Here is a 60,948-nt window from a genome sequence, read left to right as displayed (position 1 = left end):
TCATTGATGAGCCATATCATCAAACTGAAAGATATATTTTGCATTGTTTGTGAGCCTATTGTGACGGTAGCGATGTCTTCTACATGTTTTGGCTGTAAAATGTGAAGGATTATGCTGGCAGGCATAAATAGAACTGTGCCTTTGCGTGTATAGGCAGTGGCACCCATATCCAGATGGACAGTATCTGCAGGATATGCCAACAAAGTGATTTCGAATGCACTGCTCTTTCTGACTGTATGGCCCTCTCACAATACCATGTGTCTGTATATGTCCCTCTCACAATACCATGTGTCTGTATATGTCCCTCTCACAATACTCCATGTGTCTGTATATGGCCCTCTCACAATACCATGTGTCTGTATATGTCCCTCTCACAATACCATGTGTCTGTATATGTCCCTCTCACAATACTCCATGTGTCTGTATATGTCCCTCTCACAATACCATGTGTCTGTATATGTCCCTCTCACAATACCATGTGTCTGTATATGTCCCTCTCACAATACCATGTGTCTGTATATGTCCCTCTCACAATACCATGTGTCTGTATATGTCCCTCTCACAATACTCCATGTGTCTGTATATGTCGCTCTCACAATACCATGTGTCTGTATATGGCCCTCTCACAATACCATGTGTCTGTATATGTCCCTCTCACAATACTCCATGTGTCTGTATATGTCCCTCTCACAATACTCCATGTGTCTGTATATGTCCCTCTCACAATACCATGTGTCTGTATATGTCCCTCTCACAATACTCCATGTGTCTGTATATGTCCCTCTCACAATACCATGTGTCTGTATATGTCCCTCTCACAATACCATGTGTCTGTATATGTCCCTCTCACAATACTCCATGTGTCTGTATATGTCGCTCTCACAATACCATGTGTCTGTATATGGCCCTCTCACAATACCATGTGTCTGTATATGTCCCTCTCACAATACCATGTGTCTGTATATGTCCCTCTCACAATACTCCATGTGTCTGTATATGTCCCTCTCACAATACTCCATGTGTCTGTATATGTCCCTCTCACAATACCATGTGTCTGTATATGTCCCTCTCACAATACTCCATGTGTCTGTATATGTCCCTCTCACAATACCATGTGTCTGTATATGTCCCTCTCACAATACCATGTGTCTGTATATGTCCCTCTCACAATACTCCATGTGTCTGTATATGTCCCTCTCACAATACTCCAGGTGTCTGTATATGTCCCTCTCACAATACTCCATGTGTCTGTATATGTCCCTCTCACAATACTCCAGGTGTCTGTATATGTCCCTCTCACAATACTCCATGTGTCTGTATATGTCCCTCTCACAATACTCCAGGTGTCTGTATATGTCCCTCTCACAATACTCCATGTGTCTGTATATGTCCCTCTCACAATACCATGTGTCTGTATATGTCCCTCTCACAATACTCCATGTGTCTGTATATGTCCCTCTCACAATACCATGTGTCTGTATATGTCCCTCTCACAATACCATGTGTCTGTATATGTCCCTCTCACAATACTCCATGTGTCTGTATATGTCCCTCTCACAATACTCCATGTGTCTGTATATGTCCCTCTCACAATACTCCATGTGTCTGTATATGTCCCTCTCACAATACTCCATGTGTCTGTATATGTCCCTCTCACAATACTCCATGTGTCTGTATATGTCCCTCTCACAATACTCCATGTGTCTGTATATGTCCCTCTCACAATACTCCATGTGTCTGTATATGTCCCTCTCACAATACTCCATGTGTCTGTATATGTCTCTCTCACAATACTCCAGGTGTCTGTATATGTCCCTTTCACAATACCATGCAGCCTTGGCCTATGTGCCTTTCTTAGTCCATGAGCCAGGTCACTGATCGGGCTCAAATGGGTGGGCAAATTCTTGTAGCTATTTTTTTCTTCCTATATATGTCCACATTATTTATTGGTATGATAACCTTTGCAGACTGGCAGCTTAGTGGTAGTTATCATGTGTTGAATATATGGACCCCTAGAGCAGAAACCTGAGAATCGCGCCTACTGCATTTTCGGTATTATGGGGCTTGGTGACTACCCAGGATGCCTAAATCCATGCAATGTACATTTTTCCTTGTACCCAGATATCTACCATGTTAATAATAATTGATTCACCTTAAAAATATGATATGTATGTCTCTGAATTTGATGAAAATCACAACATATTAATGAAACAAGCATACATTTTTCCATTTATGCTGTGTACTTAGTCACAGCAGAGTAATATCTATCTTTTGTTTGACACCAGATTAAAAATCTCACAGATCTGACCTTTCCTCAGGTACCAAATGTATGCCTGTAGCCCCTGTAGTTTTAGAAATATCCTTATTTAATTGAGGGTACTGTATGTTGTTTTAGGCGGAATTTCAAAAAACATGTACCGTAATATCCAAAAAAGGATCCAATTGTAGAGAAAAGGCAGGAAGAGGGAGTAAAGCAAAATATATATATTCATAGTCACATCAGGCAGACCACGTAAAACAGACTGACAACTAAACACTGACCAAACAAAGGGAACAAATTTATATACATAACATGGGTAATCACAAAACAAGAGACAGGTGGCAGACAACTAAAGACGGGCTAATGGCAGGATAGGAACAACCGTGACAATTAAAGTACTGTATTTTACTTTTCCAACAACAACTTAAAATGAACTAATGAGCTTGTTCCTTATGTCACAAAGAATGTGAAGCACACTATCAGTGTGTCAAGTGTGAGGGGTCCTTACTTAAGATCAGTCCTCCATTTCAGTCCTCACTTTCAGAGTCAGTCAGGTCTTCCTCCATGATCATCGTGTCAAGGTCCTCTTGGGGCTGATTGTCACATGTCTGCAACTTGCACATGTCTGTACATTTCAAGCCACTGCTTAAGCACTGGCAGTCAGATCCCCGCATCCACTCTATGGTGAGCTGGCCATCGTCATTTCTGGCCCAGCCATGCTCGACTGGGCTTGGGACTTGTGGATGTTGCTGAAGACTGCCTCTCCAGATGCCAGTCTGGTAGTTGGCACGCATGGCATGCATGAAGAGGCAGTCCTCACACGGTGGCAGCTGGCTTGACTCAAGCTCCCCACGCCGCATGCAGAAAAGTTGGTGGTGGGCTGTGTTGATGTCCTCTGTTGTCATGGATGCTGTGTAGAGTTTGCATGTGAATGCTTGCAGCTTCTTGAATAGGTCTGTGGATAGTTCCCAGGACTGTCCCAGATCATGAAACACTTCTTGGAAATGCTCTGATGTCATGATGAGCTTTAAGGCTCTGAGCTTCCCCCGGCCTGCGAAGGCACTCAACGTGTCACATCCGGTGTATGTGTGCATGCCAATCAGAGCATTACAGACACCATCTCCCAGTGCTTGGCGTAGCTTGGTGATGTCAAGATACCTAACCCGGTTCTTCGTTCCACATTTCTGGAACAAGGGACAGGAGATATTGGCAGAGAACGCCAGGCAGAGCAACAACACATCAGTGTCATCAGCTGTCACTACAACAGCGCTGTAGCCTTCCTCTGCGGCATGAGCTGCATGCAAAAGGATTCTTGTGTCAGCCTCTTCTTGGTTCGACTGCAGGCCTGCAACCTCTGCCCACTGATCCTTGGTGATGTGCAAGCAGCTTTCCTCACTCGCGACGTAGAGCTGCTTGTCGTTCAGCTTGTCCCTCAGCTTGGGTGTCTTCCACTCGGCCACCAGGAACCTTATGAGGTTGGCCTTGTTGGCTGAGCTGCTGAGAAACTTTCTCCATTGCTGTATCTGGTGACCTGGTGCAATGCTTCGGAACTGTATTCCTGTGGTGCACCCCCTGTTCGCTCTCTCTGCATTCTTGATTGAGTCATCCAGATATACATTGAAGACCACATCGATTCTCTTGCTCCTGGCTCATTCATGCAGGATTTGAGTTAGGGCTGAGTCTGCAAGTTGAGAGAAGGTCTGGTCATTGCCCTTCATCTTCTGAACCAGACTCATCCCATCAATGATGGTAGCAGATGGCCCAGGGATGGTCTCTGCTGGTAAGACCTGCTTCTCCAGTTCCCTGGCCACGACAGCTTTGTTTGTCTTCCTCAGTGTCCCGTCTCCATTGACGAGTGCCCATGGCAATGGCCCGAGTGGGTGGGAAAGGACAACACTCATCTGGAGATGGCGGCTCTCTGCCACCAGGACCATGTGGGCAAAGAGCTTCCTGTCAGCCTCCAGAACGACTTTGTTTGGGTTGCTTCTAGAGGGCTTCTTTTGGATATCTGAAAATGTTGTCATCCTGTCATGGAATTGGGTCTTTCGTCTTTCGTCTTCAAGCCGATCCTGCTTGAATGCCTCGTATGCTTCCGTGCCAATTTTGTGGGCAGTAAGAAGATCCCTTGCTACATCTGGAGGGGGAAATGTGCCTGTTGAAATGCTGACAAACTCACTTTTGTTTGGGTCGAAAGGGTTCGTCCAGTCATCTTCAAGAAGCTTCACAATGGACTGCACATCTGCTTCATCCCTGGTGATTCTACAGTAGCAAGCTAGTGATGACCGACAGCAGTAATCTAGCTATGTAGCTATGAGCATAACTAGCTAATTGAAAGCAGTTCATCTTCACCATCATGCCATGATTATATGACAGAACCAACAGCAATAATCTGCTAGCTAGCTAATTAAATTGAATTAACTATGCTCGTAGCTAGCTAGCTACGAGCATAACTAGTTAATTCAAAGCAGTTCATCTTTACCATCATGTCATAACTATAGCTAGCTAGATATGACAGGACCGACAGCAGTAATCTAGTGCTAGCTAGCTACTAGCATAACAAGGTAATTCAAAACAGTTGATGTTCACTAACATACCATAATTAAATTATGAAGAGGTAAAGCTCTATTGAGCATATGCACTCACCTAAACAAAGTGTTGAATAATACCTTGTCATGGCTTCAACATATTGGAATGTATTGACAAAACTGCAGCAGTATCAAAGCAGATTTTCTCCCACGCTCCTCCGCGTGGCTCCATCTAGTGGTGCAAACAAATACTATCTGCAGAACATCTCTGCAACTGAAAAAGTTATCTAAATTATGAGTACTGGCACACAAATTGTGAAATTTTGCAACATCGGAGGATGCCCACTATTCACGTATGACATTTCTGTGGTCAAAATAGTGAATGCATGATAAGTATTGTTAAGCTAACTCCTACAAAGGTTATCATACCAATAAATAATATGGACATGTATAGGAAGAAGAAAATAACAACAAGAATTTGCCCACCCATTTGATGCCAATTAATAACCTGGCTCATGGACCAAAAAAATCCTCTTAAGCCCACAAACATGCTTTTTGAAATTCCGCCTAAAACAACATACCCTCAATTAAATAAGGATATCTCCAAATCTACAGGGGCTACAGGCATAAATTTGGTACCCGAGGAAAGGTAAGATCTGTGGGATTTTAAATCTGGTGTCAAACAAAAGGTAGATCTTACTCATTAACTCTACTGTGACTAGATACACAGCAGAAATTGAAAATTTGATACTTGGTTCATTAATATGTTGTGATTTTAATCAAATTCAGAGACATACATATCATATTTTAAGGTGAATCAATTAATATTAACATAGTAGATATCTGGGTACAAGGAAAAATGTACATTGCATGGATTTAGGCACCCTGAGTAGTCACCAAGCCCCTTAATACCGAAAATGCATTAGGCGCGATTCTCAGGTTTCTGCTCTAGGGGTCTGTATCAATGCATGATAACTACCACTAAGCTGCCAGTCTGCAATGGTTATCATGCTAAAATGTGAACTAGAGATGTCCAGCAAGTCAAAAAACACAACTAGAATTTGCCCACCCAAATGAGCTAATTTGGTGAATTTTGGGGTCTTGGCTCATGGACTATCTCTCCATTGCACTCTATAGTGTTCTCCTGTACGAGGCTGCTGGCTGCGCCCACAGACGCTGACTTGCCTCTGCTTGCATTTTGTGTCTGCTGATGTCGGCTCCACGTGTCGCAGCCCGAGCCTGCCTGCCTGCTTGCCTGCCTGCCTGTCTGCCTGTCTGCCTGTCTGTCTGCCTGTCTGCCTGCCTGTCTGCCTGCCTGCCTGTCTGCCTGCCTGTCTGCCTGCCTGCCTGCCTGCCTGTCTGCCTGCCTGTCTGCCTGTCTGCCTGCCTGTCTGCCTGCCTGCCTGTCTGCCTGCCTGCCTGTCTGCCTGCCTGTCTGTCTGCCTGTCTGCCTGTCTGCCTGCCTGTCTGCCTGCCTGCCTGTCTGCCTGCCTGTCTGCCTGCCTGCCTGCCTGTCTGCCTGCCTGCCTGTCTGCCTGCCTGCCTGACCTGCCTGCCTGACCTGCCTGACCTGCCTGTCTGCCTGACCTGCCTGTCTGCCTGACCTGCCTGCCTGACCTGCCTGTCTGCCTGACCTGCCTGCCTGACCTGCCTGTCTGCCTGACCTGCCTGCCTGACCTGCCTGCCTGTCTGCCTGCCTGCCTGCCTGCCTGTCTGCCTGCCTGACCTGCCTGTCTGCCTGACCTGCCTGCCTGACCTGCCTGTCTGCCTGACCTGCCTGTCTGTCTGCCTGTCTGCCTGTCTGTCTGCCTGTCTGCCTGACCTGCCTGTCTGCCTGCCTGACCTGCCTGCCTGCCTGTCTGCCTGTCTGCCTGTCTGTCTGCCTGTCTGCCTGACCTGCCTGTCTGCCTGCCTGACCTGCCTGTCTGCCTGACCTGCCTGTCTGCCTGTCTGCCTGCCTGACCTGCCTGTCTGCCTGACCTGCCTGCCTGCCTGACCTGCCTGCCTGCCTGCCTGTCTGCCTGACCTGCCTGCCTGCCTGCCTGTCTGCCTGACCTGCCTGCCTGACCTGCCTGCCTGCCTGACCTGCCTGCCTGCCTGCCTGACCTGCCTGCCTGCCTGACCTGCCTGCCTGCCTGCCTGCCTGTCTGCCTGACCTGCCTGCCTGCCTGCCTGACCTGCCTGCCTGCCTGACCTGCCTGCCTGCCTGCCTGCCTGTCTGCCTGACCTGCCTGCCTGCCTGACCTGCCTGCCTGCCTGCCTGCCTGTCTGCCTGACCTGCCTGCCTGCCTGCCTGTCTGCCTGACCTGCCTGTCTGCCTGACCTGCCTGCCTGACCTGCCTGTCTGCCTGACCTGCCTGCCTGCCTGCCTGTCTGCCTGACCTGCCTGCCTGACCTGCCTGCCTGCCTGCCTGACCTGCCTGCCTGCCTGCCTGTCTGCCTGACCTGCCTGCCTGCCTGCCTGTCTGCCTGACCTGCCTGTCTGCCTGACCTGCCTGCCTGACCTGCCTGTCTGCCTGACCTGCCTGCCTGCCTGCCTGTCTGCCTGACCTGCCTGCCTGCCTGACCTGCCTGCCTGCCTGCCTGACCTGCCTGCCTGCCTGACCTGCCTGCCTGCCTGCCTGACCTGCCTGCCTGCCTGGGACTCCAAGAAAACGTGAGACAGACCGGCACATATAAGGAGGGAAGGACTTAAAGGGATACACCCGAGTCTTTGGGAAACAGTCCTGAATGATCAGAACACAGATGCCAAAACCATCCGTGTCTCTAGTAAGCTGTTCACTCTGGCACTCCATGCAAACTCTTTAGCATAGAGCAGTGATTATCACCCTTTTTCATATCAAGGACCCCTCATTTAGTCCACATTGGGGCCTCGGAGTCGGACCCCCATTTGTCCAGGATTCCATGACTGTCTGCCTGGCAGGTAGAGAGATAACAGTCATTCTTCTACATTCTGTAATGGTGTTAACGTCTTGTCAGTTAAATAATGGTGAAGTGTAACAACACTGGAACTCACTTAAGGACCCCTGGTGAATGGAAGTCATCCTCTTCACCTTCTTTCCAACTGTGGTTGACAGACATAACCTCTGTTATCCGGATGGAGAGACTTAGGTTTCTGAGGACCAATTCAATTAAAAAGTTCTCAATCATTTGGGAGCCATTTCTAGCCTGTCTTGATGAAGTTAGGGGTGACGGGTGACTCACCTGGCTGGTCTCTCATGGACCCCTTGTGTGAGATCCCAGGAACAATATCTCCTACAAGCACTTTATGCAGCTGGTAATCACGTAATATTGAATGTCAATCATATATTTATGTTTTCTTTTCTTGTGTCTGAGCATGTTCGTTTGTCTTGTTTGTGCATTGTTTTGAAACATTGAAAATAAAATATTAGGAAAAAAGGACCCCTGGTGGTCCCCGGACCCCACGTTGAGAAGCACTGGCATAGAGTGTTTTGAGATATAACAGTAAGAAGGCCGACTTAACGTTTAACACAGAATGCTGTAGATTCAGGCATGCAATAGGTGGGAAAATGGTAGAAAGTTAGCTATAAGCTATAAGCTAAAGCTATAAAACAGCTCAGGTCAAACACATAGGCTCGGTCGTCTCTGGTGTGCAGTATGAATGGGTTTTCATATAGTAACATATTGTTGCTGTATATGTATTTTAGGATTCTGCTAACATTAACTGCTAAATGAATTTCCCTGTTGGGACAGTAAAGGTAGCGAACTGAGCTGAACTAGATTCTACAAATTAAAAAATGAAATATTTAGCTGTACACAGTAGGCCATCACTTCCCATGGAACCAGGGAAAGTAGATCAAAACAGATGGGGGGAGTGTGCCGGGGGGGTGGCGGTGGGTGGGGGGTTGGGGGTCTGCCGTGTAGACTGAAAATAATGGAACTGAGAGTGAGGCGTAAAGCAAAGGCCGGCACAAAGCAGAAAGAGATGGCTGCTGGGTTTTTTCTTCTTCCTGTCCCAAAATAAAAGGAAACAAACAGGAAACATTGCAATGATACAAGCTGACCTCAGACGTTCTGTGTTTATATTTGCATACAGTGTGTGTGTGTGTGTGTGTGTGTGTGTGTGTGTGTGTGTGTGTGTGTGTGTGTGTGTGTGTGTGTGTGTGTGTGTGTGTGTGTGTGTGTGTGTGTTGAACAGTATGTACCAGACAGAAATAGAACTGTATAATGTTTATACAGTAAAATGCACTACAGTATATATGAGCTGTGAGGTGACCTTACAGAGAATGAGCTGGGCTGTGTTCCACTTACTATCCCAGGTCAGTTGGGGGTGAATGGTATGCTGGTGAAACCCATATGAACTGGGATAGTTGGGGGTGTACAGTGCTGTGCCACAAGATTGTCTACGCGTGAGAAGATAAACTTTATTGTCCCTATTTTAAGTACCCAAAGAACAAAAAGAGTAGGTTGGGTCAATGCTTAAAACAATTGGTTTTTTTTTATTGTTCAATGAAAAACTGCTTTGGGGCTGTGTCCCACACTACAAAGTGGGCAAAAACAAGGATGGACGTGGACTGAAATACAAAATTACTCAACTATTACTGCTACATCAACATGAGGGTCGCAGGTTCGAGCCCTCATGTTACCTCTGGCTTGGTCGGACGTCCATACAGGCACAATTGGCCGTGTCTGGGGGTTGAAGCCGGATTAAGGGTATGTGTCCTGGGAGGGGAACTGGGGGAATATGGTGATCTTCCCACGCGCTACGTCCTGCCAGTGTAACTCCTCGCTGCCAGGTGAAAAGAAGTGGTTGGTGACTGCACATGTATCGGAGGAGGCATGTGCTAGTCTACAGATCGGTAGAAGGAGCGAAGCAACAACCGAGACACCCCAGCAGGGAATTGGCCGAGTACAGTTGAGGGGGGAAACGGGAGGCAAATCCAAGGAAAAAATATAAATATATTACTGATACAAAAAATTACAGTAGAGGAAACACTGCGCTGTCTTTAGCAAAGAAACAAAATGGCAGGAAAGATGATCGCAGTGCAAAGATGCTTTTTGGGGAAAGTCTGGGTGTGTTTGGCTTTGCTGTGCCAAATGATCTATATGCTGAGCACACCCACTCTCACTCTCCCCACAAACAAAAAGCGGGTTCGTGCGTTGCTGTGAATGGCTTGACACATTCTTGTAGATGTGTTGGTGCAGTCAGTGCACAGCCGGCCAGATGTCAGCCAGATGATGCGTCTAGCTTCCTATTTCCCCACCTCTACACAAAGCTTCCAGTGTCTGCGCTGATCCAGGGTCAGGGACAAGGAGCGTTTGTGGGGGTGATTTGAAAGACGAGCACTGATCCTTGATCTGTGCTGCTACTTCCTGGAGAGACTCCGGGTTTTGTCTCCCATTTGGCGCACACCTGCTCAAACACATCCGCCCTGGCTAATGGACACGATTTACATAATGGGAAAATGTCTGGATTCCTGGCACACAATGTAAACACACCCACATTTAGGTCAGGCAGCCAGGTGCTGACTAGGGCTGGGTATCAGTACTACTACTCAATACATCTAAGGCAGTGATACTCAACCCGAGGCTCTAGAGCCACATGCGGTTCCTTTATTTGTATTTTTGTGTCAAAAGGCAGGAAGTAACACTGGTGCAAGCAGGACATTAATGAGGGTTTCCAACTTCCAATCCATTTAGTGATCCAGTGCCAGTGCCCTCGTTAATGTTTTGTTTGCACCTGTTTAAGTTCCTGCCTTTTAGACACAAAATGGGTGAATTGGGTGGGAAGTGAAAAAGGCTAATGCTTAAATAACATAAGAAATGCAAATATGAAGAGGAATATCGAACATTTAAAGCAGACTGGGACCTTCAGTTTTTCTTCGTATCCATGGGTTCAGGAAAATGCTTTGTTTTGTCATTTCACAAATCAAAAGGTCACATTTGCAACAACATCACAAAATAAAGCACTCAGTTCAGTACCGACTTTCTGAAAGGTGGAGAGCTGAAGAGCTGGCGAGACTCAAACTGAACCAAACTGGTTTCAGGGAGGACGCTTTTCGATAGTGGCTCTTGCAAAAGTATTTTTTGTCAATGTGGCTCCTGAGTATACAGTAGGGCCAGGTTGATTAACACTGCTCTAGGGTAATGTTGACCAAAATAACCCAGTACTGCGCACGTGGTAAAAAGTGTATAGAATGAGTATCAGTATCACTGATACTCATTTAAGGGTACTGGTATAGGTATTGGTGCTGCTATCATAATTTTTTAAACGATACCCATCCCTATAGTGCTGACAAAGATCCACTTGACCCCGGTTCAAATCGTTTGATTCGATGCAGAGGAGAGGCGCTCACTGGGTGCGTGGTCAGCTATTTTCAAGATGGGTTTGATTGTTCTCGATTGGTCACATGGCAACCTCTCTCTCTCCTCCGGGCTGAGCCGTGTGTGTGCACACTGTGTGTGCGTGTGAGACAGTGGCTGTGTGCATGTGTGTGTGTGTGTGTGTGTGTGTGTGTGTGTGCGTGTGAGACAGTGGCTGTGTGCATGTGGATGTCGTGGAAGGGCGGGCTGTATTGCTCACGCTGGCATTGTGACAGCCTGGCCCGCTCTGCGGCATGTTGATGTCTGACTGCCAGAGAACACTCTGTCTCCACTCCTGCTGCGGATGCTGGCTTCATATTAAAGACAGACAGGCGCTTCGGAGAGCCTGTGTGAGGATGGAAGTCTGTCACTATTGATGTGTGCAGCAACTGATAATGTAACAAATGAAGTAGTAACTTGTCAAAATGGAATAGAATGTCCCTCTAAATGTGTCATAGAATCTGTTAAAGTAATAGAGTTCAGAACAATGTAACAACTATAAATAATGTAATCTTTAGCAGGCGTGTAGCAGCATTTTTAGCTGATGATACTGTAATACTATTGACTATTGATGTGATAACTAAGTTATGTTAGAAGATTATTAAACAATCGCATTGTTACATCACAAGTTAAAAACATGCTACACCTCTTATTGCTGGTTGACATTAACTCAGTAGCACTGATGAAAGTCCTAGACTGAAATGTTTGCTGCCTGTTGCTGTCTTTTAAATCCACTTTTTCTTTTGTGCACTTTTTTGTTTTGCACCATGTGAAAATAAAGTAAATCTATCTGCTTGATCTCAGCCTCTGGACCTCCTCTGTGGCTTTTTTTTTAGCCCTGTTACATCTGGTGTGCGGGTATTCCCTTTGACCTCTATTGTAAGTACTTTTGTACCGACGCACCCAGCCGAACTTTTTTAGATGCCTTTTGTCGGCGCAGTCTCACAGCTTCTTCCCTGACATTAACACTTAACCATAACATATTTTTCAAAGAAACAAACCAAAACATTTTGGGGTTCTGGAATACAAGTTGAATATTAATTCTTTATCACTATCAGTTATGTATTAACATCAGTCACACATGGACAGATGGTACAGTAGGGTAAACAGAGTGACATACTCAAACTATTTTTTGAAATGTGTCTTCTGTCTTGTGTGTGTACCTGCACATTAGTACATTTAGAGGCACACTTATTAAGTGCCCTCTTTGAATGTTTTCACCCCCGTTTTCTAAAACTACATGCAATAATGCTACTTGATCTCTGCATCAATGTCCTGTGTGTAAGCAAGCATGGATCTTTTATAGCCAAATTTCATTCACCGTGGATTTTTTTATTTTTATTTTTTTTAAATCACAATTTTACCACAACGCAACAGAGGCAGGTTATTCTCTATTGTTTATTCTATGGCCCATCGACTTAATGTCTTACAATTTCTTCTCCTATCAAACCTGAGCGGTCTGTGCCATAAACCAGTGGCTCCCAAAGTGAGCTCCGGGTACCCCCAGGGGTCTTGAGGGGCAAGGGTCTCCAGCAACAACGGGAATAATTTATTTCACTATAATTCCATCCATGAGTAACACAATGACAGAATTTATGACTATTTTGGTCATTTGGTTTCATATACTTTCTGTAATAAAACAACTAGAAGCAAAAGTTGTATGAGATGGGGGACTGTGGGGCTAAACGATCTTATCAAATGTGGGTCCATGGTCTAATTTGTGTCAGTTTAGGGGTCCTTGACGTGAAAAAGTTTGAGAACCACTGCCATAAACAACCTGATTAAGAGGAAAGCTCTTTAATGTAGCGTTGTTTAGCCTGGTGTCTCTCCTGCTGTGTCAGCTCCACAATGCCATAATGACTGTCTGGCTGCAGGGGGAAGGGAAACACACGCGTGTGCACACACACACACACACACACACACACACACACACACATACACACACACACACACACACACACACACACACACACACACACACACACACACACACACACACACACACACACACACACACACACACACCAGGCAACAACTTACAGTCAATGGCAACAACCCATGACCAAACAACATCTCAGTCAAAACATCAACACATTAAAATAAATGTGTACACAAAGGAGAATAACAGTGTAATTTAGGGCTAAAACCCATTCATGTCTAGTTTACATTTACCCCAAATCATTTTCCATTTTGTATGCTGAAATTAACCGCTGTCCTGGCTAACGAGACACATCAAAAAAGGGGGATGCATGTGACTAATAAAGTTGATAAAGTGACATGATTTGAAGGGATTATTTCTCTGAGATAGACTTCCATTTCCTCCTCTGGAGGAGGAGATTGACAGTATCCAGAGAGCAACGTGACACAGCGCAGATATAAAACTCCCTGGAAGAAGAGATTTTGTATCTGAATGGGACCTTCCTGGATAAATAAAGGATACAAAAACCAAAAATAAAACAAACTGACAATATACCAGATTAAGAATTAGGGTGGGTGGTGGTATTTCATGCATTTGTGAGTCACTTACAAGGCCCACCAGGAATGCAATGGCTGTGCACTGCACAGTGACAACACTGGAGATATGATGATACAGCATATTAGAGATATGATGATACAGCATATTACGAAAACCAGGTTTACCAAAGACAGAAGTATTTCAGACTGACAACTAAGTGTTTATGAAGAAAAATCACTCTGAACATTCAAGAGCTCTAAAATATGGAGGATCCAGGCTTTCAAAGTTAACCATGTATTGGGGTGGGCCATATGGAATTCACAATCACAAAAATCACAAAAACAATTTCATTTTTCAGGCAAGATCCCGTTCCACGATCTTTATCATAATTATTTTTCATGTTGGTCAAAGACTATTTTGCAAGTTACTGAACAGTACTGGGCGAAAAATCATATCTCTGTATTTTTAGGCTGAATGGCGATAGGCTACATACTGTATCCTGGTATTTTGTACAAAGTGGGCTAAATGTTCGCTTGTTAGTCGAAGCCACATGTAAGATGTCACAAGCACTTTTTATTAAAACAAGACTGATCAAAATAAAATCCAAAGACATGGTTCCCTTCCCTGAGTATTGGTGCTTTCACAAAATATTTACACAACTTTGATATATAATCATCAGTAATGTGGATATAATGACTAAGTGGGTAAAAGGCAAATAATATAACGGCTACAACAATGTGGTAAGTTCAGAAAATTACATAACTTTACACTTATGCCATATCACAATATCCAAAATCTAAGACCATATCTAGTCTCATATCACAATCTCGCTAATATTGCTATATATGCCCAGCCCTACCATGCACTTGTCCCTTGCAATGGTTTAATATTGTCTTTGTGTTGTTGAAGCGGTCACGTATTTCAAATGTTAGATGATTTTTGACTGCATGATCTGACACGTGAGAGGGAGGGCAGAAGAAACATGGAGGAGAGGAGAGGACAAGAGAGGTCACCATATAACCCCCCAACCCCGGGGGGGTTGGGGGGGTTATATGGTGGGTTATACAACCCCCGGGGAGGTTGTCTGCTCCCCTTTGCAGTTTGTTTGGACGTCTCAGGGGGCCTGCGGGGCACGTGCCTCTGAGAAATGTGATGGTGGAGGGAGGACAAGTGAGGACAGTGGCATGCTTCAGAGCATGTGGTTACACACACACTGACCCTGTGCTCTCACAGCTGTGCCTCAAGGGTTTAAGTCTTTAATTAGGAGCCATTTAAGAATGGTAAATCCCCATTCAAAAAAGAATGTCTGTGTGTGTGTGTGTGTGTGTGTGTGTGTGTGTGTGTGTGTGTGTGTGTGTGTGTGTGTGTGTGTGTGTGTGTGTGTGTGTGTGTGTGTGTGTGTGTGTGTGTGTTGGGCAGAGAAAAGCATACTAAAATGCACTGTTCTTGTCCTAAAATGCTGCATAATATATCAATATTTTAGAGATTATTCTTTTAAAGAAATCACCAAAACTAAAAAAATGTGTACTCTTTCCTCTTTACCTGCTAATTTTAGTTGATTCCTTTTTAACTTGCATTCCTTTAGTAAAGGTAAAGAAACACTTCTGGATATTAGAGATGAGATGGGCCCTATCTTGGTACAGGCGATATCCCCTATTTGCGCTTGCGCACCTGTTTGCGTGCCGTAACAATAGCAGTCCACCTTGCGCAAGTGTCCAGGGGCCGTATCTTCCGACAGACGCTACCCCCTAATAGCGCTTGCGCACCTGTTTGCACGTGCCTTAGGGAAGATAGCACTCCACCTTGTGCCGTCCGCCAGGTGTTCTGCCTAGTTTTGCTCCCCCGCACAGCAGCAAAAAAAAGCATCCCCACCTCACGGGAGCATACTTGTAATGATTTATACAGAAATGTAACTGTTTAAAAGTGATATAATTGTCTGGGTAGACGTGACCTCCCTGTTTTCTATGTGAAAACAGCCCCGAAATATGGTGGGGATGCAATTCCCGGTGGGGATGCGGAAACATTCACGGCACCTGCCGCAGGCACAAATTAGAGCCGTGCCAAATCATCTGCGCCCCCAAAATACCAGCGCAAGTGGGATTTGGGCGGTCTTAAGCACCATAATTATTCACAGGTGTGGCCAGGCAATGCCTGGGCTTTACATCAAACAAACCAATCAGATTCCCATCTCGCAATCGCTGTGTGTGTATGTATGTATACTATACATTGGGCCTTTATCTGTAATATAATAATATACATTGTATAGTAGTTGTCTTTATGTTTAGTCTAGAATCATACAATATGTCTTGTCTGCACTATGAACCACTGTTTAGTTTTATCCTGCAGCAAGCATGTCAAATCTGTTTTGTGTGACTTTGAATGCATCACCACAGATTCACCAGCTTTAATGCTGCATTCACGTGCTCCTGGGAAGTTCGTACTTACCACTTGTGCAGTGGTAATTACGACATGACAGCATTCAAGTGGTCTTGGTTGGAAAGAGCAAAAAACATGGATGCCAGAAGTAAGGTTGTTTTCTCGTGGCGGGTGTTTTCTTACCAAAAGCATAGTGGGTCATTATGGTAGCTACATCGGCCATAATGTGCAACTACTAAAAATAAATGATAGCTACTATGAACAAAATTACGATATACAGTATATCACTTTTTACAGTCAATTGGTAACATGAACCGCATGCTGTATAAACCATGAAGAGAGTGGTAGAGTAGGCTACCATCAGAGTTATACACTGCATGCTGTATATGAAGAGAGTGGTACGTATCATCAGAGTTATACACTGCATGCTGTATATGAAGAGAGTGGTACGTATCATCAGTGTTATACACCGCATGCTGTATATGAAGAGAGTGGTACGTATCATCAGAGTTATACACAGCATGCTGTATATGAAGAGAGTGGTACGTATCATCAGTGTTATACACCGCATGCTGTATATGAAGAGAGTGGTACGTATCATCAGAGTTATACACCGCATGCTGTATATGAAGAGAGTGGTACAGTATCATCAGAGTTATACACCGCATGCTGTATATGAAGAGAGTGGTACAGTACCATCAGGGTTATACACCGCATGCTGTATGTGAAGAGAGCGGTACAGTACCATCAGGGTTATACACCGAAGAGTGGTACAGTACCATCAGAGTTATACACCGCATGCTGTATGTGAAGAGAGTGGTACAGTACCATCAGGGTTATACACCGCATGCTGTATGTGAAGAGAGTGGTACAGTACCATCAGGGTTATACACCGCATGCTGTATGTGAAGAGAGTGGTACAGTACCATCAGGGTTATACACCGCATGCTGTATGTGAAGAGAGTGGTACAGTACCATCAGAGTTATACACCGCATGCTGTATATGAAGAGAGTGGTACAGTACCATCAGAGTTATACACCGCATGCTGTATGTGAAGAGAGTGGTACAGTACCATCAGGGTTATACACCGAAGAGTGGTACAGTACCATCAGAGTTATACACCGCATGCTGTATGTGAAGAGAGTGGTACAGTACCATCAGGGTTATACACCGCATGCTGTATGTGAAGAGAGTGGTACAGTACCATCAGAGTTATACACAGCATGCTGTATGTGAAGAGAGTGGTACAGTACCATCAGGGTTATACACCGCATGCTGTATATACCTGGATGGTCAGAGATCCTCTCCTCTCCTGCTTCCCAAACAGACATGACCCAGATAGATCCTCTTACTCAGCTTGAGGCCTAATGAGTTAGCTTGCCCTAGCATAGCAGGGATAGCCATTTTCGGGGGGAATGATAGGCCTACAGTATTTCAGACTAGAGGGTTTCTACGAGGGGCACCACACACTGCGTCAAATGGCTCACCCTCCTCTGTGCTTGACAGTTCTTATTGAATATTCAAAGCAACCCACACATGAACTCACCACAGGCCTTTGGCAGCAGCTGACTTGGATGACGTAGACAGTTAATGATGGAGTGTACATGTGGGTTTGATGCCTCTCACAGACCACAAACCACTGATCTGTCTTAGCAAATAAATGAATGTACCGGTATACTGTGATGATGTCACTGATGACATCATCACTGATGACATCAGTGATGATATATATATCTGATATATATTATATCAGTGATTTCTGTTTGATGTCATCACTGATGTCAGTCTGAGGCTCACAAGAGAGACTGAGAGAGACCGGAATTATACCGGAGTACGGTGTGGGGGTACGGTGGCGCAGTCGGTAGCGCTGTCGCCTCACAGTCAGAAGGTCCTGAGTTCGATTCTCGCCTGGGACACTGTGGGCGCTGTGGTTGTGTTCCCCCCCATATCTTCAGTGCCTACTGCCCAGGTGGGGTATCTCGTTGTAAGGGCCTTTCTCTCTGTGTGGAGTTTGCATGTTCTCCCCGTGCTCCCCCAGGGGGTTCCTCCGTATATAACCCCCCCACTAAAAACATGCAGAAGATCAGATCGTCATCGTCATCCGACCAGTGACGACAACATCCGAAGTTGGTCCCCGGGCGCTGTACGAGAAAGCGACCACTGCTCCTGGCCTGCCCCCCGGAGGAAAGGACATGCCTGGATGGGTTAAATGCAGAGGACACTTTTCACCGGCCACCGTCAGCATGAGTGTGTTGTGGCCGCATGCATGTATTGTGGTGTTCGTGTGACAATAAAAGACGGGCTTGTCCGTTACGAGAGAGGAATGAAATGTTGGGAGCGGGGGAGTCTGGTGCAACCCACAGGTCCTGGACCTGGTGAGACGTAGGAGGAGCCCAGACAGGAGTCAACCCACAGAGCCCAGTCCCTCCACGTGCCAGAGCCTCCCGGTCCTGGCAGAGTAGTTCCGGAGCAGCGGATTGAGTGGCCCTGTCTTTCCCTAAGAGGGCTGACCGTGGGTAGCTACTGGGACGTAAGTCGGGGCTTGATCAACCCGGGCTGGGTCACCCGGGATGATGTTGCAGTACCCGAAACATCCTATGACCCCAGGGTACATCACTGATGATACGTCCCAGTTGCATCCATGTGATGTTTTTTCTCTATAGAGAGAGAGGAGAGGGAGAGAGACTGAGGGAGAGGAGGAGAGGGAAAGAGACTGAGGGAGAGAGAGAGGGATAGGGCAGGCAAGGCCACGCAGCAGCTGAGCTGCGAGCGAGGCCGTGCAGCGGTCGAGCTGCATATGCGAGCTGCATGGCCAGCTCGCCAACCTGCTGACGGGCGAGGAATCGAGCGCGCGTGGAAGCCCCCTCGCACAGTTTACTTGTTTAGTATCGATTAATTCCTAGATGCCTATGGGATCGAGATTCTTATTTGATCCCATAGACACTCAATAATTGAGCCAAGATAGCTGATATTGCTGTTTGACTTCAAACTACATCAAATACAAAAAAGGTTTGCTAAAGGCATTTATTTGTTTCTGACTCTGACTCAAACATTTCAGCTATTCTATCTCATCTCCTTTTGTAATAACTAAAGTAATATTTATTCATATTTATTCACTTCCATTCACTGAGCCTCCCCTGAAACTGTTTGGAGCCCCCCTGGGGAGGCCCGCCTCCCACTTTGAAAACCTGTGGTCTATATGGTGTGTTTGTGTATACTGTATATGCGTACTCCAGTAAACACTGTATTTATGTGGTCCAGCCCACACAATTGGATTAAAGTAAACAGGAAAAGCCCCTGCTCTGTCCCTTCCTCCCATCTCATTAGAAAACAAGCCTCCAGTCACAGTCAACACATTCAAAGTAAAACCCCCCCACATACGTTTGCACTGTTAAATCTCATCAGTCTGTGATCAGTGCATTCTAGGACTATTTTGTGTTGTCATTTACAAAAGATGTGCACCTTACTCAACCTGTCTTGTGGCTGCATGGCATTGCTCTGTTGAGGCTGCTGTCAGTGGAGACTCTGCTCGGCCCTCTCTGCCTCCTTGGTGGATTTCTCTCTGTATGATTGTTGAACGTCGGTGCAAAACAGCCTCACTCTTTGATTCTGAAGGACATGAATTTACTGTTGATGTTTTAGATCACTGACATCCCCCCCATTAACAAACTCCAGTGTAGCTATGCTGGAAACATCTCAATATGACATCACATCATCTAGGCCAGTTGAGAGTGTGCTCTTCTGTCATGTCCTTTTATTGATGTATTGTCCTACGATTGTGTAAAATAAACAATTTTGCAATTTAATATTTAACACTGGTGTGTCATATCAATATCAGATTCGTAACGGTGTTAAAGTGTTTTGGGACCATTGGGGTGAAGTTCAATGTAAGTCTGCAAAGTCACTTTGGAGTAATGGAGGCATTGAGCACATGTGAACAATTTCTACCAAGGCTCAAAGATATTTATTGGAACAACAGCAACAGAATCTTGGTTTAGTCCTCTCAAAGCTATATGGATTATGCAGCAGCGAGTGGGCTGTTAATAATAGGAACTAATGTTTTCTTTTTACGTGTGTTACAACCTGAGCTCTGTCAGATAATCCCAGAGTCTCAGGAGTCTGGACTGTCCGGGCTTAACCAGCGGACCACCTGCTTTTCAGCAATAAGGCCCTACATGCTCAGCACAGAGGGGGGTCCCGTCAATGAGATGTAAAGAGGATTTCAGGGTTAATTTTGGGGCGGGGCGTCTTCTATGTCTGGGAATTGTGAAGGGCAAATGGAAAGTCTGATGTTTTAGGAGGAATTACGTTTTTTTGTACGTCCCGTTCTCGGAATGCCTTGAGGAAATTTCTTCAAATTTGGCACAAACGTCCACTTGGACTGAAGGATGAACTGATTACAATTTGGTGGTCAATGGTGAAAGGTCAAGGTCATTGTGACCTCACATGTGGCCATTACATAACAAACTACAGTAGCTTTTATTAAATGCCAACCGAGTCTTCACTACATATATTTTATGAGTTTGGACAGATGTGGATGTAAACTGCAACTTGAGTTGTTGGTGGATGCATATAACCGTGATATCATTATTTCTAGTTTGCATGTGCATGTAAACAAAAATACACTATTCAGAAGACTTAATCATGCTTATTGTTCATCAAAGAAATTGGGAATTATGGCATTTGTTGCTGTAAATAAAAGGATTTAGTGGTAATCAAAACCCACCAAAGTCTTTGACGATAGATGACCGCACACACAACGCAAACAGATGACTTCTATTTTTGTGCCTCCAGCAGCACAAATAGTGGAGTTTAAGCCGAGCGTGATCCCTGCCACCGTCAGAGTACATCCTGTACCCTTGGCGGCGCGCTTGAAGAAAACACCTTTGTCAATGAAACGGGATTTGCGAAAGTCCCATCTGGACATGAAAGCAGGAGCATATCATGTCTGAACCCTGTGAGCCAGCCAGCCACGCTGAGGTCAGGCCAGGGATCCGACCCAGAGAGGAGGGAGGTGGAGGGTGGGGGCTGGTTTTGTAGGCCAATGGGTTTCAATAGATTTTGTATTTAGGGAGATATTGTAACAGCGGGTACGGGGAAACATCTGATTAAAATACACATTCCTATATCATTTTCTCTCACTGACCAGGCTTTACATGAAATAACAGTGAATTTATATTGTACTAGTCCCCCTTCAAAGGCGTTTATTGATTGTTGGAGGACGCCCCTTCCCCCAGCACCGTGTGAGAAGGCAGCAGCAGATTGCAATAGACCCTTTTCACGGGGGGCATTTTGTGTAAAAAAGGCAGGGTAAACACAGGCGCAAGCAAAACACTAATGAGGGTTTCCAACTTCCATGATTGGAATTTGGAAACCCTCATTAGTGTTTTGCTTTGTATTTGGGCACTGTCCTAGATGAGAAGCTTAAATTTGATGCAAATACTGATGCTTTAATAGAAAGGTAAATCAACGGTTGTTCGTTTTAAGGAATGTGGACATGACTGATGAAAATGTTTTATTCTTTCATTGTCATTTATTTTTTCTATGATTTGCAGGTTTGGCAGTCTCTTAAAAATAGGAACAAACTGGAAAAAATTGTGAAGCTGTGCTGTAAGATTACTGGTGCTACCCTTAATGACCTTCAGCACCTGTATGAAGTGAAGGTCATCTGAAAGGCACAGACTATTGTTTTGGACCCTCAACATCCTTTACATGTTGAGTTCCAGATCTCCCCAAAGGCAGCACTGATACAGATTGTCCTTTGTTCCATCTGCTGATTCAAGATTCAAGATTCAAGATTTTTATTGTCACTCCATGGTACAAGTATCACGTGTGAAATTCTTGTGCTGTGGACTCCGTTTACAACATAGTACAAATATAGCAGGGCATATGAGTGCAAAAAAACAACAAGAGACACAACAAGCAATAAGGCAGTATAGTGATAAGACAAGTCAGAGACAGTGGCATATTCACTGCACATAGGTGCACATGTCATGTGCATACTTTAGACGTGCTTAAACATTTTAAATTCTGCGTATTTGACATACAGGTGCAAATAGCATATTCCTTATTAAACATACAATTAAACTCAGCGTTTTAAATTCGGCGTATTTGACGTAAAGGTGCAAATAGCATATTCCTTATTAAACATACAATTAAACATTAGACATACGTAATGGTAGCAGCTACAGTACGGTACAGCACGGCTACTACACTATTTATGTATGTTAAGGAGTCTCGTGGCCTGCGGGAAGACACTGTTCCTCAAGCGATTTGTGCGTGCTTTTGGAACCCTGTATCTTCTCCCTGAGGGTAACAGGGAGAACAGGCTGTTGTGTGGATGATTTGTGTCTTTGATGATCTTCAGGGACCTCCTGAGGCACCGCTGTTTATATAGTTCATGCAGTTCTGGCAACTCACGTCCTGTTACGTGCTGGGCCGCGCGTCTCACTCTCCGTAGCGCCCTGCGGTCCATGGTGGTACAGTTCCCGTACCAGGTGGTGAAGCAGCCAGTCAGCAGGCTTTCAATGGTGCCTCTGTAGAAGTCACTAAGGATTTCTGGCCTTAGCCCAAATTTCTTCAGGCGCCTGAGTCCGTGTATTCGCTGTTGGGCCTTTTTGACAACAGTGGCGGTGTGGCCGGCCCAAGTCAGGTCCTGGTGGATGTTGACGCCCAGGTACTTGAAGCTGTCCACCCTTTCCACCACTGTGCCGTTGATGGTGATTGGGGGGTGTGTGCCCCCCCCCGTCCTGTAGTCTACAATGACCTCCTTGGTCTTGGAGACGTTCAGAGAGAGGTGGTTGTCCTGGCACCATTGTTCCAGGGCCCCCACCTCCTCTCTGTAGGCCGTCTCGTCGCCCCCCGAGATCAGCCCCACGACCGCTGTGTCGTCTGCAAACTTCACGATGGTGGTCGAAGTTTGAGTCGCCACGCAGTCGTGGGTGTAGAGGTCGTACCAGAAGGGGCTGGAGACGCACCCCTGAGGCGCTCCTATGCTGATGGTCAGTGGTGAGGAGGTGAGGTTGCCCACCCTCACCACCTGGCGGCGTTCTGTCAGGAAATCCAGGATCCAGTCGCACATTGCTGTGTTTAGTCCCAGATCCTTGAGCTTGCGTACCAGCCTGGAGGGTACTATGGTGTTGAATGCTGAGCTGTAGTCCACGAACAGCATTCTTACATACAGTAGGTGTCCTTCCCCTCCAGGTGGGACAGGGCGGTGTGGAGCACGTGTGCTACTGCGTCCGCTGTGCTCCTGTTGGGGCGGTACGCAAATTGTAGCCGGTCGTGGTCCGGGGGTAGTGTGGGGCGGATCTTTGATATGACCAGCTTTTCAAAGCACTTGCTGGCTATTGGCTATTGCTGCTGTTGGTTATTAAAAAAAACTATAACCCTGGATGTCATTGCATCTTTCTTTTTTCCATGATTCATGGGACAGTGTAGTAGGACATATGGCTCTTGTCCTGTGTAGCTTAGGATATTCTATGTATTGTGTAAAACTACTGTCTGCAAAGCAAATTGCCCTTCTGGGAAATACTTTTATCTTGAATATTTTTAAATCTTGAATCAGGGGATCCCCACAACCCCATTTTGGGAACCACTGGTGTGGACTATAGGCCGTGCAGGACAGCTAAACATGTTTTCCATAGTCTAGTAGCCCATCAGATGGCTGACATGTCCTTTTTAAGACATCTGGATATGATGACTGAAATCTACTGTATGGTAATCCTAGAATACATTTTACAAGGCTGCTATATTAATATCATGGCAAAAAAATAACTCCATAGATTTAAAAAAATGGCACCAAAAATGGGTAGAAACACTGTTAGTGCCTATAGGGATATTTATTACCTTATACAGATTGTATGGATCTCAGTACTATTTATATAACTTACTTTTAATAGACTACAGAAACATCTGTAAGCTGATTTTTTTTTAAATATTTATTTCTCAAATGCTATTCTTAACAAAAGATAATAGATCGGTCGCTGAAAATGTATGTTTTAATGCCACTTCAAATCTAATTTCAGACCAATTTCAGTCTCTAAACAAGTCTGGAGAGAGAAAAACGAACAATATCAGTGCCTGAGGAGCATGTAGCTCCACATGAACGAGCTGTGGGCGGAGAGACCAACTGGGGCTTGTCCATATATAACCAATCAGAGCCTCCGTATACACAAATATTTACATAGTGGTACACCTCCACGCATACGTAATGTACAGCCATTCATCCCATAGACTGGATTCACTAAAGACCAACTGGGAAGCTCCTGCTTTACACTGAGGCTTGTTGGTTTACTAGAATGTAATAAATCCCGTGACGAGGTCAAAGAATAAATCCCACCTAAACTCTTTTTACGCAGTTTTTCTACCTTCTTACATCGAGATAACCCCTAGTTAGTAGTGGCAGATTGCTGCAAGTTGTGTAATAGGGCCTGAGGTGGGCTCAGTGGTTAGCACTGCTGCCTCACAGCAAGGTCCCAGGTTTGAACCCCGGTCTGTCCCAGGTCTTTTCTGTGTGGAGTTTGCATCTTCTCCCAGACTCTGGTGTGGGTTTCCTCCCACCATCAAATACATGTATGTTCAGGTTAATATTCCTGAGTTAACATGGCGGCACGGACGCAGTAGTTTGGCTATCCCTGAAGTGGCTTAATTTTATTGTACAACTGTTCATTGACAAATAAAGGCATTATATTCTTCTCTATTCAATGCACTCTATTCTTTTCTGAAATATTAACTGATATTTTATTTGGTGGTTGCCTGATGAGCACTGACTGGGATTCATAGTTTACCCACTCTTTTTAACAACTACATCACTGGATAAATCTAATAGGATAACAACCCAGATCTAGTTAACCTAAGTCATAAAGTTGCAAAGCATATTGAAAGAGAACGGTCCTTTTTTTTCATTTTTATTTGAGGTGCAACTGTTTAGTGCAATTGTAACGTCACATTTGTGATGGGCTGAGGAACATGCACAAAACATTGACATAATTCTACTAGGCGGCGTCTGCCTTGAGCAAGTGTCTCATAATTGTGTTCAGCTCCAGTCGCCCCATCAGCAACTCAAACACTTGGTTGTACAAAAAAGAACAAAAGAAAAGAAAATCACAATCGTCAAAAAGAACTACACACGTCCCCAAACAGCAGAACAGTCCATTGAGCGAGTGGGTACATGTAAGCAACGGCGAAATCCACGTACAGTACGAGTCTGTGTGTCACTGCAGGAGAGAGACAGCATTTTAGTGGCGAGGTAACGATCCTCTTCTGGTCCCACCCTGGGCACTGACATCACAGGTAGTTCAAAACCCTGGCAGAACCATAGATATATATACACACATGGAGGAACACGTTTAAAAAAAGGCTTTATATATGTATCTATGGTTAAAATCCAGGCACTTGGCAAGAGTTTAATTGGAAATCTTAAATCTGTACAAAGTTCACAACCTAAAAAGTCGTGTCCTATTTATTCGCCTTTACATTATTATCTTACATAACCACTAGGACGCTAATCACATCGATGACAACAAAACAAACAAATGAGACAAAATTGCAATCCTAAATCTATCCCGGCCCTCCCTAAAAAAAACATTGAGTCCCTGCTTAAATGTTGAATGCTCCATCAATATTTGCGGGGGAGAAAAGAGGGAGTGTGTGTTGGGGTGGGGGCGAAGCGACGAGAAGAACACAGAGTTCCCAAAGTGAGCAATGAGGCGCAACTAATGTATATTTCATATATCCCTCCCCCACTCCTCCATCAAATATATATCCCACTCTTATCAGCTTAGGATTCCTAATGGACAGCTGCGAGAATAGAAACCCCCCAAAAAAGTGAGTTGAACTAATCTGCCTCCCATTCCAGATGGGTCATATCAATTTTTATTTGTTTTTTATTTTATTTATGTTTTTACGTCCTTAATGGTCCTTCTACTGTCACTACGTATTTTGACAGGCGTCGCTGACAAAAGTGCTTGTTCTCAGTTTGAACCTCAGAGCTAAGAAAAGGAAACAAAAACAAAGAAATAAAATTAGAAGACATAATAAAAACTGCACACTTTGCAAAAGTCACTGTGTGGGGCGGGGCGGGGCGGGGCGGGGGTGGGGGATACGACGACACCGACAGAGGCATGCAGCGCGCGCTCGGTGCGCCCTGATTGGTCAGGCCCCGGATTAGCTCCTCGGTTCCGGTCACCTGCGCCCTTTACCCTCATCACTATGATAACCACACCACCAATCACCACGATTGTCTGAAGCAGGTAGAAGTTGACGGGAAAGCGGACACACACATACACACGTCGGTGCAACTCCAACAATTCTTTGAACGTCATTTAAATAAAATGTGCAAAAAAAAAGTGTCTTTTTGTTGTTTTTCTTGGTTTGTATGTAGCGTGCGCTCCTCCAGACAGTGGCATTAATCGGTTGTCATGATGGTCGAGTCGGTTCACAGTATGGAAACACGCCTTACTTCCTCCTCTTCTTCTTCTTCCGCCCATCTTCCCTGTCTCTTTTCCCCCGTATGCATTATCGACGCCTGGGGGGATTTTTCCGGCTTTCGTTCCCTCTCCTGCACTATGCAGAGCTGCCGGAGTTCTGTGCATTGGGGAGGGCTGGCACTGCCCCGGTCGAGCCCGGCGCCGGCCCGGGCTGGGTGCCTCCGGTCGGAGAGCTGCCGGTCTGGACCTGGGCCTGGAACTGGGCCATCTGCTCGGGGCTGGCCATGGTCTTCAGCAGGTTGTTCTCCTGCTCCAGCTGAGAGTTACGCTCCATCAGCTCCTTGATCTGCTCCTTCAGCACCTCCACCTCCTCCCGCACCGCGTACATCAAGTGGCTCTTCACCAGGTCCTGAACGGACACAGAGAGAGAGAGAGAGAGAGAGAAATGGTCAGTTTAATAATTCATGAAATTCCTCCTTTCACAGTATCAACATGGTGATGGATGGCTGGCCCTAATCTCTTCCTGTAGTTGTGCCAAGATCTACAATTCACTGTGGATGATTTTTGCGCTGTCCGGCTTTGAAACGCAATACTGAGTTGGGGGAAATGAGCAGGAGGAGAAAATGTGTGACACAGCACAGGGCGATGGGTGACATTTGCAATCTAAACGACTTCAAACAAAGTCGGGCACAGCGCACGCCAGCTTTGTCACGGGGGACGACTGGAGGAAACAGAGGAATGCGGACACATCAATCAAATCTTTCCAGCAAAACGGCCCAAAAGGCTCTTTTTTCCCTTCTGACACTGCATTCTCACAGTGATGCTGCCTAAGCAGTCTGTTGTGCCAGCCTGCTGAAGGGATTAGCGTGAATAATCTGTGCATCCTCTCATCCCCATCCTCCTCTGAGGACCCGCCCCTCCCCCGGCACACAGCCAGGGAACAAAATGTTCCTGCACCGGCTGGGAGGAGCCAATCACCGGCAGAGTTATTTATACCGAGCCGAAGGGAGGCTGACGCTTGCCTAGCAACACGGGAGAATGAGAGGGAGAGACCCAGAGAGAGAGAGAGAGAGCATAGCGTGTGAACCTAGGCCGGCCCACAACGACTTGCCAACAAGCCGGAGGCCATCCGTCCCAATAGTGACAGATCTGACCAGGACACTCCTGCTATGTAACTTCTCATATAAATCTTGCATTCCAGCACATAGTCGCAAGAGAGCTTTTCATTCATTCATTCATTCATTCATTCATTCATTCATTCACTGTCTAGTCGATGCACCAGCATCAAAGCTATTGTCTATTGTCAATAGTCTAGGAATCCCTATTGTCATTATTAAGGCAAAAAGTACACCTATTTGTACAGTCACAGCAATACCAACAGAGACTAGAAAAGGACAAATTTTAATGTGGTTCTGAGGTGGATTTATTTTCTATAAACTGAGGTCCACATCAGTGTTTGCATTACATAACGTTGGAGGCAGCGCATACAGTCATGCAGAGCATCAGGCAGGCCTATTTACAAACACTTAAGAGTCATGTCTACATGTTGTGATCGTGAAAATACAGACACTTACCATTGCTTGTTCAATCTTGTTGTCAATAGCTACCACACTTGCACCCGAAGAGCTGAAAGACAAAAAGAAAAACTATTTGAATTCCTGCAACACAAACATGTACAATATAGTGTAGTCCAGACTCAGACAGTCCATACAGTATTTGATTCAAATATATTTCCGACAGTGTCATATTGACTTTTTAATCTCCACTCTGAGCTATTAAATCTGTTTTTTTTTTATGGCAGATGTGACTGACATTGCCAGGCTTAGGTGAAGGGGCAAAATGAAATATGTGGATATACCATTCATTTTTCATGATATAAAGAGTAGCCTATAATCAGTAACATATTATGATTAGTATCAGCCACTACACAAACCAAATGGAGATCAAGATATCAAGCTTTGACTGATGGCTGTGAATGAATGAGCCAGCATTTCTCATTCAACCAGAACAGAGGACATGTTATTCTATCACACGTCGCAGGACAAGGATCCAGCATAAATCAGCAGAAAACATGCCCATAATGGGGGGGGGGGGGGAAGATGACTAGATTACCTATTGTCAACCCTGACTGATGCACTCTCAAGCACAGAGGACAAAAACGAGATAGAAAAATTCCTCAGTTGACAAACGCTAAGGTCCATCGCCACTGTGTAACATTGGGAATTCATGCTATTCCGTCCATGAAATCCCCACCTCCAACCCGGAAAAAAGCCAAATATTCAAATGTAGAAAATATCCAGCGGTATAAAAGTAGAAAAATAGAGCATTCTTATTGTGGATGTGTTCTCCAGGCGATGCAGAGCTCTCAGCTCGCTGCAGCCGGGAGGGACAGCCTGCTAGCGCCGCAGCGGAGTACAAAGACTGAATGGGAGACAGGCTGGAGAACTGCAGACTCTCGCTCTCCGGATAATGACATGCATGAAAACAACGCGGCGGTGCAGCCGATTGGCGGATAACTGACTCATTTGCATAATGTATGCGATAAACCCGACCCGGATTGGCCGAGAAGCAATGTAATAATCCATGCGCCATCTCATCTCGCCTACCTGGTGCTCGTCCGCTATAAAAGCCCACACCGCGCATCAGGGAACGATGATGTCAACTTGACAGAACAGACAGACAGCTTCGACTGTGAACACGCAGGACAGCTCGTTTATAGAGGGAAGCTTGCTTTTGACTGTATTTACCATACTACTGGCTCACTACTAGACCACCAGACATGACAAAACATATCAAAATGCGACGTAATTTGTTGTCTTGTTGTGAGGGTAAATGTCCGCGTTTGTCTGCTTATTGGTGTTTTGTATCAAAGCTTTACTAAAGAAATAAGCAGTTCTGCAGTAGCCTATGTTGGGAAAACTGGTCGACAAGCATAAACTGCTATCATGTAAAACAATGCTTCCACCTATCGGTTGTAGAGGGCACCATGGAGGCCACACACCATGGTGTGCAAACGGTGACCTTTGATGATTGCTGAACAGAAATTGTGCGTTCCTTCCTACTGTACAAAAAGAGTCTTCTCGATGAAATTCGAGCATAGTATGCAACCAAACGCAACTCTGTGACAAATTCAGGCAAAAGATGACTGGGGCAATCCAGCACTTTGGTGTCAGTTGTGAAATAAGAAGACCAACAGAGATGTAACAATTAATCGATTAGTTGTCGACTATTAAATTAATCACCAACTATTTTGATAATCAGATTAATCGGTTCCATCTTATTAAATGTGAATATTTTCTGGTTTCTTTACTCTCTGTTCTGCGAGCGATAGTAAACTCTTTGGGTTGTGGGCAAAACAAGACATTTGAGGACGTTATCTTGGGCTTTGGGAAACACTGACCAAATTTATTTCACCATTTTCAGACATTTTATAGACTAATTAACTAATCAATCGAGAAAGTCATGACAATGAAAATAACCGTTAGTTGTAGCCCTAATAATGAAATTATCTTTTTTTAAACTGAACGTTAACAGTGAAAGTTGACAGAGTTAGTGTGCACGCTGCTGTGTGGAAGCTAAGCTCCTTTGTCCTCTTTAGCGGCCGGTTCATCAGTTGGAGATGGGAACACTCTGTTCTCTGCACGCTGCATAGAGCAACACAGACAACTCCTTTTCTAAATGACTGACAATGGCCAGGTTTACAATGAATTGCCGGTTTACAATGAATAATTTAATTCAATGGAAACAGTCTTATATGAATAAACAAGCCTTTCATTTTGACAATTTGTCATCTAAATTGAGTCATCTCTCATAACGAGATCAAAGTGAGTATAAAACGACTATCATCACTATGATTAAGTCCTTATGTAAATATAAAATATAATAATGCTTCATTTTCTATTAATTCGCCTACAAAAGACATTGGGACAATTCTTTTTTGGTCCAGTTCTGTGCTGTATATATTTTAGGACAACCAGAATGAAAATGTCATTATTATAACCAATCAGGCTATGGCTTTAGACAAACACATGACACTTGTTATATGTTATACAGTATAATAGTGTAATAGCATTGCATTCAGCTCCACAATGCAATGCTATTACAATTGGAAGAAAAGGCAGAAGAGGGAATCCATTCTGACACGGTAATTGTCCACAAAGTGGACATGTCTGAGGTCTTGTGGTACCTTTGGTTTGTCATACCAGACTGTTATATATCTAATGCAGTGCAGACAAGGCTGAAGTAAAGAGCTTACATTTTCTCAAACAACTGAAACCACTACTGATATTGGTTTTGTCTTTATAGGGCTACTACATGTGTGATTGGTGTAGTATTTAACTCAAGCATGCTTAAAATACATAAACGAGCATTTTCTTTTAATTTAGGGCTAATAATGAGCTGTACTTCACTTTCAAGTAGTAGCCAAAATCCATCGTTAAGTGTCGTTATAAACACCGATGACATAAAGCAGGCATATTCCATACCCCTTACTGAACAATCTTAAAACATATGTGGGTTTTAATGGTGTGAAGGTTTAGATGTAGAGGTGTGACTTTATAATGTATGAATAAATAGGACACAAAGAAAGGGACTGCAGTATGGCAAGACAGTCAAAAAGAGTGAAGAGAAGACTGACACAACTGTGCCTAGTGAGTTTTTCATTGTCACGTAGAAAATAAATAAACCTTCTTGTGTTTTCTGACCATAAATACCCATTTAGCTTTTATCAGTAGGAGGTAACTGAGCTGTGAGTGCTACTCATTCACATGTTTGATTGGTTTAGACTGGACGAGGAGCATATTGGTTCTTAAACTGTGGGTCTAAGTACCATCGTCACGCTCTTTGACCTCACGTCAAGAAGTCCTCTCAGGTCACCTGTCCTGCTCTAAGCACCTTAGTGGTGTTATATCGGTCTCTGGCTGGAACATTCAGGTAACAATACCAGTTTCATCATGAGGGCAGTGTGTGTGTGTGTGTGTGTGTGTCAACATGGGAATAGAGATAAGCACTCCGTCTGTGAAGAGCTAGGATTTCCTCATCCTTCTTGTTTTGTAGTAATTGATTTCCTCCCTCGTGGACTTTGTCTGTGAGCTCAGAGGAAGTTGTGATGGATGGAGTGCTGACAGCATGCACACAGACCTTGTGGTGAATAATCAATTTCTTCCAAACAAAGGAATAGTGTCACTAGTGTCATATGGTATTTATTCACATGTGCTTGGAATACGGGTTGGAGTCAAATACTGAAATAATTTGGTGGGGAGGTAAAAAAAATAGGGCTTTGGGTGTAGTTAACATATAAAGGTAGGGCATGTAGGTTGTTGTAGGTTGTAGACTTCATGTAATGAATGTAGGACAGGCTGTATATATTCTGATTATTGCCTTTGGGAAACTGAAGCCTATGGGTGGCCTTAGGGTGGCAGGGAAGCAGATAAGAATTGATTTGACTGATTTCAGAACTGGAAATATGATGCTTATCTACAGTACTTGATATTGGAGGGAAGAATGAAATTGAAACAGGCAGGGGAGCTGCACTTGGTCCAGTCAGGACCAACATCAGCCAGCCATGCTTTCATACTGGCACACACAACATGCACGCAAGTGAGAACATCATGTCCTCAAATACACGGATAGGCCTTCAGGGCAGCAGAGCGGGAGTAACTCAGTTTGAACATGTTAGGTGGTGTGCCATGATACTTCGGCGCAGGTAGAGGTGAGTGCCAATTTCATGCACCGCAGAATGACATTATTAGTATTACCAAGTTTGATTTGAAAACCACGGGTGTTTAATCGAAAAATGTCTTCACGACAGCCCTACTTCCGTCGTTGACACTCCCCACTGGCACAGGACAAAACAACATTAACCCTCAGTTCTAGTGAACACCACCACCGATGACGACAAGCAGCGGCCCGAGATGCCACAGCAAAAAGGCATTAACGTTGCTTAGCTAGTTTCAACTCCGGCCTCAACTCTCTGGCTGCCGCGGCGGAGCCGACCCCCGACCCCGCTCCGCCACCCCCGGATCCCCCGACAGCGCGACAACACGACAGCCATCGTTACCTCTTCAGATGCTTCTCCAGCTCCCAGAAGAGCAGCTTCAGGGCCATCTTGTCCCTGCCCAGCACTCCTCCAGCCCCGGCCAGCCCCTTCTCTCTCATTGACGCTCTTCTGCCGGTCACACGCTCCGGCTGAGCGAAGGGCCCCGACACCCAAAACAAACAACCCACCACTGCACCTCCTCTGTCCTCCTCCCCGACCGTCTGACCCGCGCCCTCTGGCCCTGACCCCCCGCTCCCCTCGCCTTCACATAGGGGACCCTGGCCAACAATGGGGAGCTGGACAGAGCTGTGTGTGAGATGGGGATGGGAGTGGGAGATGTGTGTGCATACAACGGGAGCGCGCGCTGGTGTGCATGTCCTTATGATGATCGCCCCCTTACTAAGACCTAAGCCCCCCCCCCCGTGCCTCAAACACATATAGATTCTCATACGATTGGGTGCGTGGAGAGGAGACATAGGAGGGTGGGCGGTGATGTCACTGCATAAAGCATCATGAGACACCTCCCCCCCGTGTTGTTATATAAACTGACAGCAGAGATGAGGTTGATCCGTCCAATGGGATGAGCCGCTTTCGACCACACACCCCGTTAGCGCGCGCACGGCTGGCTACAAGCCACTCCCCTTAGGTCTTCAACCTCTCCCTATTTAAGAACTCCGTCCTCCTTTCCTGCAATACAGTCTGTATTGTTGAGGGGGGCAGGTGTAGTACTGTATGTTGATTTAAGCTCCTCTTATCTGGTTTTGGTGGAGCACAAAGGGTTAATTGGTCCTCCTCCTATCCACCACCACCCCCGTAAAAGATAATGAACAGCCACCCCTTGCATCCCATTTACTTCAAGTTTTCTCACACTGGACAGATTGGACCCCTCCTCCATTTATCTCAAGGAGAAAGTGTGTTTTACTAGTCCTTCTGCCTGTAGCTATCCTGTCACTTCTCATTAAGACACCCACACAGCGCGTGGGTCTCCACTGGAACACGGCTCACATGTACCTCCATGCTCCCACACAGGCGTGCGCGCCGCCGCGGCCGCACACGCAGTCCCCATCACCATCTGAACAAAGACGATGGAAACAAGACGGCCGGCTGGCTGACAGATCAGACAAAGAGCCGAGGAGACCTGGACACACTCAAATCACGTACGCCGTACCTCAGTACTGCTGAACAGAGCAGCATCAATTACTGAGTGGAGGAACTGTAGTGAACAAAGGGGACCTGGTCGAAGATGGTGCACGGTTGTGCGGGGCCACAAAATGGTGCCGAGGGGCACAGTGCAGTCGGTATGTAGTTGAGATTCAGCTCACCACAGCCGGTCTAAATTGATGTGACTCTCATGCAGTGAAATGAGCGACCTCATTAGGTGAAGGTCAAGTCTTTTCTTCAAGCCGCTGTATCTGATGCAAGAGACCGTAGAGGGTGAGAAACACCATGACACAAGGAAAGTGAAATGTGGGAAACTGTCACTTGATGACCACGAGCACCTAGGATCAACCTAACTTGATTGATCTTCACATAGTACTGTACATGCAGATTCTGGACAAGTCTGTATAAGCACTCTTAGACCTCGAAGCCCAAAACCGATCTGAGGGAAGCATTCATTGTTCTGGAGACTGGTTTACTTTCAGCCAATCGCTGAAGCTGCAACAGTTTGTGCTCGGCCAATAGCGAGAGACCTTAAAGCCTTGACATCACAGATTGTCCAAAGTGGGATGCTCTCATTCATTACGAATCCACTTGTCCAAAGCTCCTCCGTGTGCGTGTGGCTGACCCAGATATTACCTAACCACTGTTACTGTATGTACGTATATATACGACACTGTGTAAGTCTGTGAGAGATTCACAGATTAGAGCACAGGGAGAACACCAAGTTAACGAGGAACGTGGACGTTAAATAACCTGACAGTAACGAGTACGAGCCAAGACGAGAAAGTGTTTCAATCATTGCAATGCAACGTTCAAAAGTTCGGCACTGGGCAAGCCAAGCTACCTCATACTGATGTTAACAAATATGTATCAGACTAGCTGGGTAATGAGCTCTAATCCTTGGCAAAGCGTAGATGAAACAATTAAGAGGCAGAGCCAATTATAACTCTCCCTTAAGCCAACTACCTAACCATCATTATAACTCTCCCTTAAGCCAACTACCTAACCGTCATTATAACTCTCCCTTAAGCCAACTACCTAACCATCATTATAACTCTCCCTTAAGCCAACTACCTAACCATCATTATAACTCTCCCTTAAGCCAACTACCTAACCATCATTATAACTCTCCCTTAAGCCAACTACCTAACCATCATTATAACTCTCCCTTAAGCCAACTACCTAACCATCATTATAACTCTCCCTTAAGCCAACTACCTAACCATCATTATAACTCTCCCTTAAGCCAACTACCTAACCATCATTATAACTCTCCCTTAAGCCAACTACCTAACCATCATTATAACTCTCCCTTAAGCCAACTACCTAACCATCATTATAACTCTCCCTTAAGCCAACTACCTAACCATCATTATAACTCTCCCTTAAGCCAACTACCTAACCATCATTATAACTCTCCCTTAAGCCAACTACCTAACCATCATTATAACTCTCCCTTAAGCCAACTACCTAACCATCATTATAACTCTCCCTTAAGCCAACTACCTAACCATCGCAGAGCCAATTGATTCATTCCAGCACCTTCCATTTTCTCAATCCACATGAGTTTGAGACAATGTGAACACAAAAGAAAATGGCGTTCCTGGCCGTCCTTGCCACACCCTGAGCGTACAGTACACATTGCCAGGAGCTTACATAAGGGCGATGTGTGGTCACAGTGTGGTGTCTCTGTGCAGCCTGTACTGACCATGTGGATGCGGAGTAGAAAGAACAGAGAGGTACGATGCCCTGGGTTTCCCACCGAGTTTAAAAAGAAACAAAATACTTTCATCCCAGAATGAAAAATCCACTGGTCCATTCAGAAAAGGGACACGTAATTCTTACATAATGACTGATTATAACACTAAATCAAAACTCTTTTGAAAACCGAAGTCCCTAAAATGACAAAAAAATCTGTCCTCATTGGATTCTCCTGTATTTGACTGTATTAACAGTGAATCTCAGGTAATGATTTTTTTTCTAAATATTTTAGAGTGGAGCCCTTCAAATCATAAACAGAATTATGACAGCTAAGATGAGGTTTAAATTTACACAAGAAGCCTATGCCATATCTAACCCTAACCCACAGTTCAATATGTTTTCATTAATATCAATCTGTTTCGAAGTCTCTCAACCTATATATATATATATATATATATATATATATATATATATATATATATATATATATATATATGTAATCCAAATAAATACACACAACCCTGAAGAAGAGAGGCGAGATGCTATAAAGAAAGAGACATGCAGGAACAGGGAGGGGAGGAGATATGTAGCGGCTAACTGCTCGGTGCTGTAGAAAGTGAACGATCGTTACAGTGCTAAGAGCAAGCTTCAATATGCCTTCTAGCCAAGTTGCTGTTAAGTTATGGCCTCCATCTCCCTCCTCCCCTTTTCATCTCCTGTCTCCTCACCTCCTCCCTTCCTCCAACTGCTCTCTCACTAAAGTGCCCAGCTGAGTGTAAGTAACGCTTCCGCCTCACTTCATTGTGTGGTGTGATGGAGGGCGTAGGGAGCCATCAATCAGGCTGCAGTGTGTGCTTCTGCAAAGGACCCAACTCAGTCAATACTGTAGCTGCAAACAATAACAACAACAAATGCAGTAATATCTCTGTCCAAGCAATGTTACTCTTTATTTATCACACTGCAATACTTCCAGCAGTGTTGTGCTTCCCTCTTGACATTTTTAGACAAAGTTGTACTACCCTCTTCAACCTATCTACCATTGGAAGTGAATATAAACAGGACAAGCCAAATAGTTTCTAGAGGCAGAAGATGGGAACTGTTCACCAGGAGATTCAGAAGCTATTAAGGCGATGCCATTAGCCGACAGCCAGACAAAATGGGGGAAAGTGATGTAAGTGTGGCGGGTGAATGCACACTCACACACAATGCACACAATGCAAAGATGGGATCAGCGCCAAGGGGACCCAAAAAGCAGGGACGAGCTGTGATTCAGAACACGAGCGCACTGGCTGTCCTGTAGACTAGAGGACGCTGGAGTGGGAGCAGAGGATACAGGAGGTTAGGTCGCGGGCTTGGTCGGACAATCGATTGACGACACCCTGCACATCTCTCTTTCCATCTCTCCTCTCGCATCCCTTTCTTTCTCCCTGTGACATCAGCGTGTATACTGCGCTGTGATTCGTCCGCTTCATTCTGCATCACTTGCCCTGAAGCAGTTGGAGATGTGAGCTTGTGTGTGTGTGTGCCTGTGCAGAGTTTGTGCATCCCGGAACGGTGTGTGCCAGTGTGTTGTTTTTTCTTTTTTCTGCAAGTGTGTGTGAGGCTATGCAAACTGGAGGAAACCAGTTTCAGAGGCCTCTAACACACTGGCATTTCTGCAACAGAGAGCTCTACATTGGGATTTTGTTTTGCATACATACTGTATTGCGGTTGCGATATGAGTCCCGATTTTAGTGGGAATGGTAAGTTTTGCATTTCATTTTCACTGAAAAAACAAAACAAAAATAAAAATGATGTGATATTTACTGGGGTCTGTAGTACCAAACTAGCATGTTCCCTTACGTCTGGAGAATGTGATTTGTAGGCCGGGGAAGCTCTAGCACTGTGACACATTTGACCTGTATCCAAAAAAATGCAGCACTCTCATTTCACATATTACAAAGATTTTTGGGTTAGCCTACATGAGTGATGGTGTAGAGTAGACGAAACACCCTTATGTTGAAAATCAAGCACTTTTCATAGATCGTATGGAAATCCAAGCATATCCCTAACCTTGAAAACATGACGTTAAAATCAAGCATTTTCCAAATGTTCAAGATTTTGCATGAACCCTGCATTTAGAGATTGTGCAGATGAGAAATAGAGGCGACGGCCAGTTCTACATCCGCTGTTCAAGGGGATCGCCGAGTGAACTGACACCACTGTCCAAAACAAACATCTAATTTGTTTGCAATTGAGGATAAGTCAGTTTATCTTTACACAAACACACAGAGAGGAAAGAGACGCAACGCCCAAAAACTCAAACAGCTCTCACGGCACCACAGGGTTTCAGGGCACCCGCTCTTTGGAGCGTAAGTCAATCAGTCTCTGCCGCGCACGCAATGGGTTACATAATGCAGTGCCATATGGGCCATGAGAGAGAGAGAGAGAGAGAAAAGGGAGGGAGAGGGGGAGAGAGGGGGACAGAGGGGGAGAGAGAGAGAGAGAGAGCGCGGTATGGAGAAGAAGTCCAAACAGGCCTTGTTCCATTGATAAATGAGGTTGTGAACTTTCAACACCTCAAACCTCCCCCCATCCCCCATAAAGGGTTAGACCTACACTTCAAGGTTTCTCATCAAAGAGAAATTACGGGCATTTACAGCGTCTTCATATAGTGTGGTATGTGACAGCTGATCTATCTGGAAGTTGATCCCAAGGAACATACATTCATGCATGTGTGTGTACACCAACACACACAGGGAGGGAGTGGGGAAACACTGACCTCTGACCTGGGGTTTTGAATTGGCACAAATACCAGAGATTAAACTGATTAGAACAAATCCGGCTAAGGCCTGTCAAAATCAATGCAGACCCCCCTCTAGCAACTATCTAGATACACCCCCCCCCCACACACACACACACCAAAAATGGCAAAGAGTTGTTTGTTTCTCTATTTGTGTTTCTAAGTGCTTTTATATGTACCGGTATGCACAGGCACGTACACACACAAGCCATTTCCTGCTCTATGTTCATGCTCCAAATTTGGATCCTACCCATGCCTACGCACATCCATTCATTACAATGTATAGTATTATACAATCATACTGTATATTACGCAACCATACGATCACACAAGCAACATAACAGACGTAGCAGGTAGTTACGTTACTGATAACTCAGTCACATGGACCTGCACAGTGCACACTGTTTTTGTCTGAAGATTTGACAAGCCTGTTTGAGGGGTGGCTTCCTATGTAAACGGAGCTGGAAAGGCGACTATCTGGCTAACTACATTAGGAAGAGAGCAGCGGGGTCATCGGAGAGCTGCTCTGCTCCTTGGGTCGGGCGGTGGAGAAACATCGCCCTAGGCGCTGTGCAATGTACCGGCCTCATGGGGCGCTATGAATGTGTTGAAACAGTAGTAAGGGTCAAGGCCCTGTCATACAGCCATGAGAATTGGCTTTAGTGGGAATTTTATATATTTTTTTACTCTTTACTGAGAAGTCTGTTCCTTACTGGGAAGTCTCACATGTTCAGGGAATAAATGTTCTATAAATGTTTGCTTTCGCAGGTAGTGGAGTGGTCACGTTAACGTCTATGAGTTCGAATCGTTTATTTGCCCCCTTCCCTCCCCCCTCCCCTGTATGTCTGCTCTAGCCTGACATCACCAGGCCAATTCGCAAATGCGAATGAGTCTGAAATCTCAGTTTTCAATTTCAATTTCCAAGGGGGGTTACCGACAGGCAGGTAGACAAGTGCCCCATGAATACACGGCCGGCGCTCTATGCGTGGTAATCATGGAAACATTTAAGTTAGCTTAGCATAATCATCATTTTATAGCTTAGCTTAATTTAAAACTATACATGCCTGATGATACAGTCTGATGATGCTCTCTGCCATGCGTAAGCCCTCCTGTTCATGTCATGCTAACTGTTTAAGGGTGAGTATTTGGTGTTGGTATGACCGGTATGCACGGATGCTCCACTGTCATCATCATACCAAATGCCTGTGATTGGCCCTGCAGTTTTCAGGCCGGGTGGAATTCTGTTCAAATGGGAGGGGGGCCAGACGCATCTGCCAGAGCTATAAAACATGAGCTGGCAGATTGGTCAGGTTCCCAGGCTATGTCCACTCAGCAGTCAGGGTTAGGGTTAGGGACAGATTGGTTAGGTTCCCAGGCTATGTCCAGTTTTGTCCACTCAGTAGTCCAAAAATAAGAGTGATGAAGCTGGAATGAAGAGACAGACCTATAAAATAAGATTTGGAATTTCACCCATACACTCACAATTCTTTCCTTAATATAACTTGCAGAGGATTCATCAGTCGTTTTACATATCTCGTATTAGACTGCCTTCTTTGGTCCACTGGAACACATTGACAATTTCCATTTAACACGTTAAGTGCCATAGCCGAGATATCTCGTCTTACATAATCCAACGCTTGAGTGCCAGAGCCGAGATATCTCGTCTTACATAAACATTTTTTTTTTTTGACGGTGGGACATCAATCAACAACTTTTACATCTTCGAGATCACTATTGGAGCAAGAGAATGTGTATAATCTATTTTACCGACCCACTAAGTGTTGACAGTGCTCCCCCAGACGAGCGAAATCAAAGAAAAAACTGCCGCGGGAGCAAGCCATTCAAGGAAATGGCGAGGCGATTTTACAGTAATCCATTCCAGACTTGTCTTGCCCGAGAGCGGCCGCGCAGGCAGCAGCACACAGAGAGCGGAGAGCGATTTGCAAAATAGATTATAGGTGAAACACACTTTGAAACACCTCAGAAAGGCCAGAATCAACATCTGCCCATCGCCCACGCATTCCCCGGCCCATCTTGACTCGCACAAGGAGCGTCCGCACGCAGGCAAGCAGGCAGGCAGGCACGCAGGCAGGCAGCAGCAACGCGCTTCTGACACGCCCGCTGTAGAGCCAGGAGGAAGGAGGAGAAGAGACACGGAGGGAGGAGTTTGAATGAGAGGGGTGTTTCCTGTTGTTATGGAGGAAATTACTGTTCAAAACTATTGTTTAGAATGTCTGACGGTCTTACTGATGCCAAAAATATCGAATTTCACAAAAAGCCATTTATCTCTGAATAAATTTCCAGACGCTGAAACCATGCTGTACTCAACGGCTAATATCTACATAACTACTAACTCTACAAACTAACTCTTTTAGACAGAGAAAGCACACATTCTATTAGTTATTTTTAGATGATTGGTGTTCATGAATTCTTAACAGAAAATAATCCTCGGCTCTTGTAAAATGAGCCAGAATCCTCAAAAAAAAACCTGGCACAACTTACCTACAGGATGAAAAAATGGCTGGCACTCAATGTGTTAAAGAAGGGGTGGCCAAACTTTTTTGGTTGTGGGCCGCATACAGAAAAATATAAGGAGTCGCGGGCCAAACAATATTAAGTGCGGCAGTTTTTGCTGCAAAAAGATTGGACCAGAAAACCCTTGTGCCATCAAAAATTTAATTTCTACCTAAATAAATATATGACACATACTGTAGTTTATTGATGTGCTCACCTATTACAATGAGTATTTCTGTATGTTTTCAAAATTTCTTTTCCTGTGCCAACAGGTTAAGACAGAGATAATTTAACATAACATTAGTATTAAACATTCTTTTTTTTTTATATAAATAGACCAGGTCAGGGTACTCAAGTATAACCCATTTTCAATGGTTTTAAATTGAAAAAACGAAATGGAGGGAATCCGTTTTTTTGCTCTTTCTTTTTTTGTTTTCCCGTTTTTTCCCGCAGTTTGGCCACCCCTGATTTAAAGCATTGCTTACAGTATGTATCACCCCTGCAGAAGCACCAGTCATCAGGCCTCCATATAACTAACTTAACTTGAACAAGCCAGGGTTAACAAAAACCAAGAAACGCTGCCCCCATATTTCATGTTAAGACATTATGAGCATTTTATATAAAAAGAAAAAGTAGAAATTCAAGTCGTTGATTACCATAATTATCATTGCAGGAACAAACAAACAAAAAGTAACTACTACCTAACGAACCACAACAGAAGCAGAAGGCTTCTACTAAAATATGAGCAAATACACGTATCAACAGAGGGAATTAAAGGCTTGTCTCCAATATAGGCCTGCTTCTAATAAAGGCCTGATACCCTGTGCAGTTGAGGTAATATGAAGAGAAAAGACAGTAGTCCTTTCCCTGTTGTTTGCTGCTTTGTGGGGACAGAAGAGGACACGTGTGAGACAGGTCAGAAGGGGAAAAGTGATGGAAAAGAAAAGAGAGGTGAGAGAATGAAAGGAAATGACAGGTTGAAGACAGGAAGAGCGAGCGTGGCACAACCAGCTGAAACCACAGCTCTGGCCTTGTATACCGTAAATTCCGGACTATAAGCCGCACCGGTGTATAAGCCGCACCTGCAAAGTTGACTATTTTTTTCTTATATAAGCCGCACCGGACTATAAGCCGCGGGTGTTTTAATGTTTTTTTTTTTTTTTTGTGTTTTAATGTTTAATTACCATATGTAAGGGTTCATGCAGAGGGGATTGTCGGGAAAGAGATGGCTGTTTGAGGAAGCTCCCATTTATTAACATTTCAACAAAACAACATAACACAACACCACCTGTGTTGTTTTTTACAGTGCACACAGTGTCATACAGTGTGGTGAAAAGAGGGCAAGAGAGGAAATTAAAACTTATTATAGTTATATAGGATTTATAGTTAGAAAGAGTGCTAAAAAAGAGAGATTTTTTTTTTTTTTTTTGAAAAAATCCATAGATAAGCCGCACCGTTATATAAGCCGCAGGGGCCAAAAAAGGCCAAAAAACGGGAAAAAAGGTGCGGCTTATAGTCCGGAATTTACGGTAGTTCCCCCTGACTGTAAAGCCTAAAGCTAGAGGCACAACTACTCATTTAGAATGTTCACCTCCCACCACTTCACATGTACACACACGTGTGCACATATCCCAGAGCACAAAGATGACATACACATGCTCCCTTGTGCTGAGAAACACACAGACACACTAATACACACCTCTAAGCACCATGATGGGTGAAGCCATAAACACAAACACACACATGCACGCACACGCACACACACACACACACACCCTCTCCGGCCCGTGACTGTCTTCAAGAAACTCTCTCTGCACCCTGGGGGCACAAGGCGAGCAAACGTGACACCCATCTCCTCGGCTCTGCAACCCGCCCTACCCACCCACCCTAAAAGTGAATGTGCCAGGGCCTGGCCCCACCCACCCACCCTAAGGCCCTACCCACCCACCCTAAAAGTGAATGTGCCAGGGCCTGGCCCCACCCACCCACCCTAAGGCCCTACCCACCCACCCTAAAAGTGAATGTGCCAGGGCCTGGCCCCACCCACCCACCCACCCTAAGGCCCTACCCACCCACCCTAAAAGTGAATGTGCCAGGGCCTGGCCCCACCCACCCACCCTAAGGCCCTACCCACCCACCCTAAAAGTGAATGTGTCAGGGCCCTACCCACCCACCCTAAAAGTGAATGTGCCAGGGCCTGGCCCCACCCACCCACCCTAAGGCCCTACCCACCCACCCTAAAAGTGAATGTGCCAGGGCCTGGCCCCACCCACCCACCCTAAGGCCCTACCTACCCACCCTAAGGCCCTACCTACCCACCCTAAAAGTGAATGTGTCAGGGCCTGATGTGCTGATCTGACTGCATCTGAAATTACAGATGGACTTTCAGAGAGAGCGGAGCAGAGCCTGACATCATCACCCCTCTGTCATCTTAGCTAGAATGCTACAACTAGAAGTTACTCTGTAGTAGGGCTGCAACTAATGATTATTTTCATTATGGATTCATCTTTCGATTATTTTCTCGATTAATCGCATAGTTGTTCGCTCTATAAAATGTCGGAAAATGGTGAAAAATGTCCTGACCAACAGTCCACAACCCAAAGATAATCGGTTTACTGTCATAGAAGACTAAAGAAACCAGAAGCTGGAACAAGAGTTTTTTCTTTGTCTAAACGATGATTAATCAAACATGTGCGATGCTACATGAAAAACCATATGCACCCACGATGCACAAACGTGCGATGCTACATGAGAAACATGTGCTTAAATACATAAAAATAACAGCGTGCCAAAAATGCTGTGAAACAAACTCGTTGGGGATACAAGCATGCATTTCATTGAGTTTTTAATGAGATATATTTTGGTTGTAGAGTTAAAACTACTTAACAAAAATAATATGTGATTGGAATGAGGCCAGTAAGCCTCATACTGCAGACTGAGAAGCATTGGGGGATCATTAGCTGGGTTTGTGGCTTGAATTGATACAAACGGGAGTTGCAGTGAACACATTTGCTTGCATCCAGCACTAGACAATGTTTATCCCCCCTTTATAAACAAGCCGTGACACCAAATGGTCTGATAAATTACACTTACAACTGCTTGGCAATTAGTTGACCTTTTTGAATTGAAACAAAGGTCCAGAGCGCATGATGAAACATTAATATTATGTGCTCATTATGTCATTCAGTCAAATTGCTGCAAACACATACAGCACAATACTTGGCAGGTAGTGTAGGAACGGAAGAGTGAATCAATCACATAAAAATGAGCACACCCACTGTATTACCCAACACCCCAAAACAATGTTGGGAGTAACTCATTAAAAAAGTAACATATTACATGTAATATATTACTTTTAGCAGTAACTCAGTAATATAACTTATTACCAATAGGATTTCAGTAATATTATAGAAGTTACTTTGTCAAGTAACACAAGTTACAAATGTAGTTACATTTCTTTTTATCAAAACAAATGTTTAAATAAAGATACAATAATTTCCTAATCAATTTGTGTGTTTTTACGCAAATAACCTCTATAGATGACAATAACAAAGGAAAAGGATAACATTTACACTGACTTCAAGAAAGTTTAAAATTATTTTTCGGGATGTTCAGGGGCGGCAATGTCATTCTGCTACTCCAATTATTTTGGTGAAAGTAATGCAAAAGTACCGGTAGTGTAATAAGTAACGAGTTACTCTACACAGACAATAATATTGTAAAGTAACTAGTAATATGTAGTATATTACATTTTGAAAGTAACTTGCCCAACACTGCTCCCAAAGGATATGTTTAATGACGTTTCAAATTCAAACCCTGGGGCCTTCTGTGGAGAGCACAACACACATCAGACATTGGTGGATGATTCCTCCATGACATGCACAGAAGCTAAGGTGCAGCAGGGAAGCCATTTCCAATCCTCTGGAAGGCACATTGAGTCTCACAGCAGGGTAGGTTATGTAAAGAACTGTGTGGACCAGGCAGTGAGTGTTAATGAGGCAATGCTGCCATCTGGTGGCAGAACGGCAGTTCAACATCATCACAGTATTGAGTTTGTGGCTAACGGTCATCTCTCATGAAATGACAATTGAAATTACTAAATGACCCTGGGGCCTAATGTGATGGTCATGACTCATCATGACACACACAAGATACCTCCCAAGAAACTGGAAGCGCCAGAAAATTCAACGGTGCACAAAGACCAACCAACCAAGAATAACAATGCCCTATATGAGAAACGTCTGTATGTGCTTACGCCCATTTGCAGTTTAATTATTGCAAACACAGATGCTGCGCTGAGGTCTATACAGGACACATGACAAGCCAATTGACAGCCGTCCTCCCATAGATTAGAGGTAACAGGTTCCTATATAAACAAGTCTGTTCCTGACCTTAGTTTGACAGCCTGGGGGTTGGAATGCTGAGCGCCATACTGGTATGACAGACAAAATACCAGCTGCTTCAGAGACGTCTTCTGGTCTTACACCAACACATATGGGACTCCAAAGACATCAAAGACATGTATGTTAGGGTTAATACTCCTGTCAGTGCCCCTGACCAAGGCACTGTCAAAATAACTTGGTTGGTCCCCGGGCGCTGCACTGCTCCTAGTTCTAGGAAGGTTCCTACCTAGTAGAGGAAGGGTCAAATGCAAAGGATGAATTTCCCCACAGGGACGATAAAGGAAAACATAACATAACGTACATACTGTAACATAAGGTCAGCAGATTTTGATTCTTGAAAATAAACAGATATTGATAACTAAACAAACACTATTAAATATTGTCTTAAAGGAACACTGCCAATTTTCAACCAGCTTTGTATCATTACAAAATCAGCAGTATATCAGAAGCCTCCGTTTTCTGATATACTGCTGATTTTCTAATGACACAAAGATGATTGAAAATCGGCGGGGTGTTCTTTTAAGGTGTGTTCACAAGAACAGTGATTTTTGTTGTTTATGATTTAGTGCTCAATTATGTTGTTTATACTGTAAATGCCCTCCGAATAGTGGATTTGCTTTCTTTCACTGTCCTAACTTTGAGTAAATTAAATAATACTTGAACTAAACTATTCTTCCTTTTGCTGGGACTGTCTAGATGGAACATCTCCAAGTGACCCTGGGAGTGCCCGGACCACTTTGGGGACACATTGTGAAATATTTATACTTTATTAGGCCTGGGTATCGGTATTCAAGTGTTGACTGAAATAACCCAGTAGCAAGTCAAATGATACCTGCATTAGATCATTGTTGTACACAGATTGGGGGGGGGGGGGGGGGTCACCACAGTGTTCCTTGATTGAATGCGACGTGTGGTGGTGAAGTCGAGTGCAGTGTGTGTGAGGGAGCTGGCAGGGCAGCGTGCTGAGATGACACCAAAACATATCAAAAAGAAGAAAAATGATACCCAGCCCTACTTTCCATGCAGGTTTCCTCTTACAATAAACAGGAAAGGGCACAAGAACATTGCAATGGAATGGAAAACTCGTATAGAAGCGAGCCTTTTCCTAATAGAAGACCCAAGTCCAAACAACAACTTCCCTCTTCTTGGCAGAAGCGCTGGTCCATATTTGGGCTTGGCTGTCAGGGGGCTCCCTTGACACCACACCAGCTCAGAGTTGGATGACAGGCGGGATGTTAAAAACAGGTATGTCATTGTCAACAAAACATAAATCAAGTGACATGTGTCAAAGCGGGTGTAACTACAGGGTATGACTGGCAGTTTATCATCACTAAAACAGACGGAACAGGATCAGCAGAGACCAAAAACGCCCCCAGATCAAAACAGAACGTTTTCACATATTGACATGGAACACTAAGTCACGAGGCAAATCTTTGAAAGGCAACGAATATCTGATCTCACTGGCTCCGCCCAAATCTGCCCGTCAGAAGCCAGCTTTCAAAAGTAGCTGGAGAGCTTGAGAATGACGAAGATGAGGGCAATGCCAAACACGGAGGCTGCCGAAAGAGAAACAAGCTCGCTAAAGTGTGAGGCACACTAAGTAACGTGAAACGGCAAGCCAACTGAGAAAGCAAACGGACATGTTCTTCTTATAACTTTAAGACTGTTGAGTGAAGATTTGTTAACATGACCAGCTCTCTCTTACAGAGAGAATCCAAAGGGGGGGGGAAGCTCCAACCTGTGACTGTGACCTGATCTTGAGAAGCCTCCACTGAAAAGACGATGCATAGACGGTTTCAACTCGACATTCGACAACATAAACATTATACATTTCCATCCACCAGCTTACTTCCTGTTGCAGTGTTTGCTAGTGCAGACGTTGGGAGGCGGGCCTCCCCGGGGGGGCGGGCCTCCCCCGGGGGGCTCCAAACAGTTTCAGGGGAGGCTCAGTGAATGGAAGTGAATAAATATTACTTTAGTTATTACAAAAGGAGATGAGATAGAATAGCTGAAATGTTTGAGTCAGAGACGGAAACTAATAAATGCCTTCAGACAGACCTTTTTATGTATTTGATGTAGTCTGAAGTCAAACAGCAATATCAGCTATCTTGGCTCAATTATTGAGTGTCTATGGGATCAAATAACAATCTCGATCCCATAGGCATCTAGGAATTAATGGAAACTAAACAAGTAAACTGCGCGGGAGGCTTCCAGGCTTGTCCGAGGGCCGAGGGGAGGCCCACAGTGTCAGACTTTGAAAACCTCTGTGCTAGTGATTGTATCACTTTTACATAAAATTTAGCTAAATTAATCGAATCTCCAACACCCTTATATCTACAGTGGATGAAGCGAGACTTCCATTTACTAACATATTGTTCTCATACAAAAGAAGCATGTGAGCCATAAAGTGAAATGGTAAATGGTAAATGGACTGTATTTATAGAGCGCATTTTATATAGTCTATTGACTACCCAAAGCGCTTTTACATGAATACCTCACATTCACCCATTCACACACCGACGGCATCTGCAGCCATGCAAGGCGCTAACTGCTCGTCGGGAGCAGTTAGGGGTTCAGTGTCTTGCTCAAGGACACTTCGACACACTGCTGGGGGGGAGCCAGCCTCGAACCGGGAACCTTCCGATTCCCAGGCGACAGCTCTACCTCCTGAGCTAATGCCGCCCCTGAAAACACAATGATGAAATATATGGATAACCAAATTTAGGGATTTTATTACACCTATAAAACACCCTCAAACTACGACTATATCAAACAAACTCAAACCATAAGATCCACATAAATAAATACTGTTTATACGAGATTCAAAAGACCTGGAGGCGTTTTTGTGTTGCAGAGGCTACAGATTCTTGTGGCTGTAGCAAATGTGGACCTATACCTGTCCTGTGTTGTACCCCAGGCCTGGAAAAGCTCATGATTGTTTAATTGAACACATTTTTACTCAGGTTAAAATGTTACCAAAATGTCCAAAGGTCCTTCAACAGAAAAATAAATAAATATGCTAATTATAAGGCTGCCAGAAACGTTTTGGCAAATCCAAAGCTTGTCTTCCTAACTTCAAGACTACAAAAGACACATTTAACATGACCTTATATGGATAAATGGCTCTATTCCTGAAACACACAAGGCACTCCTTAGCAGAAGAAAAATACCCAGCAAAAGTTCTGTGGGCCCAACTTCAAATCTATTGACACCCACATCCTTTCATCATACAGGCACAACACCTGGGCAGGGAAGGACCTTTCACTTCTTACGATGAAATATTTTTGGTTCTAGCAAAGAAAATGATTTACTTAGCCATAGTAATCTACTCCAAGATTATGTTTCAGATTAAGATGAATAAATTATTTATTTAGCCGTAAGATTAAGATTATTAAATTATTTATTTAGCCATAGTAAACTATTCCAAGATGATGCTTTGACGACCCTCATGGGTTAACATCACGGGTATTAGATTGCGTGAGCATACAGCTTGAACATGCAGAGAGGAAGCTCTATTCCAGAGCCGTTTGTCTCTAGTTAGAGATGTTTCATAGCATCACATAGCATAGCGTCAAATGCCTCTAGCGTGAAGCGATGCTGGGAGTTACTCAAAAGCCAAACTATACCGGTATATCAACCCGCAGGCTGAAATTCCACCCAGGGAGGGAGGGCGAGGGGGCGTGATGACAACACTGATTAATACCTCTATCCGTCGACAACTTTCACTGACATCAACCTCCCTGACAGAGATGGAAATAGACTAAGAAGAAGTTTGTTTACAACACGGCCCACAACTTCCCATGCAGCCTCAGTATCATACTATGCAATTATGCTACTGGCCATCTTAGCAGCTCCAGCATATTCCTTTTGGTAGACACTCTTTTTAAACAAAGTGCCACAGATACAGCACTGTTTCATGAGTCAAGGCCCTAAAACTGACAGTATGGTTGCCATGTGATTTACCAATGAGTGCAAAAGAGCATTTGTGTAAACATTGAAGATATGCCTGCCTGGCTGCTAGCCTGCTACTCTACTCTACTCCCAAAACACACCTCTCATTTGGACTGACTGTCACGAGACTATTCATGGCAAACACAAGGTCGGGGGGGGGGGGGGGGGGGGGGGGGGGGAGTAGAGAGAGAGAGATCATTATTAGCATGTAAGCAATGTTCCCTCCAGTCCTGTTGGTTGGAATGAAAACATGCAGGACTGGACACCATTGGCTTAGAGCGGTGGTTCTCAAACTTTTTTTGTTGCTTCAAGACCCCCTTTCCCCAAATACAACATGTTTGCTTAGAAAACAACAAGAGAAAACTACAATATAGCAAATGATGCAATGAATGATAAGCCACCTTTTGAAGAATATAACATTACAAAATAAGAAATGAGTGAAAGAGTTGCAGAGTGCCTCCTGAGCAGATTTATTTCAACCTTTCATTTATTTTCATGATTTATCCTTACATTTCCCCATTTTCCCCTTTCTCTCAAGTACCCGCTGTAGTACCTCCAGGTAACCCTAGGGGTACGCGTACCCCAGTTTGAGAACCACTGGCTTAGAGAGAACATTGCATGCAAGCAAAAGGTAAGGATAGGAGGGGTTTGACTAGAGGAGAGAGAAGAATAGTCTAGTGTCTCAAAGGCTAGAGGAGAGCACTTTGGACAGCTGACATAATGCACTACGGCCTGTGTGTGTGTGTGTGTGTGTGTGTGTGTGTGTGTGTGGTTTCTTCTTTTGAGAGTGACAGAGAGACAGAAGGAGACCGTGACAAAGGGAGAGAAAGATAAACAGAGAAAGAGGAGACAGACAGAAAGATAGAGAGCCAGAGAGAGAGAGAGAGAGAGAGAGAGAGAGGAGACAGATCGCAGCATGACATTGGCCGTGACTGTAAACAAAGCAGACACACACTGAGACTGTCTGTCTGCTACTGCTGCTGCGGGACAGCGGGTGATTCATGGAGAAACAGGCTGACAAATGGCCACACGGAAACACAAACACTCCCAGAGGAGACATGCAGAGGGCAGGATGGGGGCAACACTCACAGATGAGGCATGCAGAGGGCAGGATGGGGGCAACACTCACAGAGGAGACATGCAGAGGGCAGGATGGGGGCAACACTCGCAGAGGAGGCATGCAGAGGACAGGATGGGGGCAACACTCAGAGAGGAGGCATGCAGAGGACAGGATGGGGGCAACACTCACAGAGGAGGCATGCAGAGGACAGGATGGGGGCAACACTCACAGAGGAGGCATGCAGAGGGCAGGATGGGGGCAACACTCAGAGGAGACATGCAGAGGGCAGGATGGGGGCAACACTCACAGAGGAGGCATGCAGAGGGCAGGATGGGGGCAACACTCAGAGGAGACATGCAGAGGGCAGGATGGGGGCAACACTCAGAGAGGAGGCATGCAGAGGACAGGATGGGGGCAACACTCACAGAGGAGGCATGCAGAGGACAGGATGGGGGCAACACTCAGAGGAGACATGCAGAGGGCAGGATGGGGGCAACACTCATAGGAGACATGCAGAGGGCAGGATGGGGGCAACACTCACAGAGGAGACATGCAGAGGGCAGGATGGGGGCAACACTCAGAGGAGACATGCAGAGGGCAGGATGGGGGCAACACTCAGAGGAGACATGCAGAGGGCAGGATGGGGGCAACACTCACAGAGGAGGCATGCAGAGGACAGGATGGGGGCAACACTCACAGAGGAGGCATGCAGAGGGCAGGATGGGGGCAACACTCACAGAGGAGGCATGCAGAGGACAGGATGGGGGCAACACTCACAGAGGAGACATGCAGAGGACAGGATGGGGGCAACACTCACAGAGGAGACATGCAGAGGGCAGGATGGGGGCAACACTCATTATAAACGTTATAAACGTTATAAATATAGTCACATTATAAACAACTAACCAATGCTGGGGGTCCGTTTGGAAAGTGGAAATCAAAATTGTTAAAAGTTAAATCAATTTGGTCATTCAGTGGCGTTTTACTGCCATTTAAAGTAACGACAAGTAACAGTTAGCCGCTAACATTAGCCACACTACAGCCGATTACCCATCAGCGCAGCATCATTTGACGTCAGCACTCAGCACACTCTTCTAAACAGGTCGCGTGCCGCATTCCAGTGGGCATTCCTATGCTTTCAGATGGACGCGCATCGCTACGACCGGGCGTAGTTAAGACCAGACGTAAGCCCTGTTGGTGCAACAGGCGTAAGTGCACTCTGAAGACTGGTGTTCTTAACCGACGTAGGAGTTACGACCAGGCATAGTTAAGACCAGTTGGTGCAACCGATGTTGGGTGTGGATGCTACAGACACAGTCTTGTGTCTGGATGATGTGTGACCATCTTACATGGAGCATTTTGTCTTTCTCCAAAGTTAAGAGCACTGTTACTGAAAATTGCACACCATTGTACTGTAAGATGATGATTTTATGTTGGACTGCTGCTAAACTCAGTTGACATTGCACAAGGTTTTTGGTATTCCTCCTGAAAGTGACTTGCATTTTATTTATTCTACTACTTTATTTTTAATTGCATTACCGTAAATTCCGGACTATAAGGCGCACCGGTCTATAAGCCGCACCTTCAAAGTTGACTATTTTTTTCTTATATAAGCCGCACCGGACTATAAGCCGCGGGTGTTTTAATGGTATTTTTTGTTTTTTTTACAGTGCACACAGTGTCCGCGGTGTGGTGAAAAGAGGGCAAGAGAGGAAATTAAAACAGAAGTGGATTTATAGTTAGAAAGAGTGCTAAAGAAGAGAGAATTCCGTTTTTTATTTTTTTATTTTAGTTACTCACAGTACTATTGACCAGTCCAACTCAAAAGATATTCGGCAGTTTCACTTTGAGCTCTTGTTCCGCCGCTGTCCATCAATGGTTATGACGAGTCTCGCTGGGTACAGTACGCCAAAGCGATATCCATTGACTCGATGATGCTGTTGTATGTTGCGCGTTTCTGTTGCACCAACGCGGAGAGGTCCTGCCGGACGAAAAAGCGCGTACCCTCCCAGGTGAGGGGCTTCTTCCCCGCAGCCTGGAGGATGAGTTGACGGTCGGGCCAGCGGAGTAGGCAGATGAAGATGGCCCTCGGTGGCAGGCCGGGGTCTGGACGTGGCCGAGGCGCCCGGTGTGCCCTGTCCACCTCTGGTGGTTTCTCGCCTTCCTTCAGGTCCAGGATGTAACACAGGATTTTGCCACGAAAGCGTCCATGTCACCAATCTCAGCTCCCTCTTTTACATTGATCAGGCGAATGTTATTTCTTTTACTCCTGCTGATTAAGTCATCAACCTGCGTGTGCAGCGTTTCGATGTTTTTGCATTTTATCCACTTTCGGACTCACTGTGTTGTTTTTGTCCTCCAGTGCGCTGATGCGCTTTTCCGCATTATAAACTCTGTTCACGGTTGCCTTAGTTTCTTTAGTGAGTGGATGGACTTCTGCACGTTTTCAAACTTGTTTTCAAGCTGCTCAAAACCTCTGAGCGATGTCGGACTTAATCGATAGTGTTTCACGGAGTAAAAGTTTAGCCCAAGCCGTGTATCTCCAGCCTCCAGCAGGTGAGTCATTTCCTCATTCATGGCGTGATTGCTTCGTCTTTTTCTTTCTGCTTACCTGTGTTGTGTTATGTTATGTTATGTTATGTTGTTAAAAGAGGGCAAGAGAGGAAATTAAAACAAGTGGATTTATAGTTAGAAAGAGTGCTAAAAAAGAGAGTTTTTTTTTTTTTTTTGGAAAAAATCCATAGATAAGCCGCACCGTTATATAAGCCGCAGGGGCCAAAAAAGGCCAAAAAACGGGAAAAAAGCCGCGGCTTATAGTCCGGAATTTACGGTATATTCATTTTATTTGAGGACAAGCTCTTGCTTTAATTTTATTTGAGAGATTTTATGTTGGACTGTTAAAGAGAATGAGATGGTTAAATAAAATACTGAAATTGAGAAGTTTTTGGTTATTTATTTGTTTTGGGTAAATTTATTGTTATATAATAAAAAATAATAATAAAAAATAATCGTTAGATTAATCGGAAAAATAATCGTTAGATTAATCGATAAGAAAATAACTGAAAAAAGAGCTGGACCTGAGGAAAAGACGCTAGGTGGACACAGGCCCTAAGAATACAGTTCTGCTCTGTCTGCAGCTGAATCGGTCTAAGATAGGGCTGAGTGATATGGACAAAATCAAATATCACAATATTTTTGACCAAATAGTATTTTGATGTCGATATTGCGACAATATTGTAGGGATGACTATTGCTTTCACAAAATATTGACTCAATGAGATTGTTTGATGATCATCAGTAATGTGCATGTAATGCCTAAGTGGGTAAAGGCAAATAATAGAAGAGCATCTATACACGCCTTCTACTGGACAACATCAACATTGTTTTCATGGAATTGTATTGCTAGGGAACAGTTTGAAACCTAGGCTTATGTCCTGTCATTTATTGTACTAGAAACAATGCAACAGGAAGTAAGCTGGGGGAAATTTAGAATGTTTATGTTGTAGAGTTGAAACCGTCTATATTGATATAATATCGATATATTGCCCAACCCTGGACAAACACACACTTGCATTTTAACTTGAGTATAGTTTCAGCCAAACACTGTCCTGCCTGGCTGACATTTCAATTAAAAGTGCAGTTACCTCTGCCTTTTGAAACTGGAAGTGGTTGCTTTGCTAAGTCTTGTGGTGGTAACTGGTAACCTGGAGGTGGTGCTTTGCTAAGTCTTGTGGTGGTAACTGGTAACCTGGAGGTGGTGCTTTGCTAAGTCTTGTGGTGGTAACTGGTAACCTGGAGGTGGTTGCTTTGCTAAGTCTTGTGGTGGTAACTGGTAACCTGGAGGTGGTTGCTTTGCTAAGTCTTGTGGTGGTAACTGGTAACCTGAAGGTGGTTGCTTTGGTAAGTCTTGTGGTGGTAACTGGTAACCTGAAGGTGGTTGCTTTGGTAAGTCTTGTGGTGGTAACTGGTAACCTGAAGGTGGTTGCTTTGGTAAGTCTTGTGGTGGTAACTGGTAACCTGGAGGTGGTTGCTTTGCGAAGTCTTGTGGTCATAACCATGGAACTAGTTTGTAATCTTTCCCCCTTTCTCCTGTTTTTATAACCGTAAACCATTTTTCAGACATTACTCCACATTTGACCTTTTCCAGATTTTTTTTTACGTCTTTTTATTTTCTATGCTATTTTCATATCTATTTGAATCACTTTGAATTGCCTCTGCAGTCTGCATATGAAATGTGCTATAGAAATAAACTTGCCATGCCTTATGCATGGTTAACATGTTGAATAAAAGCCAAAATACCCAAGAGCGTGTTTTGTACCTCGTAGAACTCCCCCTGCTCCAGCCTGCAGGTATTATTGCTGCACTAACATGAATCTTCTGCCTAACCAGAAGAACACCAGAGAGTAGACCATGACCACGACCAGACAGTGCATCACTCCTTCAACAGAACACCAGAGAGTAGACCATGACCACGACCAGACAGTGCATCACTCCTTCAACAGAACACCAGAGAGTAGACCATGACCACGACCAGACAGTGCATCACTCCTTCAACAGAACACCAGAGAGTAGACCATGACCACGACCAGACAGTGCATCACTCCTTCAACAGAACACCAGAGAGTAGACCGTGACCACGACCAGACAGTGCATCACTCCTTCAACAGAACACCAGAGAGTAGACCGTGACCACGACCAGACAGTGCATCACTCCTTCAACAGAACACCAGAGAGTAGACCGTGACCACGACCAGACAGTGCATCACTCCTTCAACAGAACACCAGAGAGTAGACCGTGACCATGACCAGACAGTGCATCACTCCTTCAACAGAACACCAGAGAGTAGACCGTGACCACGACCAGACAGTGCATCACTCCTTCAACAGAACACCAGAGAGTAGACCGTGACCACGACCAGACAGTGCATCACTCCTTCAACAGAACACCAGAGAGTAGACCATGACCACGACCAGACAGTGCATCACTCCTTCAACAGAACACCAGAGAGTAGACCATGACCACGACCAGACAGTGCATCACTCCTTCAACAGAACACCAGAGAGTAGACCATGACCACGACCAGACAGTGCATCACTCCTTCAACAGAACACCAGAGAGTAGACCGTGACCACGACCAGACAGTGCATCACTCCTTCAACAGAACACCAGAGAGTAGACCATGACCACGACCAGACAGTGCATCACTCCTTCAACACAGCTCTTGTTTCCTTATCAAAGCACATCTCTACAGCGCCGACACTCAGAGCCAAACATTTCCACTGCTTCTTCAAATGGGATACGGGTCGGGAGGGTTTTGCCGATCCAGGGCAGCGACTAAGCTATATTTAGACGACACCTTCCGCTCCCCCAGAAACTACACGCAACTGCGACGATCACTTCTCAGAGGGAGATAATTAAATGGCAAAGCTAATCGTGATGTAGCGTTTAATAAGCGATTACGTGTACAGTGAAAACACATGAACAAAGCATGGCACAGCTCCCGCAGGGTGGAACAAACCAACGGATCCAGTGTCTAATAAAAGGCATACATCGATGGGAGGGGGACGGAGGGAAAGAGACACAAAGACTGAAAGAGAAAGGAGAGAGAGAGGAAATCATGTGGCTTAACCGACCATAGAAACCTGAGCTAATGGAGATGCATGGATGTGTGGTGGTAGGGGGTCAAGCAGAGCAGTGCATCATGGTCTTGCACCCCCCCCCCCCCCCCCCCTCCCCTCCCCAGCACCTCAGTGACTCAGCATTTCCAACACCTCTATCTCAGCCACTGACACTGGCTTTTTCCTGCACAGAGGAATTTCTGGCGCCCTCCAAAGAGGTTGTAGCCACCCCCCGCCCCAAACAAAATCTGAATAATGACTGATCTGATCTATTGAGTTCAGGATAACAACCCTGACTACAGACCTCTCACTCAACTCAAAATCAAGCATTTTATACTGTATCAATTTAGAGAATTTAAAGTTAAAGTCTCACATTTGTACATTGAAATGACTATGTCCGAAACTTGCTGTGAAAACACATTGCTGTATAATTTCTGACAATGACTGATATATTTGTTCCGGATAACACTGACTATAACCCAAAAGTCAAATGTACGCACCCCCCAAACGCCCACTCTGAGCCTTGAAAACCCCTACTTTTGTTTAATATCAAGGTCCAGCGACTACTTTGTTTTTTTGACACCCACTGTTCTACTCTGAAGGCTGACAAAGTGACTGAATGAAACTCCAGTCCAGATAACCAGTTGTCAGATGACATTACAACTATGGCAACACAATCATGCCCGTGATAAAAGTGTGTCATTGCATGGAGCAAGTTTATATACTGCACTTTTGTAGTCCATGTATTTTATGGCACTACATTTTATGCTCTACATGTTCAAGATACTGCTATGACAATATTCTGTGGTTTCTTATGATGGAAAATAAAATTACAATATTATAATAAATGCTTAATTCTGCAGCCCTAAATAATAACTACAGTGAATGTACTTGAAATACTTATTTCCACGCCTAATTTAAAGTTTGTCATCTGCACTACTAACATACTAACACATTTGATGTTTACATATAATTATGTGTGGCTATGCCCTCACATACTATCCATCCTCACCTGTCGTCCTCTCCTTCAGCAGGCTGCGTCCTCAGGCCTGCAGCAGCCATGAAGGCACTGGCCTCGGCTGCCATCCCCATGTGGGCCAGGGATCCTGCGGTGCTGCCAGCCTGCAAGACCCCCTCTCCACCTCCTGCTGCCCCCAGCCTGGGCAGACCCAGCAGGCTCCCCTGGAACAGGAGTCTCTGTGCGTTCTCCAGCTGGGTGTTTATTAGGGAGCTCACACCTCCTGGGACATGGCTGGCTCCAGAGGGCTGTGCGAGGGACGCACCTGGCGTCAGGAGAGGCTGGAGGTCAGCTCGTAGTGCGGTCATGTACGGGGTCCCCTGGGTGAGTGCGACTGGGGCAGGGACGGCTGAGGGGAGCTGGGCTTGGGCCTGGAGGTTTTGTGGGAGCAGCTGCTGCTGTGGTTGTTGTTGTTGGGGCTGAGCAGGGAGGGGCTGGGGCTGAACTGGAGCAAAGACCGGCTGAGCAGGAGGAGCGGCATGACCTTGAAGGGGCAGCTGTTGAGTGATGGTGCCTGGTAGCTGTACCCCAGGGCCCACCGTCATGGAGATTCCCATGGCCATGTGTGGCAGTGGAGGCTGAACCTGCGTCTGGAAAGGAGCAGTGGGCTGGATAAAGTCTGGCTGCCGAACGCTTCCCTGGACCACGACCCCCACAGGGAGCTGGGGTGTGGGGTAACCTACCTGCGGCTGGGCCAGGTGCGGATCCACAGCATAGGGCAACTGCTGGGGAATCACAGAGGGAGGCTGACTCACACCGCCCTGTGCCATTACTTGTGGGGTTGCTGTTGGGTGAGTAACAGGGGCCATGGGCTTCTGAAGTATGTGACCACTACCACCAACCTCCTGGGGTGGCATATGAGTCAGGGGAGCCTGTCCCTGTGGCGGGCTCTGCATGGCTTGTGGGCTGGTGAAGTCTAGGCTTGGCTGTTGATAGGGCTGCAGCGTGTGAGGCGGCTGCACAGCAGCAACGCCCCCGTTGCCTGGCTCGGTCTCTGCAGCTGCCTCGGCACCCTTGAGCGTCTCGGCTGTAGTGGCGTGAGGAAGCTCCTTCTCGTAGTACTCCGTACACGTCCACCTTCCTTTGCGGAACGGCTCAGAGTTAGTGTCCAGCTTGACCACCCTGAAGCGAGAGCCACTAGCCGCCACTGTTTGGGTGTGTTGTGATTGAGTGCTGGGGGTGGCAGGTGGGCCCGTTCCTACTCCAATGGAAGCCCCTTGCCCACTCACACCACTGCTGTCAAAACCTGCGGGCCCAGAGAGGGCCATTGCTGGAGCACTGACAGCAGACATATTGGTAATGTTCACACTGCCTGGTAGGTGCATGTCAATGGCTGTACCACCAACAACAGTAGCTAATGGTTGAGTTGAGCCACCTGCAGGTTTAGTGTTATCCAATACAGGTGTCCTTTGGGTCTGAGCAGGCCCAGGTCCGGTTTTGGAAACTAGAGATGGGCTGGAGCTGGATAAGGGAGCAACGGGGAGACTCCCCGCTGTAGCTGGCATCGGTGGTTCAGCTCCTCCCATATTATCGGAGTGGTGGCCAGGGTGATGGGCCTGGCTATGTTGCTGAGGATAATGATGATGCATGGTCCCATTCACCAAAGAAGCCTGCTGCTGAGACCCCTGAGGGATGGAGTGAAGGTGCGGCTCATTGGGCGACCCAAGGCCAGGCGTGTCAACCCCATGGAGGCTGTTCAGTGTCTCGTCAGAAGAGCTCCTCTCTGGCACGCCTGTGTCTGTAGCCCTGGACACCGACACATCCAGCATGTCAGAGGAGGAGAGGTCTTCTGTGTGTGACTCATCCATGTCATCGTAGCTCTCGGTGTCGTCCGCTAAGCTGTTGTTGGCGCTCACATTAATCTGAGCAGAGGTGACGCTAGTTATTTGGAAGCCACTCTTCTTTTTCACCTGAGCTCCCACCACCTGGGATTGTGCCTGGTGATGGAGTGCTGGAGAAGAAGAGCCAGCCTGGGTCGGGTTATCCTCGCCGGTGCTGACATTACTGCCACCGGCTGCAGAGGCACCGCTGCTGTCCCTCCTGTGGTGGAAAGCGGTTTTCCTGCTCCCAGTCCCGGGTGGATCTCCAGAAAAATCCTGGTGATGCATCGTTATATAGTCGAGCAGTCACAGGCCAAGAACTGGCTGTCGCCTACTGTGCTACCTACTACTAGCTAACACAGACGCTAGCTAGGTCAGTTGCAGTACCGCGATACTAACAAGCCATTAAATGAGAAGTCAGATGATTTATGTCCTTTAAAATCAAGCCAAGCGGCGCAACCTATATAGTTAGAAACGCTAACGTTAGCTTGTTGGTGATGTCTGACCTCTGTGACAGGTCTTCCTGTATATCCGTAAGATAAACGGTGCTGTCTTCAGTGAAGCAAATAAAATAAACAAAGAATACGAGTAAGCGAAATGTAGCTAGCTATCAGTTAGCTTAAAGCTATGTTAGGTCGCTGGTAACGTTAGCGATTGATTACTCGCCCAACACTTTGTTTACCTCTTCACTAACGTTAACTTCTTTTATTTTCAAAGCTTAGGTTCACAATTAACTACACAAATATGTATCACGTTGAATCAATGTAGGTATAGTCAGGTGCGCCTAAAGGTGAATGTGAAAGCCTCCTAGCTGGTCGGTGTGTGTCGCAGGAAATCATCCATCGCATCCATTCCGTTTCCAGACGTTGAGATCTGACGGTTCAAACGTTACCTTGGCAAAGAATAAACTCTGTCCACAGTCAATACACAGCCTTGTCTAAATAATATCCGTCTTTGTAATGGTAAAAAGTGGTTTCTAAGTCCATCTCGGTGTCTCTTATCGAGCCAGTGTTTGCTGTATCATTGCCGCTGACAGCGGAGCGGCTAGGCAGTACAGCAGCCAGCAGCTAGCGGGCTGTCAGTCAGAGAGGGGAGGGGAGGAGGGGATGCAAACACAGCAACTGCGCAGGCGCACCTCTACCCGTCGTCTGGGCCGATGTAACGTTCATGCGCTCCTCCTAAACCCGTATACCGTATTCTAAACAAATTGCACGTTCAAATGCTTTTAGTTAGGTTTTAGTTTGTTTGATGTAATGTTATATTTTTGTCAAGATAAGATTGGAAATAACCTGCTGTATCTCATACAACTTTTTATTATTTTTGGAAAATTCCATTTTCAAGAAAAAATGGTCAGGAACCAAGCCAACTTCCTTGCATTTTATTTATTTATTTAATCAATATACCGTAGCTCAATTATACCGAATGTTAAAAACAAAACAAAAAGCCTAAGTCAACACTGAACATAAATGCTGAATATAACACAAACTCTGGCATTGTAACATGTAAAATGTGAATTTTTGTTGGTCTTTTTTAACCTTGCTTTATTGTCTGTGTATTTGTTGATACCTTTGTATTATGCACTTGTGTACAATAAATAAATTGTAGTTAAAATGAGAGCAATGTTTTTTGAGAACTGTTGACTTATTCAGAAATCAAGCATCAACAAGCTAGTTCCTGCATCATGTACCTACACCACTTTTAACGTCAGACATTTATTTGCATGCAGGGGCGGAGCGACCCTACACGGGGGGCGAAGCTCTTAGGGCCCCCCCCCTGTTTTAGCCATATTTAGTGGAATATCTCATTTTAAACACACCAATGTTATTGTCTATTGATTGAATTGCTCTCACACTCAGGCCTGGCCTGGCATGAAAAAAAATAAAAAATGGGATGGGAGCGGGCCCTGGGCGGGCGCACCCTCTGCCCTGGTGTACGCTCTGCTACTGTTTGCATGTCTTCCATCTAATCTGACCACTAAACATCACATTCAGTATTTACTTTTGTCTGGTCACTCATGAGTGGTGTCATCATAATTAGTATATTTCCGAAAGCAATTGAAGGCAGCATCAGATTCTGTGTTCTGTTTACTTTCCTTCTTGAATGTTGTAAAGTGCTACTGCATGACTACTATATCAATAAATAAAGCATTGGCTTGATTAAATCTCCAACACTGCCTGAAGAAAAGGCATTCTTGTTTATGTATTAGTTATTTACTGATGTATGTTTTCATTCTTTCTTTCTTTCTTTCTTTCTGTCTGTCTATCCCAATACACTTTCTATATTGAATCGGGAACTTTAGTCACATTTTTTCCCTCAGGCATATTTTTGGGATTGACATTTTCTTATTTTTAAAGTGACAAAAATGTTGATGGATGGGAGACAAGTCTTTCATAAACTGCAGCAAATTAGTGCAAACAAGTCCTGACAAAAAGATAATATCGAGTCATCAGCTCATGTTAGAGGAGCTTGTTTTGCCTGTTTGGCCTCATTACGAGAGACTGGAGGCCCTATA

General features: G+C 45.1%; 1 protein-coding gene across 1 annotated transcript; it reads right to left on the bottom strand.

Moving 5' to 3' along the window:
* Positions 1-24,821: 24,821 nt before the first annotated feature.
* On the bottom strand, positions 24,822-59,373 carry LOC310772650 (TSC22 domain family protein 1). The gene is made up of 3 exons (XM_083632506.1): positions 56,611-59,373; positions 27,946-27,997; positions 24,822-26,780 (listed from the first exon to the last, which is right to left on the bottom strand). The coding sequence occupies exons 1-3, from the start codon at positions 58,722-58,724 to the stop codon at positions 26,508-26,510; spliced, it is 2,439 nt and encodes an 812-aa protein (XP_083488632.1). The 5' UTR covers positions 58,725-59,373; the 3' UTR covers positions 24,822-26,507.
* Between the last annotated feature and the right edge of the window lie 1,575 nt (positions 59,374-60,948).

The sequence above is a fragment of the Poromitra crassiceps genome (genome assembly GCF_964638095.1).
Source record: "Poromitra crassiceps genome assembly, chromosome: 3".
Taxonomy (NCBI): Eukaryota; Metazoa; Chordata; class Actinopteri; order Beryciformes; family Melamphaidae; genus Poromitra; species Poromitra crassiceps.
This window is presented reverse-complemented; position numbering and strand designations above follow the sequence as displayed.

What these genes read in the sequence shown, in the direction of transcription:
- LOC310772650 (XM_083632506.1), bottom strand. Translation starts at nt 58,724, where the DNA reads ATGCATCACCAGGATTTTTCTGGAGATCCACCCGGGACTGGGAGCAGG. An exon ending in GCTGAAGGAGAGGACGACAG is followed by an intron (nt 27,998 to 56,610) that starts GTGAGGATGGAT and finishes TTTGTCTTTCAG; the next exon opens with CTCTTCGGGTGCAAGTGTGG. An exon ending in ACAAGATTGAACAAGCAATG is followed by an intron (nt 26,781 to 27,945) that starts GTAAGTGTCTGT and finishes GTGTCCGTTCAG; the next exon opens with GACCTGGTGAAGAGCCACTT.